The following is a 72,089-nucleotide window of genomic DNA, read 5'->3' as shown; positions in this document are numbered from 1 at the left end:
TTTATTTATTTAAAGCAAATACTTTGATGCAATGCTATATATAGTTTATATAATTTTTATATAAACTATTTATTTAATAATTTATAGAAATTATTTATATAATAAAGAAAGATTTAAGGAGATTAAAAAAATTTAAAAAATTAGAATTAAAATTGCATAATTTCATTTTAAAGCTACTAATTACACAAATTAAAACATTTAAATTTATTAGTTGTATATTGGGGGGGAAAATCATACAAATGAAATACAAAATTTTTTATTAGCATCAAATAATCGTTAGGGAAGACTACCGCCTCTTGTCATTGCAAAATAATTTTGAAACCTTTGTGTTGAAATCATGTTCGTGGAGGGTATAAAGATTTCTAGTAATTAAGAGAACTATAAATTTGAGAATAGAATATTATGATTGAGAAAAACAAAGGGCCAAACTCTTATATTCTCTCTTGTAAACGCATATTGCACAAATGACTATATAATTGTATATGAAATTAAAATTTGAATCAAATCATCAATATATTCTTGAGGAACAAAAAATAGCAGGAGTGGTCAAATATTCTCTCTCCTTATTTTTCTTCTTTTTGAACGTGAAAGCGAACCTTTAATTTTGTTATATACTAATATTCTAATTTTGTTTTATATATATATATATATATATATATATTATTTATTAATTGAACCTTTGTTTATAAACTCAATTTAAAGTTAAAAATTAAATAATGTATTATTCCAAACATGCATTTATCGAGATTCTTATTTTATTGAGTAAGTGCAACGTTATATTAAAGAAAATGACACACACGTTAAGGAATAAAAACCGGAAATTATTTACCTACCATTTAAGTTTAAAAAATATTAGTTACAAACTTAAAATAAGAAAAAGAACTAAAACTAATCTTGTATAAATCCTATAATTAAAAATATGATTATTGCCTCACATTAGTTGCTCATGCATTTCGCTAATTCTTAAAGCAGAACATTAGAAAAAACAATTAAAGGAAAAATCAGCTAACAAAATATACTTTAACAAAAGGAGGAAGCAAACTAATTGTGTTAAATCCTGCATTAAAAATAATTAAGTACTATATAATAAACTGTTTTATTATTTTCTGTCTTTCCCTGACACGAAGATGAGACATGTACTCATAAAGTTTGAAAAGTATATTTGAACTCTATAAAATGACAGATTTCAATTATGTACAACACAATCTAGCACATAAATTATGGAATGTATTCTATAATTGTCAATGAATTTCATAAAATATTGTTAATTACCATAAAAATGGATTGGATTGATGGTTGACTTTCTTGGGAGCATCTTCACAATGATGGCTGCAAGTTTACAATTGAATCAGCGGATAAAGGAAGTAAGCTGAAGAATTGGCACCGAAAAACGACAAGTTGGGTTCACATTTAGTAGTCTTCAATTTATTAAGAGACACTTGAATGGACACGCTCTTTCACTTCCCAATAGGCAACTGCTTTTAATTAAAATGCATGTCTATGCTTTAACTTTGAAACCACACACTCTTTCATTTCCCAGAAGGCATATAGCACCTAAACGTAAACGGCAAAAATATAAAACAAGTTAAAATTTTGAGAAATTAGAAAAATGTGTATTCTGATTAAAGAGGTTGTCACATCACACCGGGGTCAATATCCCTCAATTATATAGATTTATTCTGATATAAGGCACGATGAAACAGTAAAGACACACGTTTTTCGACAAACTTCAATTCACAGCACTTTGAAATGGAACCAGTTCGACTTAGCGCAACTTGCAAATAGCCCTAACAATTGAAATTTGAAAGATTACAAGGAATGGCCAAAGGGCGCGGGTTAGCAAAAGCATTACTGTAGATGCAGAACCTCAAAAGAAGATGGTCCTACAAAAAATCCCCAAAAGAGAAACAAAGCAGCAAAATCCTATATCACCAAAAAACAGGACAAATTAAAAACACAAAAAGTAGAAAAGAATTTGAAATATAACCTTATAAGCTGATGAAGAAAAGTTGGTGCCAGAGTCGCTGATCCTTAGAAGGAAGAGACACAAAAATTGCAAATATGAGAGAATAGAGGAGATTAGTGAAGAAGAGGCGAAATATGAGTACTTCTTTTTGAAATTCTAAGGACCGGTTGGCCATAGATTTTGTTAAATTTTTTTCAAATATTTTTTGGCAAATACATGTTTGTTCATAAATTTTATTCATATTTTGGCGAATTTTCAAATCCCAAAACTAAATCCCAAGAGCTGGTTTTGGCCCAAAATATTACTATTACATTTTTTAAAAATTTTAAAAATTGGCCCAAACTTTTGTATTTTATAAAAGAGCCTGTCATTTATTATTTTGTAACAATGTTGCTTCGACTTCTCGATCATCTGATAGTGTATTATGTAGTTCATTATAAAAATAATAATTTTGTACCAAATTTATTTATGTTCAGCATTATGGTTTGTGATAATGATAATGAATGTTATTGATGAAGGTACTGTTGGGTATTTATAATAGTTTTTAGAACTTGTGAGTATAAGTCATGTTTCGTATTGTTTCAACAAAAAAAGTGAAATATGTTTTGAAAACTAATGTCCAAATACATTTTCATCTTCAAACTAAACTTCACCCAAATCAGACATTTCAAAACAAATTTGAGAATCTATGGCTAAACGCTAGTTAATTCTCAGTTCCGAAAATATTCTCTCTCTGGTCTCTGGTGCCACAGTTCGCCATTTTATAAAGCTCTTCTTATAATAATTCAATGATAGACCAAATAAAATAAATAAATGTTTTTTTGTAAGATTAAAAATTTAAGGAAAATATTTGGCATGGATTAATTAGTTCGTTTACTCTCCATGTATACTTTTATTTTGACATTTCTAAGTATATATATTTTGCTTGTTCTGTCACACAAAGTATTTTAGACGTACAATAACAGTATGCTTGTCATATTTATAAAAGGAAGGTAGAGTCTGGCACAGAAGTTAACACAGAAGACTTGGGAATAGACTCATTTTATGCATGCTATTAAACATGAGAAAGTTGTTCAATCGAAAGCATCCCTATTGAAGGAAAAAACATAAGAATAGTGGTAACGTGATCGACACCCAACAACATAACCCCCAAGAGCGAATCCGTAATCCTTGCCGAATAACATGAAAAGAAAAAACATAAGGGATGCAAGAGTTGGTGGAAGCAAAATTTTCACCAAGAGATTCAATAAAAAAATACGCGAAGAAACTAAAAGGTTTCAACACTTAATATATATACATAAAAACATTTAACCTTATATAGATAGTGTAATTTTTGATAAAGGGGATTCGGCTGAACCCCTTCCACCCACTTAACTCCGCCCCTAACAGTGCGGCCCATACCGTCATGCAACAGAATATACAATCAATGACGCGAGCATAAAATAATATAAAGGTCCCCAGGCGTGACATGAAACCATCTACCTAGAACATTTCATAAACCATTAGGAATAATCAAGAGCCTTTACGAGTGCCAAAAGAACTAGAACATTGCATAAACCATTAGGAATAATCAAGAGCCTTTACGAGTGCCAAAAGAATAATCTGTATTGGTAGGAAAAAAAAACATGACACATGGACTATCAATAAGCTGATGGGGCATGATACATGGAACATCGATGCAAGGACAAGTGACACTCTTAATTAGACGAATTAAAGAATGCTAAAGAGATACGGGAAAAATACCCACGGGGCTACATTGAGGAAAGAATCGGACGTGACAGCTGTTAAAGGAGAAATAGGAGCGAAATGGATGAAGGCTACAAAGAAGGGAGGATACACAAACTTGATGTAAATAAGGAAGGGAAATCGGTACAGTTACAAGTAATCTTTAGTCATAAATATACCTGTTACGGTAACATATAGTAACAGGCAATCAATATAATTAATACCATTAATGAGCCTAAATTAAGTGTGGGGACTGTTATAATTGTGTGCTCCTATATAAGGACAGAAATCTCATTTTGTAAAGGCAGGTTACGATTATTATTGAAATCCACACTATTATTCTTTGTTTTATTCTCCAAGCTTTAAGCCTTAATTTTGGGGAGTGATTATCAGTTCATTTCTTATTTTCCTTTGTCAATCATTTCCATTCTTTGATCTATTCTTCTAAAATTGTTGGGAAAGTGAAGTAAATCTTGGTTATCAGTAATCCAATTTCTTCTAAATATTGACTTTGACAGAAAAATCGATTTTTGGTTAAAAAACATCGATGTTCTCAGATCGCAGCCCGACTATACAAAAGAATAAAAATTCTAAAATAGGCCACATAAGTGTGGGTGTAATACCCAAACCTCGCACGTTTTAAATATCATTGAAGAAGTGATGTGTTGAATTCCAAAAATGAGAGTTTAACATAGGAGCGACACTAGCCAAGGACCAATCAAAACTAACATTAACTGGACTAACCCCATCATATAGAGAAATTTTGTCTAGTGGCATTCGATCACAGAATCTATTGATAGCTGCATAAATGACTAGAATTTATTTTTCAATTGGCAGTGGTGCATATTGTGGTTGTTTCGGTACTTCTGTCAGCCTTACACCTCTATTGAGTAATGCTTGAGAACACTAGTTTACATCCCGGAGTACTCTTATGGCCGATCTTCCACCCAATCTACTTAAACGACTAGGGCCGATACGCGAAGGATCAAATCATAGAGATAGCGGATCTTAAGAGGTGGAAGAAAAGGAACCTCGGCAACCGAGAGATCGCGGATTCGACGCTCATGCCGAAAGTGAAAAAGCTTTCCTCTCCTTTCAGTCGAGCATGCCCGCCCTTTACCTACTATAAATGCATATATCATCACACACACCCTTGTCATTTTAACCTTCAAGCCATTACAGAACCAATACCAACCCATAGGAATTTCTGAACTACGATAGTTTTTCTGTCAATTCTTCATTTGCAAAATATTGCTACTCTTCAATTAGCACCATACTTGTGGGGCTTTACAGATATATTACTAATATGGGAAATACAGCTTGGGAAAACTAGATTAGTTCTATTTTCTATGGACATTCTGTTCCAAACTAAGATAAAATGATGTGTTAGATTTTATGTAACAACCAACAGGCCCGTATCTTCTTCGTAAGCTATATTCAAGAAGTGGTCAATTTGCTCGACTGCATTGTCTTGGTCGTGGTTGTCATTTCCTCTCTTTATTGGAACTCTTCTTTGCAACAACCCGTCGAATGATCTGAATCTCCGTCTTAAGATCCTTATTTTCCTTTTGTAAATTTTCCAACCGCTCTTCAGTAGTTTCGTGAAAAACTAATAATTCCACTAGTTGGGTATCAATACTCTCCCGAACGTGTTGAAGTTCTGTGTTTACACCATGGATCTGCGTCAGAATATCCACCAGATCCACAGTGTCATCGGTTATTCCCACCAGCGCCTCCAACTTCTGAAGTCTTTCACTAAGTTCTGCATTTTCAACTATGATTATTCCAAGATCTCCTGATGTTGCTCTGATACCAGTTGTAATAGGGTCAATTTTTTTCGTTTTGACATTGTACGGCAATCACACACAATGACTCAGCCCTCTTTCTTTTTCCCTCACGTTTTGGTTTGTCACTTAGAATATAATAGCATACAAAAATCAGACAAGGCACACAGTTACAGGAATCTCTTCTCAACTTTGTATTAAACTCATGCTATAAAGAACACATGAAAACAGCCTCACAAAAAGATAGCCACAAGACAGCCAACTCTGCCTTTAACAAGTCTGCCATGCTTAAATATGTAGGCACACGTTTTTAGCACATCTACCTTATCCTAAACTAGCAGTTAACATCCCCAACTGCAAAGGATTTCAAATATTCAAATTTCAAAAGACAACTGCCCAAGACCCACATAGCCACTATTGCTGAAAAACAGAAAACTGCCCAACTGCATGCATGTGCGCAACCTTCAAATTTTGGCACCAACAAGCCAAGTCTTGCCATGCCTTCGCACCATGCCAATGTGCAGCATGCTTTGCGCGTATGTCTGCTAATGCCACATGCCCAGCTCGCCCATGACACTACCTTGCCTGCGGCCATCTGCCTTCCCGCGTCCTGCCTTAGGTTTTCTAGCCCTTGCTATATTTTTTATGCTCGTTGCCTTCGTCTTGCCATGGTCTTGTTATGTCTTGGCACCTAAGCCACATGTCGTCATGCCACATCCATGCCCATCAATACCTGCCTATGTCGGACAGTCTTTTCAACATTGTTGGCCCAAGTAAAGAACAGTTTTGAAGATTGACAAAGGAACTCAGGGATGAACCAGGTCCATCACTGGTAGGCATAGACACGGGCAGATTCAAAGCACGTGAGATGCACGTACAGGAGATAAACGAAATTTGGCATAATAATAGATATCTCATGATCGAAAAGATTGCATAATTAATAAGGAGAAGGACTCCTTACTCAACGAGAACATTATCCAAGATAAGGAAGGAGTTAGGAGTTGAGATTAACTAGAACTCTTCCATCAAGGAAAAGTAGCATTAGAACTCTATTTATTCTCTACTCTACTAACTCTATAAATCGCAGGATGCTCTCATTCTACATGGATCACACAAAAGCAAAAATTAAACGTGAATTGAGAGCAAAATAGCAAGGCATTTTGCAAGCAGTTCGTGTGTGATTCAAGTGTGCGAACTTGAAGCTACATGAACCAGATAGAAGAACCAGTTTCAAGTGTCTGTCTTTTATTCTAGTTCAATTGTAGTAGGTGTTTTCATATTGTACCTTTCAGCTTTATCTAGAGGCAATTGTAATAGGTACTCAGAGTATTCAAGTTAGAGTTAACTTGAAGTAGTCGCAACAGTTAAAGGTTGGTTGCCACAACGGGATTAGAGTTAATCCTAAGTTTACAAAAGTATTTTGTAAATGCAGTTTTTTGCTCAGTGATTTAGTGGAGAGTTTGGAAAAATCCTACTGGGAAGTAGGTCGTGGTTTTTTCACCTTTTGAGCCAGGTGTTTTTCACGTAAAAATCCTTGTGTTCTTTAATTTCTGTATTTATTATTCCGTAACAGTAGTATAAGAAACACATAGAATAACTAGGTCCTTCTATAATATGTGCACACAAAATATTAGACACCACACAAATACCCCCCTCCCCCGTGTGGTATTGAAGTTAAAATATCAATTGGTATCAGAGCAGGTTCATCCCAAGAAGAACAGAGGATCAACAAAGGCTATGGTTGCTGCTTAGGAAGAAAGCTCAGATGAGGACTCAGATAATGAAGATGGAGATGAACAAGCACTTATGGCAATTGGAGAATCCGATGAGGAATCTAAAGTAAATATAATCCATCTAAAAGAAAAGATTAAGTTTTTGTCTAAAGAAAGGCTATCTGAGTTACTTCTAGATTTCGTTGATGAATCTAAGGATATAAACAATGAAAAGAAACAGTTGTCTAAGGAATGTGTGATTTTAAAAGCAAAGTGTAAGAACCTGAAACTTAGAGTTAGTGAGACTGTAAGTGAAAATACTGTACTAAAGAACCAGGTTCATGCATTTGAATCAAATGTCCTAGAACTTAGATCTGAAAACCTAAAACTGAAATTAGGAACAAGTAAAAAGACAACTGATTGCACACAACTCACTCTAGAAGAAAATGTAGGTAAACTAAAAGATGAGTTGTATAAGAAGGATGAGCAGGTAAGAATTTTGACAAAGGATCTAGGCAAGGTCAAGCATGAACTAGACAAAACTTGTAAATGGAACAGGTCCCCCGATGCATTGTCATGGCTACAGGAACATCACAGTAGTAATAGAAGAGGAATTGGCTTTGGGAATCTGCCACCTAAATGGGATCCCAAAAGCAAATATCTCACACTTCCTGAGAACAAAATATGCACACACTGTGGTAAGACTGGTCACTATAAAAGTGAATGCACTGCAAAAGAAAAGGCTAGTCAAAAGAATAAAAAGTTTGTTCAAGGGAAAAATAGGCTGCCAGGTTGGGCTAAAAAGAATTTGATTCATCCTTTTGCCTATATAAAGGGACCCAAACTAGTTTGGGTTCCTAATACTAACCCCTGAATTCCTTTTGCAGGTCCAAGTGAAGGGGAGCAGCCAAATATGGTACATGGATAGTTGCTGCTCAAAGCACATGACAGGAAGCAAGGAACAGTTCCTTTCACTTGAGGACCTCAAAGGAGGTAATGTCTCCTTTGAAAATGGGAAGAAAGGTGAGATCATTGAGGTTGGTAAGATAGGTACGACTGACTCTCACTCGATTGAGAATGTCTATTTGATAGACGGCCTAAAATACAATCTAATTAGTGTATCACAACTATGTGATAGAGGTAACTTGGTAGCATTCACCTCTTATAAATGCTTTGTGATTAATCTTATCACTGACAAGATTGTTTTGCAGGGAAAAAGAGTGAACAATATATATATTGTAGATCTGTCCACACTATCAGAAAATGAACCCACTTGCTTAAGTGTGTTGATCTGTCCACAATGTTAGAAAATAAACTCACTTGCTTAAGTGTATTGGACAATGATCCCCTCCTTTGGCACAAGAGACTTAGACATGCAAGTCTGAGTCAACTCAACAAATTAGTCTCCAAGGACTTGGTGATAGGACTGCCTAACATCAAGTTCAAGGAAGACAAAGTTTGTGAGGCTTGTGCAAGGGGGAAGCAGGTAAGATCCTCTTTTAAATGCAAGAAAGTGGTAAGTACTACCAGGACGATGGAACTGGTTCATATGGATCTCTGTGGTCCAATGAGAACATTAAGCAGAGGTGGTAAAAGATACGTGATGGTGCTTGTTGATGATTACTCTAGGTTTACTTGGACATTGTTTTTAACATATAAAGATGAAGCATTTGACATGTTCACTTCTTTTGTTAGAAAAACTCAGAAACAACTAGGTAATCAACTTGCATCAATTAGGTCCGATCATGGCACTAAATTTGAAAATGCTAAATTTGCTGAATTTTGTAATGAGCATGGCATAGATCATAATTTTTCTGCTCCTAGGACTCCACAGCAAAATGGAGTAGTTGAAAGAAAGAATAGGACACTTGAAGATATGGCTAGGACTATGCTTCTTTCTAGTAAACTGCCCCATAGCTTCTGGGCAGAAGCTGTAAATACTGCATGCTACATCATAAATAGGTGCATAACTAGACCTCTTGTTGAGAAAACTCTCTATGAGTTACTTAAAGGGAGAAAATCAAATATATCCCATCTTAGGGCATTTGGATGAAAGTGCTTTGTGCACAACAATGGTAAAGACTCTCTAGGAAAGTTTGATCCCAGAAGTGATGAGGGAGTATTCTTGGGATATTCTTCACATAGTAAAGCATATAAGGTATATAACAAAAGAACTATGTGTGTTGAAGAAAGCGTTCATGTGGTTTTTGATGAAACTAACATTCTTTCTGAGAGACAGGAATATGATGATGAAGAAATTGGGCTGGTAAGAAACTTAAATGAAACCACAACCCAGACTGAAGCTGCACTGGAAGAAGGAACAGGTGATGGAACAGGTCCTTCTACCCGGGGCAACCTGACAGGGGGAATAGAACAAAGAGGAAATGATTCCCAAACCTCAAGGGAACCTGTCCATGAACCTGTTCTACAGCAACAAAGCATTGAAGGAACATCAAGGGGAAACCAGTTGGTTGTGAAACCTTACAAGTATCAAAGTTCTCATCCCATTTAGAACATAATTACTGATCCAACCTCTAGAATCAAAACCAGATCTTCATTAAAGAATCTTTGTGCTTTTGATGCTTTCTTATCTCTTATTGAACCTAAAAATGTTGCTGAGGCTTTGCAGGATGCAGACTGGGTAAATACAATGCAAGATAAACTCAACCAATTTGAAAGGAGTCAAGTTTGGCATCTGGTGCCAAGACCCTTGGACAGATCAGTAATTGGCACAAAATGGGTCTTCAGAAACAAACTTGATGAAGATGGAACTGTTACAAGGAACAAGGCAAGATTGGTGGTTAAAGGATATAGCCAAGAGGAGGGCATAGACTATGATGAAACATTTTCTCTAGTTGCAAGGTTGGAAGCAATAAGACTCCTCATAGCCTTTGCTGCTTATATGGAATTCACCCTCCACCAGATGGATGTCAAGAGTACTTTCCTCAATGGCTATCTAAAGGAAGAAGTGTTTGTCAAGCAACCTCCAGGGTTTGAAAGCAAGGAGAGTCCTGATCATGTGTACAAACTTGACAAAGCACTTTATGGGCTCAAGCAGGTTCCAAGAGCATGGTATAAAATATTATCAAAGTTTTTGCTTGAGCATGACTACAAGAGAGGTAAAATTGACAATACTTTGTTCTTGAAAGAAAAAGGTAAAGATCTTTTGGTAGTTCAGATATATGTTGATAATATAATCTTTGGAGCAACTACTGATAAGTTAAGTAAAGATTTTGCTAAACTAATGGGGAGTGAATTTGAAATGAGCATGACGGGTGAGCTTTGTTACACCCTATATTTTCGTAAATAAAACTGCGTCGTGAGCAAACTAATGTAGGACCCAAAGAAATGAGATCATCTTTGAAAATATATAAAACAAGTTAATCATGTTACCTTGGAAGTTACAAATATTGAAGATCATGAACAACAACTACAAAGAGGGTTGGAAGGTTTAGAGGCTAAAGGAATTGAAGAAACTAATATTTCGTCGAAAGCCGACAAATTGGGAATGTTATAGCATGTACTTTTGGGATGAGACCAGGGTGTTTTACATGATAAGGAGGTTATGTTACGAGTTATGTTATTCGTATGATAGTCGTGTGTTATGTTTTGAAGTCAAGCGAGTGGTGGAACAAAAGTCGATGAAAGTCATCACAAGTTACGTTCATAAGTTTTACTGAAACTTTGGGTTAAATGTAACTGCAATTTTCTCCTAATATACTTAGAGTTATCGGGTGTTCCACCCATCAAATTAAATATCTATGAGTCTACTTTTCAACTCATTAACCCGTTTGTTAATACGATATCTGAGTAGAGAGATATGGGCACTTTTATGAGACTGCGCAGACTGTCACCTACTTGCTTAAACGAGAATCCAAAACTAGGCATGTTCGGGTCGTCCAAAAATGGGCCAGTTCGGGTCGTTCAAAGAGGCCTTTTTAAAGTCCTATACCCTTCATATATTAGGATGATAATAGGGAAAAATAACTAGACTCATTCTCTGCAAAACTCCTCCCAAATATTTCCCCCAAACCCCAATTGATTTTCTCCCCCTTTCAAGTTCTAATCGGAGGTAAAGCCTAGAGTTTGAAGAACCAAGATAGGATCCGAGTTATCCAACAAATAAGGTAAGTTTACTGCTTTCTTTCATCCATTTTTTTCTGTTGTAGATGTATAGTAAGTCGTTCTATATTTGTAAGAACTCACGGGACGGTGATCGGAAGACGTGAGTTCGAGTTATTCACTTGTAGCGGACTATTTTGTGGACTGTTTTGTGGACTATTTTGTATTGCTGCTGGACTGCGTGTTTTACTACTATTTTGTGGAGTTTTGGAGGAGGAAGGGTGTGGAGAAACACCACATAAATGCAGGATGTTGGGCTGGTCGTTCGTCGTAACATTTTCGGGTTATTGACACTACTACGATGGTCATTTTGTGTATGAATAGATTGGGGTGTGTTGGGCTGTTTTGTAGTATTGTGTGGTGTGCATAAGGTTGGAAAATAATATATATATGTTATTATTGTTATTTTTGGTGTTGTTGGTGTTATCTTGAATTTGGAGGAAGTAAGGGCTATCTATCAGTAGAGGCTTGTAGACATATCCTGTCAGTTAGTGCATTATGTTGGGCTTGTAGGCCTGGTATGTATATTTTGGTGGTTTGTCAGTTATAGTAGTTTTGACGGCCTTGTCAGCCCAACTTTATATTGATATTTAGTCAGCGCTAGTTTACATTCAGTTTTATATTTTGCTTCGCAAATTGTCTTGCAAGGTGGCCCCTTGGCCAATTTATGACATTATATGTTCAGAGTCCCTTAGTCACAATTTGGTACACTAGGTTAGTTGAGGCACTGGGTGCCAGTCTCGCTTCCAGGTCGGGGCGTGACAAACTTGGTATCAGAGCAGTTCTGTCCTAGGGAGTCTACAAGCCGTGTCTAGTAGGAACCTGTTTATAGATGTGTTGTGCACCACATTATATAAGCAGGGAGCTACAGGGCATTTAGGAGTTGGTTATCCTTCTTTCAAATCTACATCGTGCTGTAGAACTGAGTTATAGGAAATTTGAGTTAAACTTATGTGTTGGTGTTTGCATACACAGATGACGGTGACTAGGAAGACTACGACTAGCCAGAGGCGAGATACAACAACAGGTGAGGGGACCAGCAGGGTACCCCCAGTAGATGGGTCCCAGTCTGAGGCCCAAGGCGAGACCCCTACTCATCCATTACCGGCTCCTCCACCACCTGAGGAGATTCCTAGGGATACCGCACATCCAGTTCCCCCTCCACTTCCACCAGATCAGGACTTGAGGAGTGCGGTGCATTTGTTGACATAATTGGTAGCTACCCAGCAACAAGTTAGGGCATCAGCTAGTGCAGGATCTTCTGAGGGGTCTGGGAGTTCAAGGGTCCGAGAGTTTATTGCTTTGAGTCCCCCAGAGTTTACAGGGTCAGATCAGAGGGAGGACCCGCAGGATTTCATAGATCAGCTTCACAGGATCTTTCGGGTTATGCATGCCACAGAGAAAGAAGCAGTTGAACTAGCAACTTTTCGACTCTGAGATATAGCCATCCTTTGGTACGAGGGATTGAAGAGGTCCAGGCCACGTGATGCACCTCCATCTAGTTGGGAGAATTTTTTGGATGCTTTCCTTGACCAGTACATACTGCAGGAGATTCGACAGGCTCGGGTCGATCAGTTTCTAGCCCTTAAGCAGGGGAATATGAGTGTTCGAGAGTATAGTCTCTGTTTTGACTCATTAGCCAGATATGCACCATCCATAGTTGCTACTATGCATGACAGGATCCACAGGTTTATAGCAGGGTTAGCCCCAGAGTTCACCGAGGCATGTGCCACCGCTGCATTGCATGATAATATGGATACCTCCCGGATTCAGGCATTCGCTCAGAATATAGAAAGGGTTAGGTGTCGACAGCAGGGTATAGAGAGGACTGAGCAAGGGCAGCGTAAGAGGATGAGATTTCCTAGGTCTCAAGAGCAGTCTCAGGGTAGTTATAGGCCTCAGTACTTCGGACGGCCACCTAGGCCTCCGCCACCTCAGTTACAGGGTTACAGTTATGACCGCTATACTCAGTCAGGACCAGGTGAGAGCTCACGGGCATCGATTTTGCAACGACAACGAGGATTAAGGCAAACATAGTCATTTCCGCCGCGGTGTGACATCTATGGTAGAGGACACTTGGGCCGATGCCGAGCAGGTTCTGATGCTTGTTATACATGTGGGCGTCCGGGGCATATGATGCGAGATTGCCCAAATAGAGATTCTGGGGTTATGGCACAACCAACAAGTTCAGCGACAGGATCATCTAGGTCTGTGCATCCTTCTGGGCGCGAGTCTCAATCTTCTGCTGGTAGAGGTAGAGGCAGAGGTAGAGGTTCCAGTTTAGGTGTTAATCAGAACCGTATTTATGCTTTAGCGGGTCGACAGGACCAGGAGTCTTCACCAGATGTTGTGACAGGTATATTGACCATTTGCTCTCACGATGCTTATGCCTTGATAGATCCAGGATCTACTTTATCATATATTACGCCATTTGTCGCGGGGAAATTTGGTATAGTGCCTGAAATACTAAGTGAACCTTTTTGCGGTATCTACACCGGTCGGAGAATTGATTATTGCTAAACGGGTTTACCGAGGTTGTACGGTGACAGTTTGTAGTCGTCAGACCTCAGCCGACCTAGTTGAGTTAGAGATGATGGATTTTGATGCTATCATGCGCATAGACTGGTTGTCAGCTTGCTATGCTATAGTTGATTGCCGAGCAAAGGCAGCCAGATTTCATTTTCCAGGTGAAGCAATCCTTGAATGGGTAGGTAATACAGCGGCACTCAGAGGTAGGTTTATTTCCTATCTGAAGGCGAGGAAAATGATTGCAAAAGGGTGCATTTATCATATTGTGCGAGTTAGAGATACATATGCTGAGATATCTACACTTCAGTCTATTCCCGTAGTCAATGAGTATGCAGATGTGTTTCCAGATGAACTTCCAGGTATTCCTCCAGAGCGAGAGATTGATTTTAGCATCGATTTGCTTCCAGGAACTCAACCAATATCCATCCCTCCGTATAGAATGGCACCTGCCGAATTAAAGGAGTTGAAGGAGCAGTTAAAAGATTTGCTGGAGAAAGGTTTCATCAGGCCCAGTACCTCACCTTGGGGTGCACCGGTACTCTTTGTACGGAAGAAAGACGGCTCGTTGAGGATGTGTATCGATTATAGGCAGCTGAACAAGGTAACTATTAAGAATAAGTATCCACTTCCAAGGATTGATGACTTGTTTGATCAGTTGCAGGGGGCTAGATTCTTTTCAAAGATAGATTTGAGATCGGGATACCACCAGGTCAGAGTTCGGGAGAAAGATATTCCGAAGACAGCCTTCAGGACCCGATATGGCCACTTCGAGTTCCTTGTCATGTCCTTCGGGTTGACGAATGCTCCCGCCGTATTTATGGACTTGATGAATAGCCTATTCCGTCCATTTTTAGATCTGTTCGTGATAGTATTTATTGATGATATTCTGGTCTATTCAAGTTCAGAGGATGAGCATGTGGACCACTTGCGAGCGGTACTCCAAACCCTCCGTGATCGTAAGTTGTATGCTAAGTTTTCTAAATGTGAGTTCTGGTTGAAGTCTGTAGCATTCTTGGGGCATATTGTATCCGATGAAGGTATAAAGGTAGACACTCAAAAGATTGAGGCCGTGAAATCTTGGCCTAGACCTACCACTCCGACAGAGGTTCGTAGCTTTCTAGGCTTAGCAGGATACTACCGGAGGTTCGTAGAGGGTTTTTCTTCCCTTTCGGCACCATTGACGAAGTTGACGCAGAAATTAACTAAGTTTCAGTGGACGGAGGCTTGCGAGCAGAGTTTCCAAGAGCTTAAGAACAGGTTGACCTCAGCGCCAGTTCTAACACTTCCAGAGGGTACAGAGGGTTATGTCGTGTATTTTGATGCCTCAGGTGTTGGGTTAGGATGTGTCCTGATGCAACATGGGAAGGTAATTGCTTATGCTTCAAGGCAGTTAAGGAAGCACGAGAAGAATTATCCAACCCACGATCTCGAGTTAGTTGCGGTTGTCCATGCACTTAAGATATGGCGGCATTATTTATATGGTGTTCATGTTGATGTATTTACCGATCATAAAAGTCTGCAATATATATTCAAGCAAAAAGAGTTGAATTTGCGACAGAGGCGATGGCTTGAGTTATTGAAAGATTATGATGTTAATATTCTCTACCATCCAGGGAAAGCTAATGTTGTAGCAGACACCTTAAGTCACCGATCTATGGGTAGCTTAGCACATGTAAAGGCCGAGAAAAGACAATTAACTAGAGAGATTCATCAATTGGCTTGTTTGGGGGTTCGGTTAGTAAATTCCGACGGTGGTGGAGTTGTACTCCAAAACACTGCAAAATCATCTCTCATGGATGAAGTCAAGGAAAGGCAGTACGATGACAAAGAGTTGGTCGAGTTGAGAGAGCGAGTTCCGCAGCAGATATAGGGGTCGTTTATGTGTTCCAGATGTATCAGGGCTACGAGACAGGATTATGTCAGAGGCACATTATTTGTAGTACTCCATTCATCCTGGGTCGACGAAGATGTATCATGACATTAAGGATGTGTACTGGTGGAACGATATGAAGAAGAACATTACTGAGTTTGTCGCCCAGTGTCCTAGTTGCCAGCAGGTGAAAATAGAGCATCAGAAGCCCGGAGGGCTAATGCAAACTATAGAGATCCTGACATGGAAATGGGAGGCGATAAACATGGACTTTGTTATGGGTTTACCTCGTTCTCATCGTAAGTTCAATTCTATATGGGTGATAGTCGATAGGCTCACTAAATCAGCTCATTTTCTACCGGTTAGATCTACATATACAGCAGAAGATTATGCAAAGTTATATATTAAGGAGATAGTGCGGCTACACGGAGTACCAGTATCTATTATATCTGACCGTGGGGCTCAATTTACAGCATATTTTTGGAGGTCATTTCAGAGAGGTCTAGGGACTCAGGTGAATCTCAGCACAGCTTTTCATCCACAGACTGATGGGCAAGCCGAGCGCACAATTCAGATGCTCGAGGATATGTTACGAGCATGTGTGTTGGATTTTAAAAGAAGTTGGGATGAACATTTACCTCTTGTTGAGTTTGCATATAATAATAGTTACCACTCCAGTATCCAGATGGCTCTGTACGAGGCTTTGTATGGGCGTAAGTGCAGATCTCCTATAGGGTGGTTTGATGTTGGAGAATCTGGGTTACATAGGCCAGACCTAGTTCAGCAGACCGTAGAGAAAGTAAAGCTTATTCGGGAGCGACTGTTGACAGCTCAGAGTCACCAGAAGTCATATTCTGACGTGCGGCGACGAAACTTAGAGTTCGAGGTTAATGACTGGGTATTCTTAAAGGTATCTCCTATGAAGGGCGTGATGAGGTTTGGAAAGAATGGCAAGCTTAGCCCACAGTATATTGGGCCTTATAGGATTATTCGAAGAGTGGGCCAGGTAGCTTATGAGTTAGAATTTCCCTCAGAATTGGAGTCAGTCCATCCAGTTTTTCGCGTATCTATGCTACGGAAGTGCATTGGCGATCCTACCAGAGTGGTGTCCACAGATGATGTACAAATTACGGAGGACTTTTCATACAAGGAAATTCCAGTTGCCATCTTAGACCGACAAATTCGCAAGCTACGAAATAAGGAGGTAGCCTCAGTGAAGGTTTTATGGAGAAGCAATAATGTGGAAGAGATGACATGGGAAGCGGAGGAAGAAATGAAGTATAAATACCCCCACCTATTTCAAACTGAAGATATGACTCGAGATGGGATGCTACAGCACAACTCTATTCAGGCTAGTAGGTCATCAGGTAAGCTCTTATTTTCTGACTTTCAGTATTTATGATTTACGACTCTTTGAGGCAAAGTGTTTTTATTTATAGACATTGGCCATGTGTGGCATGCACAGTATATTTTCTGGCTGCATACAAGTTGGTTATAGTCTAGTGTACAGAGGAAACTCTGGCAAAAAAATTTTGAAGTCTCTAGAAGTAAACATTCGAGGACGAATGTTCCCGGGGGGGATGATGTTAAACCCTATATTTTCGTAAATAAAACTGCGTCATGAGCAAACTAATGTAGGACCCAAAGAAATAAGATCATCTTTGAAAATATATAAAACAAGTTAATCATGTTACCTTGGAAGTTACAAATATTGAAGATCATGAACAACAACTACAAGGAGGGTTGGAAGGTTTAGAGGCTAAAGGAATTGAAGAAACTAATGTTTCGTCGAAAGCCGACAAATTGGGAATTGTATAGCATGTACTTTTAGGATGAGACCAGGGTGTTTTACATGATAAGGAGGTTATGTTACGAGTTATGTTATTCGTATGATAGTCGTGTATTATGTTTTGAAGTCAATAATCTTTAATGATGTCGTTTGTTATGTTGTTGTTAAAATGACTCATTAATCTTTAATGATATTTTCTCTATTTTGGCAAATTTAGACTTACATAAGAGTATTCTCCGTGAAGAACCTGGTTTATCAAGATAACACGATATGTTATCTACACTCTGCATAATTTAAAATAATAATATTTGGATCATGAGCAAAGTCCTACTTAATTCCAAACTCCTTTTGGACTTATCCGTTACAAGTGAACCAGTTCTGTTCAAAAGAGTCCCAACCGAATTGAAGTACCTAGATTCTAGGGATACACTCCAAAGTCTTTTCAAAACTAAAATTCAGTTTTGATTAGACTTCCACACCCACTATCATCCCTTCCACCACCCCAACCTCTAAGAAAAAAGTAAAGATGCTTGCTCGCAAGGTTGTTGCGGGGAGAGAACAAATTTGGAGAATAAGTTTGTACTAGTAGAGTCTAAAGCAGGTGTTGAAACTACAGAGTCTGGAGGAATTAGTGGTAAAAATAAAAATAGAAAAAGAAAAAGAAAAGAGAGCAAGGGTGTTCGAAGTGCTGTGAGGAAAAAGGGTAAAAGAGTGGTTGATTCTTCACCTACTCCTGTGAGTTTAACCAAAGACACAGGTGCAATGGTTGTTTGGGGAGAAAAATCTGCTGGAGCAGAGGAAAGTGTAAAGAAAACAGGGGGAAGTGGGTCTGGCGAAGCCACTGAAGGGCTGGTTCAACTTGCGAAAAATATAGATGAACCTGTTTCATCTGAACAGGAAACCCTCGCAGACCTACTAAAAAGAGTGACTGAAAGTTATAATCCAAAGAAGAAAGGGAGGTTGGTACAAGCAAGGATCATTTAGGGGCAAATACGCTGCCTGCTTTGTGACTATGAAGTCCATTCACTCCTAAAGAACCTGGTTCATCTAAGAAGGTACCAGTGAATAGCAAGGTGCGAGCCTTAGTACAAGAAAGTGGGGCTAAGGATGCTGAGATTGAGAGGTTGAAGAAGAGGTTGGCTGAGGTGGAGACTGAGAGAGATGCTCTCAGAACTGAGCTGGCAAGAGAGAAGGAGAAGAATGATGGCATTCTTCAGGATATGCTGAAACTCCTCCAAGCCAAAAACCAAGCACCTAGTTCTTCCAAACCTTAAACTCCTAGCCCAGTGTAGACCTTTCAGTGACCCAGTATGGGATTTTTTTTGTTTGCTCATGTTTTCAGTATTTTTATTTCTTCTTATACTTTATGGAAGAATCTTATCAATCATCAATGAAATTCATTGTTTTTCCTCTAATTGTTTGTTTATATTTCTTTGATGGTTAAAATTCTTAGCTTGATCTATGATGATTAATCCATGATTGCATTTGAAGTAGCCCCAGTGGCCATGAGTAAGTTTTAGAATCTGGTTATCTCACATTTTTTATGCAACTTTTCGATGATGCCAAAAGAGGGGGAAATGTTGTGCTTTGAACAGTGATGTTTATAACCTAATGAACCTGGTCCTTGATGATAAGTGATAAAAAGGAAAAATATTTCTAGCATTGTGTTGATGTTGAGCTAAATTGAAACAGGACCTAAGCTTATGGAAGCACAGAGTTTGTCATCATCAAAAAGGGAGAATTTGTTGGCCCAAGTAAAGAATAGTTTTGAAGATTGACAAAGGAACTCAGGGATGAACCAGGTCCATCACTGGTAGGCATAGACACGGGCAGATTCAAAGCACGTGAGATACACATGCAGGAGATAAATGAAATCTGGCATAATAATAAATATCTCCTGATCGAAAAGATTGCATAATTAATAAGGAGAAGAACTCCTTACTCAACGAGAACATTATCCAAGATAAGGAAGGAGTTAGGAGTTGAGATTAACTAGAACTCTTCCGCTAAGGAAGAGTAGTATTAGAACTCTAGTTATTCTCTACTCTACTAACTCTATAAATCGCAGGATGTTCTCATTCTACATGAATCGCACAAAAGCAGAAGTTAAACGTGAATTGAGAGCAAAATAGCAAGGCATTTTGCAAGCAGTTCGTGTGTGATTCAAGTGTGCGAACTTGAAGCTACATGAACCAGATAGAAGAACCAGTTTCAAGTGTCTGTCTTTTATTCTAGTTCAATTGTAGTAGGTGTTTTCATATTGTACCTTTCAGCTTTATCTATAGGCAATTGTAATAGGTACTCAGAGTATTCAAGTTAGAGTTAACTTGAAGTTGTCGCAGCAGTTAGAGGTTGGTTGCCACAACGGGATTAGAGTTAATCCTAGGTTTACAAAAATATTTTGTAAATGCAGTTTTTGGCTCAGTGATTTAGTGGAGAGTTTGGAAAAATCATACTGGAAAGTAGGTCGTGATTTTTTCACCTTTTGAGCCAGGTATTTTTCACGTAAAAATCCTTGTGTTCTTTAATTTCTGCATTTATTATTCCGCAATAGTAGTATAAGGAACACACATAAGAATTAGGTCCTTCTATAATCTGTGTACGCGAAAAATTGGACACCACATAAATCATCCCCCTCTTGTGTGGTATTGAAGTTAAAACATCAAACATGATGCCACAACCATCATAGGGTCATGCCGAGGTCCATCATATAAATCCCTCGTCACGCCCATGCCATGTTCGATCAATGAAGCCGAGGGGCTAACGCATACCCTCATGCAACATAATACACAATCGATAACGCGAGCATGAAATTATATAAAGGTCCCCAAGCATCAAACATAATCATATAGGTCTGCGGAGAGGGACATGAAACCATTATCTAGCCAGAACATTGTGCATAACCCATTAGGAATAATCAAGAGCCTTTACGAGTGCCAAAAGAATCCATCGATGTACTCGGACAGCAGCCCGACTATACAAAAGAACAAGAATTCTAAAATAGGCCACACAAGTGTGGGTGTAATACCCCAACCTGGCACGTTCTAAACATAATTGAAGAAGTGATGTGTTGAATTCCAAAAGATCAGTTTAAGTAACATAGGAGCGACATTAGCCAAGGACCAATCAAAACTAACATCAACTGGACTAACCCCATACTATAAATGCAGCATCCTACATGCATGTATCATCACATACACCCTTGTCAATTTAACCTTAAAGCCATTACAGAACCAAGACCAACCCATAGGAATTTCTGAACTCCTATAGTTTTTCTGTCAACTCTTCGTCTGCAAAATATTGCTACTCTTCAATTAGCACCATACTTGAGGGGCTTTACAGACATATTACTAATATGGAAAATACAGCTTGGGGAAACTAGATTAGTTCTATTTCCTATGGACATTCTGTTCCAAATTAAGATAAAATGCAGTGTTAGATTTTATGTAACAACCAACAAGGCCGGATCTTCTTCGTAATCTATATTGAAGAAGTGGTCAATTTGCTCGACTGCATTGTCTTGGCAGTGGTTGTCGTTTCCTCTCTTTATTGGAACTAGGCTCTCCTTGTAATTGAAAACCCAACAGTGACCCCAAGTTCGGTCCAGCTGAAATCCAAGCTCTGTAACTTCTCTTGTTGTAGGATCATATAGCACCAGCTGTGAAGTTTCAGTGATTTTGAAAATCATCTTATCATCCTCCCAGATGCCGTGAGGCCAATGAGCATCTATAAGAGGTTGAACAGTAAGAACTTTGGTCCAACTACCCTCTTGTTTCATTACCCACACTTCATATATGGATGTCATAGCCTTACCAGGGTGGTCACAAACTAAGATAGCAAGTGAGGCACCACGCAACATAAGTGCTCCCCACCGTGCTTTTGGAATATCTAGTACGTGCATCTCCCCAAACTGTTCACTGCCCATGTCAAATGAGCGTATCCTGCAGATTTTGTCTAGGCCCCCTGAGAGCCAATAATATACCCCGTTGAGATAAGTGGCACCAATGGGCTCATTTAAGTGACAACAGGAAGGGATTTCAGATCTCAGGTTCTTCCATGAGTTGTTGCGTAATGAATAGACACTGACAAAGACTCGAGTGAAAGCGCCTTGTCCAATGTTATCCCAAAATCTTCGAATACATACAACCTTATAATCTCGAGACGACGGGTCATACCCCAGTGCAAATTGTTCATCATAATCCTCTGACTGAAGCTCAAAAGACACAGGAGGCAGAGGCCAGAACTCTCTGGTGGAAGGATTCCACAAAGCCAAGCAAACATTTTCGTCATAAAACGGTTTCTGCACTAAGAATAAGCCATCAACCGGGCCAGTAATGGACATGAAATCAGTCCTCTGAAACTGATAGAGAGTTTTTTGTTCAGGGGTCACACCTGGAACTATTTGGCCAGGGAGCAAGGAAAAAGTAACGGACTTCGATAAATTTGATATTATTAAGTTACAAATGAGGAGACGGGCACGATTGTTCTTGTAATGAAAATGCTTTTCTATGAAACTTGGATTTCTGATGAGAGCATACCAATGCTTGCACACACATTTGAAACGCAAGAGTGATTCCACAGGCAACCTCAATAGAATTTCCACTAATAGATCTTCTGGTAAAGGACGACAACCATCCATACTGGTGGTCGTTTGCTCCCCAATTTATCTCCTAGAAATATAAGCAAATCTCTGGTATATAAGAAACACAATGACAAAACATGTATTGAAAGAGAATCACGAAAACAGGCAATAATACAACACAAAGTGCAATTACAAAAAAATCAAGCAGCAGTATTATCATGTGATCAAATTATCAAACTTAGGAAAACTGAAAAGACAAAAACAAATAGAAAAATGGACACAAAAGAATTCAAAAATGGCTACGATTTGGTAGTATTTTCCCTGCTTGGAGAAGGGGAAAGACTAGATCAAGAAAAATGAAACCTCATAACGGGGAAAAGAAGAAATAAAAGTGCACGTTGCAGCTGCAACACCCCCACATGAAAAATTAGAAATAAACCAAGGGTTTCTCATCTCTAATGTAATTCTTGACTATTTTACATGCAAGTCAGCTTGGGCTTTATATCTAGAACACAATATACAGCAACTACCAGTGGCGGATTCAGGATTTTGAGCAAGGAAATTCAACATTTTTAAAAGTGAATAGTAAAATTTTTCTTTAAACGGGTTCATCAAAAAAAAGATTCAAATGTAACGCCAAACAGGTTCATCAAATTATTTTGAAATTAAATGTAAACTAACCTATCGTTATAAATCAAACTAACAATATGTTAGATCAAAACTAAAACAGTGGTACGTTATTTTGAAGTAATCTTTTTTTTTCAAAAAAAAAAATTAAACGCTAGTGCAAAAGGCATTTAAAAGAAGAAAAGGAAAAAATAATCATAATATAATAAACAAAAATGAACTAAAGATGATTGCAAAAATAACTTATAAGTAAAACAAACCCTAATTAAAAGTATAAAAATAATATAGTTGCTCTGGAGAATGTTTGTATTACCAGAGGCGGGCCCGGGACTTGAACATAGCGGGGGCACCATCTTTAGTATACCAAGTACTAGCAAGCGATAAAGTTCGGTGTTCAAGTCTATAAAAACTTAATGATTATGATAACTATCATCAAAATACAAACTTCGATATTATCAAATATCATTAATTTGGTACTAATATAACATAAGTACATCGTCCACTCATATCAGGGTCGGGATTATGTGATTCCACATCAAACTCATCTATAAAATGAGAGGCATTGTCTCTTAAAACTAGAACTAGATTGAAAAGAATTAAACTTCGCCAAGAATACGTCATCTAAATTCACAAGAACAAGAACTTCCTAAAAATAACGATTCCAAACAAAATAACATTTTCTTCAATCACCGAAGGATCTTTCTTCTCAATCACAGAAGGATCCTTCCTTCTCAATCAAAGAAGGATCTTTCTTCTATTTTCGCTTTTTAGGTAGACTATTTTCAATAATCTGCAGCTCCAATTGACCATTCATATGTAAGCAATATGACTAAATTAATATTGAATCAATAAAAACCTTTTCTCCTTAACTAATAGAGTATTATATTACATACCTGAAATATAATTTAACGTTTTCTCCTCAAAGTGATGCAAGAGTCAACTGCTAATCTGGGTATAATTTACATAAATCGAAAAAGCAAATGTTTATAATATCTTTCTAGCTCTAAGAATCTTTTCGGAAAAGAAAAAGTTTGTAGCACATTATTTTGCTAAGGTAATATTTTCAAAAGAAAAAAACTGACTCAAATAAAATCAAAGAAGAAAAGATTCAAATTCAGCCATCGTTGTCGTCACCTAATAGGGCTATCGGATTTAGAAGAGATGCAGTGAACTGAAAAAGAATTAACTAAATTGAAGGGAGGCAGAAGAGTTTGCTACTCTATTTGTGGAGGGGGGGGCTAATGAATATTCAGACTTTTGAATGAGTTGGGGATTTGAATAAAAGGTTAATTAAGTTTTAAGTTTATTATTATGTAGAAGTATCAAATTATAATTGAATTCAGAAAAGGTTATAAAAATATATCCGGTTGACTACTAAGTAATTAAACAATAATTGAATTTAAAAAAAAAGTAAAAGTAAAATAGAATTATAAAAGTTGTAGGAGACAGGATTTCAACTTGGGACATCAAGGAAGTGAAGGCACTTTGAGCACTTTCTTAAATCAATGCTTCTGTCCAGCTTTTGTGTTTAGGGGCACACTTAAAATATTTAAGGGGTCCTCACGGTATATACATATAGATATAAAATATATATACTGTATTTTTGCCGACGTTAAACAGGTTCCGGTGACCCCACCTCCCAACATAGGTCCGCCTCTGTGTATTACTGATACACATAAAGACACACATAATAAGTACTTCAATTAAAAAATAATAAGTATTTTTATTATATAATAATCATTTTAATAGTGAAAAGTAAAGAAAAAATTCAAGCAGTAAAGCCTATGGCCATTTTCTGCCTTGGGTACATAAATTTTTAGTACTAAAACACCTTCAATTTACTGGTCAAAATATTAATCCCGGTATAAAATTGGGGTTATAGGTATCCCACGTTTGGTATTAGCTAACATTCAATAGGATAAAAAATCCCATGGGATATCCTAGAAGTGAACCAAACGACCCCTTAAAGCTCAAAGGAATAGAAAGGAAAAGTTTTGCAGCTTGCGGGAATCAAACAAAAGCTTAACCTTAGTCCTTATATACAGTGTCATGAACCCCTGACCAAAATATATGGCCAAAGTAGATTTCAATTTCTACATCTCAACTTAGCACAAACATCAATTTTGCAGGTAATAACATAATTTAAGAACCATGAACATTAAACAGAAAGCGAACAAGTACTTGTTTCTTAACACAACTTGCAAATGATTCTAACAATTGGGACTTGAAAGATGCAAAAAGAATGAATGACCTAAGTGAGGGAGGGTACGTATCGAATCAAAAAGCAAAAGCAAAAGCATTACCATTAATACATAACCATAAAGAAGATAACAGAAACAAATTAGCGGCAATACCCTATATTAGAAGTACTTAGAAAGAATTAGAAATCTAACCTTATGAGCTGATGAACAAGAATTGGTGACTCTAAGAAGGAAAAGATACAGAAAAATGCAAAATTAGATATGAGAAAGAACAGAGGACACAGTAGTGAAGAAAAGCAAAAGCTTGTCCCTTTATTTAATGCTTTTTGTCAGTTTTATTAAAAATGTGTAATACTAATGCTTTGACTCTCTCTCTCTCTTATCCATAAAAATAAAAAAAGAATCTCTTTCTTATATTAATTCAAAATGATGCACCAAATAAGATATATAAAAAGCTGTAAGAAATAAAGGGATGTGAATAATTAAGGAAAATATTTAGTTTACATCTTCCCAAGTAGTATAATTTTATGTTAATTTTTTTTTATCATAAATTTAATGAAAAACGGAAGCATTTCTGATGTACTATAGCGTATGCTTGTCATATATTTGTAAAAGTGAGGTAGAGTTAGACACAAAAAGAAAAGTAGCATATCTTTCCTTACAGTTAGATCCGCTTCCTACGAATTTCTTGGGGATATAATGAATGCCTTTAATAATTGTGTTAATTCACCAACAAAATCAGATTTCAAGATTCATAGGGAAAAAGCAATGTAGCTGCGACAAACTCATAAGTGTTTCTTGAACGAAGTGATGAAAATTCAACCACAAAATGCAAAGGAAATTTTCTACGGATATCCTTCATTGAAACTATAACTTATTTGCATCTAAAATTTGAGCTTTTTGGGAATCAATAATTCTTTATTTTACGTCTCAAACTGCCTTTGTCGTAGCCCAAGAGATAGAATATATATGCAATTTATTACTACTTTTTTGGATATAAATTTTGTAACTATTGACACGTGTAAGGCACGTTTCTAGAGAAAAAAATAATGTACTTACAGTGAAATTTTTTATAATCGTGTTGTTTAAATTACTCGTATCAGATTAAAATATAGTAGGTTCCTGATATGTTTATAAAATTAGATTTAACCCTTTTCTTGCATGGCAAAAGGTTGCGGATTTGTTTTCCGTAATCGGGTTCTCTTACTTCTTTTTATGTGGAAAAACTAAGGTGATTGGATCAATGAAAACATTTTCCAAAGAGCAGCACAACCGGCCACTTGATCAAAACTAAAATGCTAACCACTAGCCCAACAGGCCAGATCATACAACAGCACAGAATTATATCCATTCTCACTAACAGAATCATATAACAAGAGAAGATAACAATTTTGATGCCTTGATGTTTTCCAGTCTATACTACAATAAACTGGAATTCTGTTTAAATACAGAGATTAAAATAGTTAAAACCTTCCCATCTCACAGAATCCCCTAAAGGATTTCCAGAACAATGAGCACCACTTCTATTAGAACTACAATAAATCAATAATCCCAACTTAGTGAAAGTTGCATAGTTGTAATAAAGGATGACCATAATCAACATATTTTTCCCAGAGAGGTTTGTACTTTTCAATACCAATCTTCAACCAGGGTTTTGAGTTACCATTGTAATGCAGCACAGCCCCCTTTTCTATCAATTTGGGATCGACATTCGTGTAACCCAAACCTAAGACATGCCATGAAGGATTCAAAGCCTCTGTTAATCCATAGAAGGTCAGCAGTCCAGGTGGTAAAGTGCCAAGCTTCCACAAAGTGCGGTCGACATTCTTTTCCTGCCAGTAATGATATATGCCAGTAACATTCCTTTTTCGCCACTCAACCAAATCGAAAACATTCATCCCGAAGGCCCACCCACATGCATCAGGATCAAAATGTTGACGTATAAGTGGGTGAGAATAATTTAGGTACTTGTGATATCTATGAAATGTCTCCATGCAAGTCTCCACTGCACCATTTACATTGCCATTCATGTCTATGGAGAACAGAGCTGAAAGATCCTTCTGCACTACAACATCATCATCAAGAAATACAACCATCTTCAGTGCAGGAAAAACTTCTGGAATATAGAATCTCAGATGGTTAAGCATAGATAAATATTTAGGGTTTCTGAACTTGATCGGAGTTCGGCTGTTATCATGGTTGCCAGAGAAGTAGTAGTTCTGGGTGTCAGAGTCTTGAAGTTGTTTGAGAACAGGTACATATGAAGCATTTAACCAACTAAAGTCTTCAAACTTTTGCACATCAACAGTCACTCCTCGGAAACTGTTCATGGTGAACCATGCCTTCATTGCAGCGTAGTTCACCTCGTCAGTTACAAGGTGGAAGACGACCATATCAGGATTCTTGGAATTCATAGCTGTTGAATTCACCACAACTGAAGTTGCAAGGATGTTGTCAGAAAATACACAGAAATGATACAGACCGGTGTCCACAAGTTTGGCAGCTACTTGCTTTTCTTCCTTGAATTTTCTCTGCAAATTAGAACTTCTGAACCATTCAGCTGTTAACCGGACACCAAGGCAGTACAGACTTTTAGGGACTTCTTCAGCAGCTATTTGTCCATATTTTGAACTCTTCTCACTGAAGGAGTTCATCTGTTCTTCAAGGCTTTGGATTTTAGCTTTCAGTCTCATAAACATGGTTGCACTGTCATAGTGAAATTGCTGGGCTTGGTAAAGCAGAAGTGCCATATCTCGAATTGCATTTTCTGATTCTCTGTTTGTCAAGGGACTTCTTCTTGATGCAGCATTAGAAAGAAGCATCTGTGAGTTGCGGATTTGAGCGCTTAGTTCCCATGCAAATTGAAGGTTGTTGCTTTCTTTTGCAATTACGACAATTGCCTTAGCGAGAGAAATCTGATCATTAAGTTGTCTTGCCATTGATTCAGGCCTCAGCATTTCTTCAGTGATGTTGAGACCATCCCCAGTTCTATCATGTCTATATGGCCTCTGCAAAGAAAGGAATAAGAGGACACATTCAGGTTTCTCCATAAGCTCACAAGAGACTGTCTGACAGAGGGAAAAACAAATTGCAGCGATCAACAACAACAACAACATCAACCCAGTAGTAATCCCACTAGTGGGGTCTGGGGAGGGTAGAGTGTACGCAGACCTTACCCCTACCCGGGGGTAGAGAGGCTGTTTCCGAGAGACCCTCGGCTCAGAGACAAAAGATCTGTAACAACACAGAAACCAGACAAATAGATCTGTAGCAGCTATCAAATAAGTTAATAAATCTCTATTGCAACAGGCTTCAGCTAATGAGTTACTAAATTCTTCCTCCAAAGATATGTAACTGTCTTGGTAGGTAAATAAGGAATCCAGCGCCAAATTTCTATTGTTTAATCAATGTACCACTACACACAAGTTACAGCACAGTATTATTCAGATTGGGCAGAACATCATAAGAATTAATCTCTCATCAGCATTGGAATTATCACTAATCTCTAAATGGCACTCAACCTATGGTTTTTTGTTCAGATTTCCACAAGTTTTTTCATTCACAAATGAGTAGAGGGACAGAATCTCAGGAGTGAGCATTAATAGTATAGTTGTAATCATTTGAGGTGCATTTAAGCTCTAAAGCCCATGGGCCTGTCTTAAATAAGGTGGCATCAAACAATGAGTACACCTGCCAAAGTGTTATATCAAATGCTATATGAACATCATAAACGAATAAGTTAGTGATTAAGACTATGAATTAGAAATTTAGTTATAGGAAAACTAAACACTAAGTTCAATAGAAACTTAAAATTGCATTGTATTGCATCTGGAAACAGATCTAAAATGGTTTTCGAACTTCATTGACATGATCTTTACTTTTTTCTTATTTAGTATGATTATGACATGAATTGACCTTGAATGATGAAGTGAAAATTCATATAGCCAACTCCAACTTGTCTGAGACTGAGACGTAGTAGTAGTTGTTGTTGTTGTTAAACGTCACTTATTGTAGTTTTTCCAATTCCTTTGTGTGTTTTGGTAGCCAACTCCAACTTGTCTGAGACTGAGACGTAGTAGTAGTTGTTGTTGTTGTTATATGTCACTTATTGTAGTTTTTCCAATTCCTTTGTGTGTTTTGGTAGACAATTGTTTTTCTTGCGCAACATACATATTTCTTCTTTTTTTCCCCGTGTTTGTGTTTTTTCACTAAAGCTGCTCTTTAGTCACTCTCTTGTACTTGAAGCTCCACAAGATTTTGGCATCGTTGTGCATTTTTCACATTTTAAAATACTAAGCATTAACGGGGAAGCTATTCAAGTTTCTAGCATCACCAACAGCTTTTTTTTCCTTTTCCACTCTGATTTCAGTTAAGCAGATACCATTTTGGCCTAGAATCAATGCAGCAAAGAATGTTGGAAATAAAAAGGCACTAAAAAGGGGCAGTCCGGTGCAAAAAACATCCCGCGTTCACGCAGGGTGTGGGGAAGGGCCGCACCCAAGGGGGTATGATGTAGGTAGCCTACTCTGATGCAAGCATGATTCCACGGCTCGAACCTGTGACCTATAGGTCACACAGAGTCAGAGACAACTTAACCGTTGCTCCAAATGGATAAATATCTATAGTTGAATGAAAAGCTTTAAGTTCATAAGTAAGATCGGGGAGGTCAGAGAAAAGAAAGGACAAAGAAGTATCATAAATTTCTGGACAAAGGTCCACACGTGTAGAAAACAATTTTGCAAAAAGAAGTCGCCATAGAATCAGAAAATTCCAAAAACATTCCCAGATGTTGTCAACACACATTCTCTTGTTGTTTTTCTACCTTTCTTCTCCCCGATTAGGAATATTTACGCTTTTACTAAGAAGCTTCTCAAATCAAGCTACTTCGTATGTCTCTGATCATCAAAGCTTGATAAAGGAACCACTTAAATAAAAATCAAATTGTATCATATTGTTTAATGCTAAATTAAGAAATTGTGAAAGCTGCAATTAATTATATATTAATTGGACAACTAACGGTTTCATTTAATTCTTCAAGAAATGGGGGAGTACAATATGGTATTTTCAATTTAGGAACTAGCCAACACGTTTGGACATCTCAATGTTCCCAAAAGGTTCAATTTGGTAGAAAGAGACTAAATAGTGCTATAATCTTCCATATCCTAAAGTAGGATGTTTAACTTACTTCCCTTTGTTTGTCATCTTACTCATCTTTGAAGCAGATTTGGTTGAGGCTGAGAGCATTAATTTGGTAGACCTTTATGGTACACTAATGTCTTAAACAAGAATAATCCCTCTTCTTCTATCTTTTCTTTGTCCTTTGACCAAATTTGCTTTTATCCATCAGTACCAAAGGTCCTTCATGATAGCCTAAACTCCAGAAAGACAAATATGTCGGTTCGAAGCCTCAAAGAAGCCAAATATTTTTAAACACTAACCATACCACATAAGATATCTTTCAGCTTTACAGTTTTTGCCAAAATCAATACCTAACTCTCATGGTAACTGAAATAACGCCAAATTGGTTTACAAACTCACCCTAAAAGGCTAAATGTAGTCATGATCTCTTTGATTAATGAAATCATAATATAGAGCAACAGTACTTCTTGACACTTCGTCGCACGACAATAATATCAAAAGGTAATAGGAAAAAGAAAAGTTGACAAAAATTATCTGCTAATTCGTTGTCAGGCACTAAAACAGCAGTGATAAGGGACTTTGGGGGGGGGGGGTGGAGGGATACATATCCTGACATAATTGCGTGCTCTTCGATAAGAAAAAATTACTTCAAATGCACTTGGAATATACCTTTGGAAGAAATAAAAACTTCATAATTTACATTTTAAAACGAAACAAAAATAAACCAACCAGCATAAAGTGATTTTTGGATATAGAGGTAAATTCATTTTCCATAAGAAGTTTCACAATATTTCCAGCTTTTCCTTGTTGTTTCAGTAGATCAGCATGCCGCCTTAGTTGCTATATAGCCAACCAAAATAATCATCATTTACCAAGTATTGCAATGACAATTACACCTAATAATGGTACAATATAATAACTAGATCTGGTGAATTGGTTCTATGCCCACCTAAGAGATCACATTGAAACAAAGAGCTATTTGGATCACAAATCAAAATCTATATAAATTAGGATGTAAAACAAAATATTGTGAACTCTAAATGGAAAACTGAGTAACCGAAAGCTCAAAGTTCCATAACCGACACAAACTCATCTAAGTAATTCCCCGGGAAAAAAAGGATTTCTTAGCTTAAAACAGAAGAAAAAAATCAGCAATTTATAAATGCTATAACAATGAATATTACCTTAGTATAAACCAATCTAGACGATGAATCGCGAGTTTCTCTGCTGAGCAAAATGATGAGCAGCAATATAGCCAATCCACACACAGTTAACCAAAACACATTGGAGAATCGCCGCCTTACCGGCCGCCGGAAATCCGAGTTCCTCCTCCTCATTTTCCGGCGACTACTAACTAAAACAAAATTTCGAGTGTTTGTTCAGAGTAAATCTGCGAAACAGTGGCTTTACTAACAGTACACTTTGGGGAACAAATCAAAGATAGTGGTGAAAGTTGAAGATTTGGGTAGAGAAGAATGATGTCAGATAGATCTACAAGAACGCCGAATGTTACATATGAAACGGTATTTTGAGTTCGATAATTTTTTTTGTTTACTCAATTTTTGTCTTGAGAACCAGGAAAAAGAGTGAGAAAATAACTGCAAAAATTTGATTGAATTGATTGAGACAGGGGTTTTGTGAGGTCATTTTTGATAATTTATACGGTTTTGTAGCTTTAGTTTTATGTTATTTTAAATATATTTTATATTTTATTTTTACACACAATATATGAAAATAAAGTAATCTTGTATAGGGTTACTTTTTGAATTTTTTTCTATTAAACGGTAATTCTTTGTGGGTGCCTTATTTTTATTTTGCAACATCAATTTCCAAAACTTTGTTTATATAGACCAAATGATGATAAAACTTGCAAATATTATTTGAGATAAAATTGTTGTTTAAATGTAACACTTTAAAATAATATGGAATATAATTTTTGATCACACTATTTTATAAAAATTATCAATTCTTGAATTTAATATTGTATCGTAATTTATATTTTTTTCTGTGTGCTAAAATTCAAAGTTGCTTCAACTAAAAGGATTGAATGAAGTGAAGATGAAAATATAATATCTTGAAGAGTTTAAAATTATATGCATTATCAATATAAGTAATTTTTCACATTTTTAGATCCCTCAAGATTAATAATTGATTATTATTAGATCACTCGAATAATATATGATCAGTTTAAACAAATTTCATGGTCCACGCCCAAGACATTAACTTTTTCTAGGTTTAACTGCATTTTTTCTCTCTTGGAGTCGTTTGGCAGGGTGTATAAAAATAATGCTGAATATGGTTAATAATAATATTGATATTAGTTATACTAGTATTAGTTATGCTCACATATTTCTTATCAATTGTTTGGTTTGATGTATTAAAGTATTGCACAATTTTTAAAAGAATTATTTGCTTACAGAAATACCCACATAACTAGTCCATCACTTTATTTTTTTAAAAAAAAATATATGTTGAGGAATGTTTTTATATGAACAAGGTTTTAAGAAAATTATTTAATTTGTCTACATATATTTAGTATAGAACTAAATATTTTTTTATAAAAAAAAAAATATTCTAAGTATTTATTTATTTACTAGGGATATAATTTTATTTCTCACTTTCTTGGATTAATTCAAACTTGCATTAATATAATAGCATATTTTAATCAAACATAAATTTTGAAAGATAATTTTATCTTTAACTAAACTAATGCATGCATTAAAACTCATTGCATTGTTAATATCATGGTTTCTTATGCATTAGTTATGCATAAGATAATACCAAATATAATATATAACTAATATATAAATTCAAAAAATATACCAAATAATTTATTATGAATACATAAAATTAATACATGCATTATTTTATCTAATGCATCGTAACAAACCATGGCGCAGAATCTTCTTCTAAGTTTATCACAAGTTGTTTTCGTTATAAGCAAAAAAGGAAAGTAAAAAACGAAGGGAGTACAGCGAAAGCAGTTAGGATTAAGGGGCAGAAAGGTAACTCCAAAAAAAAAACCGAATTTAGCAGTCCATAATTCGATTCCAAATTATTATTTTTTAAATCTAATAAACTGATTCTTTTTTCGCACATAAGAATTAAGAAGAAGTAAAAAAAACCGAATGCGGCGACCATGATGAACGTTGACAAGAAAGAATCCGATCGTAACCTTCCAGAACTTTCTCCACCGTCCATGGAGAACCATCCACCGGCACCGGCAGCGACACCGTCACGGAAACCACCAAAAGAACCTACTGCGCCGCCGCAGATGAAACAGTCGCCGTCAACAACTGTCATGATTCCTTCTATTGATCCCAATGCCCTCTTTAGCGGCGGCGGTATTAGGTTAACTGCATTATTGCTCTCCTGTTTTATTTTCTTTCTTTCTGCTGAATTTATTCGCTGTTAGTTGTTGTTAATGCTGTAAATTGTCCATCGTTATTTTTAGTTTTTTTTTTTTTATGATTCGAGAAATGATAATGGCTTTCCACTTTTTTTCCTACTGCATTATGGACTGCTCGTTAATTATTCCGAGTTTATGATTATTTTGATTATTTTTTGTAGTGTGAGAAAGGATAATGAGAGTTTGCAGTTGCTATTTATACTCGAAATTATGGTGTAAAGTTGGATTTTGTTAGTTTTTTCTACAACTTTTTCCAAAGTATTCTTTGATTTACAAAGTTGGGGGGCAGTATTTACCAAAGGTGTAATATGAACATATAAAGTAGGCGCCTTTGATAAGTGATTTCCTCATGAGATTATGATATCCTAACTAAACAAGCGGAAACAAGACGTGGCAGAGAATTACTTCAATTACAAGCTTTTTCCATACATAAAGTTTATCTCTTCAATCTATATATCATTTCATAATGTCAATAGGAACCATTCTTCTGTTTGGTCTCCATTCATCCTTAAAACCTTAGCTACGATCTAATACTGTTGGCAAGCGAGAATTTGTTGGGGAATTAACATATCAAAGTATTATCTCCGCGCCATACACGAAGCCGCAAATATGTTCTATTTCTGCTTCAAACCTAGGTCTATTTTGAGAGATTTTGATTTGATAATACTCCCTCCTGATGTACTTATCCAAAAAATAAAAATTAAAGAAGATACTCTCCTGCTGTTCTTGCTGGCCTGGCCGCTATTGCCATCCACTGACTAGATATACTGAACGACATGGAAAAATTCCACAGAAAGAGGCATCCATGCGCCATCTCAGATTCCATAAATTGATTATGGGTCCATTTCCTATTTTGATTATAGGAAAGTGATATTCTTATAAATATCCTTCCATCCTTTCGTTATTCTCATTGAATGAGCAATTCCATATAGCAATATGATGTAATTGGTCCTCCCTTTCCTTGGACTCCATATCTCATCACTGACCTTCCTCCACCCTGATCTTCCATCATGTGTCTCCAAATCCAGTTTCCTAATAGTGCTTTGTTTAATACTTACCCATATGGTATGAAATCAAAATACTCCACTGTGGGGTATGTTCTGTAGCTTAAAGAGCCGGTCACTGGCCAAGTTATGTCTTGAACTTCAGCCTGGTTGCCTGTTTTGGTTGAGGATATTAACATTCAAATTCAGACTGATAAATGCATTTTCTTTTGTTCAGATTTTTAGATTTTCAATATGGCTGTATCTTCGTTGTGGGCAGCAACAATTAATGCAGTGCTATTCATTTCTAAGGATATGTTTGGGGTGACCTTTTATAAGAAACTAACTGATTTATTTTTCTTTTCTTGAAGCTTTCTGACTGGAAACAAAAGTGCTAAATTCAGCTACGGATATGCTAGTTTTAAGGGGAAACGGGCTTCCATGGAGGACTTTTATGAGACAAGGATATCAGAAGTCGAAGGTCAAATGGTGGCATTCTTTGGTGTTTTTGACGGTATCTCTCAGTATTTCTTGCATATCGTTTCTGGATAGGCCTTTCCTACTTTCAGAGTGTAATTCTTCATTTAATGTCATCTTAATTGTTGTAGATAGGAAAATCAACGCATGAAAAAAACCTTTTAGTGACCTGTATAATTGTTTATCCCTTTATATTCTGCTTGTTATTAGGTCACGGTGGTTCAAGAACAGCAGAATACCTGAAGAACAACCTCTTTAAGAATTTGAGTGGTCATCCTGATTTTATCAAAGATACGAAGTCAGCTATAGGTATGAATCAGAGGGGACATATTCTGCGTAATTTCTAATTTCATCCTATCTTCTGTCTTCTGTATCATTTAATGGGAAAGGCTCTTGAATGCAGTTGAAGCATTTAAGCAGACCGACGCCGATTACCTTAATGAAGAAAAAGGCCAGCAAAAAGATGCTGGTTCAACAGCATCAACTGCTGTTCTTATAGGTGATAGATTGGTTGTTGCAAATGTGGGAGACTCTAGAGTCGTCGCTTGTAGAGATGGTTCAGGTTTGTTGCATGTCTCTATATAATTATATGCAAAATTTTCACAAACACGGCTTGGTTTTCAGAGAGACATATATATAGTTTGGTTTATCGCAAGGTTGGTTATTTTTCTTTTGTGGCTTATCTTTGTTATAGATAAATGCTTTATCAAGGAAAGTACATATGAAAGTGGTAGAACTCACAGGGGAGGAAGTGTTTCAGTAGATTTATGAGAAGTATTCTTTTGGGCTGTATATAATTGTGATTCTGGAACTACATTTTGCAACTTTCAGCTCTTTCTTCATTCTCATATCAATGAGAGTTTACTTTATTTGATAAAAAAGGTGGGTGTTACCCATTTAAAGAAAGTATATAAACCCGAGCAAACAAAATAAGAATAACTGGGTACATTTCAGATTTTCCAAGCAATCTTTTTGCTCTAGGTGAGCACAAGAGCTTTAAAAATTCTAATTTGTGAAAAGCTTGTCCTGTTTTCTAGGGAAATAAGATAATTAAGTAATCTGCCACGTTTCTTTATGTTGTAGTCTTTGATTTTCTTCTTTGGCCATCTTTCCTAATTGGTGTGTCTTGCAAGTTGACATAGAGGCTGTAACAAATAATCTTATTAGCAGAAAAAAGGACCAACAAAAAGAAGGCCAGAGAAAATGCAAATGTTAGTCAAAGGTCTGAATTGTTGATAGTGAAAATAAGGATAAATTCTGTCTTAGGGCTTTGGTCTAGTGTTACGAGCGCAACACATGATATGTGGGTTAGGTGCACGTCATGGTTCGAATTCTGTTGTAGACAAAAGTCCGGTATTTAAGTGGAGAAGGTTAGAGGTGCAGACCTATTATCCACCGAGTTTCAAACCGTGTGCCACCATCCCTCGGGATTTCTCGGCTATCAAGAAGAAAAAATGAACAAGGATAAATTCTTTACCTAAAAAAGGATTATTTTTTATTCCTATGTGTTTGAAGTTCTCATGATATGTATAAATGATTTCTGCAGTTTGTAGGTAGGAAACTTAACTGGCATGGTTATTTTTATACTTTTTTGTATATGGGTTACAAATAAAAGTTCTTTACTCATTTTGATAACAAGAAGACTAGGTATAATTGGATGTTTCTTATCTATACTATCTATAAAGTCTCAATGATTTGCGAGTTTAGTGTTTTGGTTTTTCCAACCCCATATTATACTTTCCAAAATTTTGGAGCGGAACTGAGCATCCATTTTTCTTTTCAAATTCAGGAAATATTTGGTATTGCTTGAATGGTTGATTGATTAATTACGTTTCCAAAAGTTTAATATGGCTAATATATGGTATTCCATAGACCATAATAAGAGAGGGACAATAACTTAGGAAAAGCATATTTAAAAATGTAGAAAATATAATATATACAATCAAATACCACCAAGCATAAAAATCAAATAATCAAAATAAATTAGTATAAGACATTGAATTCAATTCTCTTTGATTTTCTCTTTATCTTAAAATAAATCGTAAACTACTACGTCATATTGCATTGTTGTGAAATCAAACATTTTTCGGATAAGATAAATCTTTCACACCAAACACCATCAGAAATAAAAATTGTATAATCTTAATAATGTTTAATCTAAATAAAACCTCAATCTGACAAATTAGTTTAGATTTGTTTTTTATGGAATAATATTCAAATAATTGCTAGGCAATTATATTCCATGCAGATGTGCCAAAAAAAGAAAAAGCTAAACTAATTTAACTTTCTTTTAGTACCAATATTATGAATTGAAGTTTACTTTTTTGGATAAGGTAAATTATAAGATTTAAGTTCCTAAATCTACTTTATAAACCACTAATAAATTATTTGACTTAAGGTGACTAAAAACTGAAATAGGTGGTCTGTTGAAATCTTTCAATAAAGTTTTAACAAGGAAAAGATCATCACACCGTTAAAGTTGCTTATTATTTAGTTAAACTTTGAGAACATATGCTTTACTTAATTATATTTGAGTTAGTATTATTTGTATAGTAAGTTGTTAAATCAATTTTCGGATTAACTTGGACTAAGATTAACTTCTCAAGATATTTGGAACCTACATGAAAAGTAGTTAAGTACTACAAATTGCAGAACTCTTTGTACGAAAAATGTGAAAGAGTACATTTTAACTGTTCGTCAAGGTTCACCTAATTTGATCTCCTTTAATTGAAGGTGAAAATTTTTGGGACACTTGAGTGAAGTTCCTATTTTTCGCTGTATGGATTGAAAAGGAAATGTACTTATAATTTTTTATGTACCGACTAAAAATGAAATGTGGTTATTTTGAAATGGAGGAATATTTCTGTTTGAAGTTAGATTTGCAAAATTAAGAAGAAATCATTATGCAATTTAGGTGTTCATTAAGATTTTTTAGTGGTATTACTATCAGCAGAGAACGAGTGAAACAAAAAGATTACATGTGTAATTCCTTAAAAAATTATAGAATTAACTTACCATCACGAGGTAAATCGTGCCGGAGAGAAACAAAAAGGAAAGATGAGGAAGTTAAACTAAAATTGTTGACCTAATATAGTGGATAAATAAAGAAAAATACTCCTCATTGATGGAAATTTACAAAATAATAACTACACAATATATTTGGTTTTATATATTTAAATATCAGTTCTAAAAAAACCGCCACATAGAGAATTATTAGGTATCTATTTTTTCCTTATCGAGTGTAAGAGATTCAGTTACTTCAATTGTTAGTTTTTGAATTGAAACACTAAAGGAAGTGAAATAACATGACAAATTCATTGGAATGAGAAATTAAAAGTAAAACACTCCTAACCCAGCTTATATATATGGAGTACTTATTATTTGAGAAGGCAAACAACTGTTTTTAATTTTTCAAGAATTTGGTTTGCCAAGTGTACATTTAAAAATCAACCAGAAATATTTTACATTCACTTGTCGAATGATGCTATATATCTTAGGATCAATGGAATAACTTTCAGCAGTTTTGTATTCCGCTATACCCATATACTTATGTATTTACCGTCTTACAAAATTATAAATTTATAAGAAAAAATATTCTTCATTCACTGTTTTTATGGTGTGCAATGTATGTGCGTGCAAACTAGTTTAATGATGGTATGGGTGGAAGAAAACAATCATTCTCATTGGGCTTGACTCTTGAGCTTTATTCCCTAGTATATCACAGCATCTTGATGAACTAGATGGCGGCTGTATATATTCTTCTGTAATTCCAACATATCTGAACTTAATTATTTTTTCCCTCAGATTTCGAAAGTGAGTTCCGGAAGTGATTCCATCATGTTGAATGATTATTCATTTTTTGTTATTTGGTTGTGAAGCATAACTGTTGCAATAAATGCAGCTATTCCTTTATCCATCGATCACAAGCCTGACAGATCTGATGAGCGTGAAAGGATAGAACAGGCTGGCGGTTTCATCATCTGGGCAGGTAAAAGTTTGTTGCAGTCTCTTTTTATGTGTTTCTTGGTGCTTGATTGGACCAGTAAATGTACCGGAGACTGAAGTCACGAAGAATTGTATTATTCCACGTTCTTTTTTATATGTAATCAAATTCTCTCTTTTTTTCTATCGGGTTCTGTACATTTCCATACAGAATCTTCCAAAACCACATTGTCTAGCCCTTGCAAACTTCATTATTTGTGAAGTTTGAGCTTCACAAAAAATTGCTATTCAATCATTGTCTGTAGCTGGGCTAGGAGAATTTATTATGTAACTGTTTAGTTAAATATTACTCCCTCCATTTAATATGTGGCAAATTTTAAATGGTCACGGAGTTTAAGAAAGAAAGGAAGACTTTGAAACTTGTGCTCTTAAAATTTGGTTCATGTGGTTTCTTTATTATGCAACTGCTTCATGTGGTTTCTTTACCTGGCAGTGCCTTATATGAGCAATACTACATATCCATGTTTGCATGCCTTAGGTGCTTTCCAGTGAAATTTATTACCGCATGTAAATATGTTACATCCTGTTTTTCCTGTTAGTTGAATTCAATGCAGTGTCCTGCTGCTCTGTTCTTCAGGTACATGGCGTGTAGGTGGGGTACTGGCTGTTTCTCGTGCATTTGGAGATAAACTGCTAAAGCCATATGTTGTGGCAGACCCAGAGATTCAGGTATTTTGGCTTTTGTTCTTGAAGCAATAGTTTGTCTTCATTTCCTGCTCTATTTGCTTGATCTGTCAAGGCTCAAGAGCATGGTGCAGTTTGAGATTATAAGGGAAGTTATCGTGTTGTTAGCTTCTTTAAATGGAACTTTTTTGGTTCAAATGGTAACCTACATCTACCCTACCAACACCACTTCCTATGTCATGCCCAAAAGCTGGACAGACGGATTGGCACTTGATGTCTTAAACTTACCATCGAGCAAACCAACTTTCTAAACATGATCATGCATGAGTAGGAAACATGAAACTCTTCATAAACATTTGCATAAGTTCATAAATATCCTAAGACATTAAATAGTTATTGATACATGAATATGAGAGTTCAGTAGAATGACAAAAGGACATAAACTAGACCTACAACGTCTATGGAGCCTATGTACCTCCGTAACCAGTCATACATAATTTCAAATAAATCATATTCGTCTTTGATAAACTTACCAAGGGCTATAGTCATAGTGATCCTCCTATTCAACTACTTCGATCATTTTTTAGCACCAAGCTAGAACTAGTTGGATAGATAGAGGTGGTGAAATCTAACCTTTGAATCGATCTTCTTTAGTTGGGCGGATCGCTTGAGTGTCAAAACCAAGATGGTGGTTGTTTTTCCTTGGCTAAAAGAATACCGGTGACAAGGCCTCGGCTATACCCAAAAATAAAATAAAATAAAATAAGTCAATAACCAATCCCCACGGCATAAAGTGGGCTCACCAAAAATTGGGAGTGTGAAGGAGAAGCCTAGAAGGTGGTAGAGTCGCCCGGAGTATCAACACTTACAATCACAACATGAGTGAACGCCCCCGCAGAGGGACGTGAGTATAATAATAAAGTACTGCATGAGTATCACTGTCTCCCTCACAGAAGGGTGAGCGATACTTACGGAAAACGTGAATGCATAATCACAACATTATAAAGCATTTGAAAACTTGACAACCTGTAAGAAACTTTAAACTTAAATATTTTCATTTCATATCGTAACCCTAGGGAGTGCATAAGCTCACTAACTCAAACTATCCAGTCTAGGTATCAGCTCGACTGGAGGAGCCGTCTCACCATAATGCCGCATGGTGTGACATGTCCGACCTAGGGTATTGACTCGATTAGATGAGCCCTCTCACCAAAACCTTTTTATGAATCTGATATGAAGGTTGCATGCAACATGTTTAAACTTAACTATTGCATAATAAAGGGTTGGTTAAAATTACACTTGGAATGGTAGGGTGAAGTGAGAACTCGAGACCAAGCTGCTCGTGTTAAAATATTTTGTCAGAACGTATTTCTTCCCTCTACAAATTTGTTTCTCAGACCAGCCTTTAAGTTTTGGAGGAATGCATTAATTGCCCTCCATTGTAGCTGTTGTATGAAAATTGAGCAGTAATTGAGCATATTGACCTGAACTGTGATGAAATTTAGAATAGGGAAGAAGGCAAGGAAACTAGAAATACCAAGCCCTTCCTTTTTCTCCTATTCCACCACACTGTTTTAATGAGACCATAACCATCAGAATTTACAATCATTTCATGAGAAAACATTGCTATTTTTCCCCACGCTTATAGATGGAAGAAAGATACGTTTGCATAGAGGTTTGGCAGTTCCTATGCAAGGAGTGTTGGTAGACTGTATCTCAGTAGAAAAAGTTTGAGCTGGCACATTGCACTTATAACATAAGCATACAGGGGGAAACTGACATTAAGCTATATCTTTTATTTTGTAGTATTTAGCAGCTGAAGTATTTTTGGTTTCCCTGAATTAATGCTGTGTTTTTCTTAGCACATCTTGACCCTTTGATTACCCTCCCCAGACCCCACTTGTGGGAATTAACTGGGTTGGTTGTTGTTGTTGTTGATTTGCTTGTTTTGTTCTGATATTGAAACCCAGTTGTTTTACTGAACCAAAATATTGCTACTTACATCTCTCTCTCTCTCTCTCTCTCTCTCTCTCTCTCTCTCTCTCTCTCTCTCTCTCTCTCTCTCTCTCTCTCTCTCTCTCGTATAATTAGCTTCCGAAGTTGATGATTTGTATTGATGTTCAGTGCATTGATATTTGATCTCCTTTTTCAGGAAGAAGAAATTGATGGTGTAGATTTTATAATAATTGCAAGTGATGGACTTTGGAATGTCCTGTCTAACAAGGTCAGGTTTCATTTGCTATAAACGTGTTATACACCTTTCGTGGTGTTTCAACACTAACCAGTTTTCCTCAACTTACATACTCTTAGTAAGATGATAATGCTAAATGTATACTTGAGACCTCAGAGCTTGGTTTTAAGGATTGAATTTGAATACATCTTGCGAGGGGTTTCTTTTATTTCTTCTGTCTTTATTTGGACGAATCTGGAGCTTGTCCTTCAAAGGAGGGATATCAAAAAACTGTTACTATTAAAACCTTTGCTAAGCTCATTAGTGGTCAGGAACTGTATTTTATAATTCAAACTTAAGCTCAAAATTTTGGTCCTGGTCTTGAAATTGAGGGGGAAAGACTTCTTAATATATTCAATATTCAGGGAGTTTGAAAATGGAGATTATTATACTCCGGAAAAATGGAACTGGTTCTTAAGCTTAGAGCTCGATCCACAGGTGATTCAAGGGAAGCTATTTTGCTTAGGCAAGCTCAAGTTTGGTTAGGGATGATTCCTAGAGCCTTGTGTAATACTTTTACACATTCCTTGTTTATACAGGTAGAAGAAAGTAACAAACCAGGAAAGTTCTCTTTAGAATTAGTAGCTTCTTCTGTAATTCTATTTTCATGATTGTTAGCATATGACAGTAGCTTTGCAGTGATTCAACATGCAAACTTTGCTGTTGTGTATCTAATATGTTGATATTTGCTGAGTGGTCCAAAATATTCATGCATATTAATCTTCTCTCTTCTAGTTGCATCAACTAGTAATGAATTTTCAAGGGTCTAACTTCTCTTCATTACATACAGGATGCTGTGGCCATCGTGCAGGACATAAAAGATGCTGAAGCAGCATCACGTAAGCTTATAGAAGAAGCTTATTCAAGGGGTAGTTCTGACAACATCACCTGTGTAGTTGTTCGATTTGAGAGCGCATGAATAATGGACCTGGTAAGGTCTGCCTACCTTTCTTCACTTACAAACATATAAACTAAGCAAACTCTGAACACCTTCTCCTTTTCTGTTTTATGACATACTTGCTCATTTTCTCCAGCATTAAGAATGATGTATGTCAATAATGCTACTTAACTCTGCAGATAAAAGATTCTGAAGGAGGATGTAGGCCTTGTAACTAGCTTATTTTTCCAACTTCGCCATACTTCTAGTGATGATTAAGCTTCTCGGATGGCCATGTCACTTGGAGTTGTAGTCGTGGGGATTTTTACTAATGGTCTCTGCTTATAGACTTGTAAATTTACTTTCAATTGTTGTGTGATGACAAAGTGTAAATCACGCTGGTATACTTTTAGTTTTTTTTTCTCTCTCTTTCACATATAGCTATCATGATAGGCATTCTCTGTTCCACTTGGCCTACATAGAATTCTTAATCGAATGCTTTCTGACATTGTATTCACGTAATATTTTCAGTGGAAAACAGAAATTAGATATTCTCTACTTATGGTTTTCTGCTAAGATTGTATTGGTTAATGTCTTGGATTTCTACCTGCATTACTCTGAGTGGTGAATCTCTCTCAGGAATTAATGGCATTTTCTAAAATATTATGTGGAAGGAGATCAAGTTTTGGTTGCCATTAGATTTGTCAGGAACTTGTGATTTAGGATGCAGACTAAGAAGTTATGGAACATTCACAGGGAAACAGTATCTGAACAGTTGAAAGCTATAACAACTTGTTTGGATTCAGAAAAATTTACACAGCTGGCTGGTTGTTCAACTTGGGCAGATGTATCATGTAAAGCTATATGTTTGGTCTATCAGCGACTGGCAAAAGATCTCGAATACTCAACCTTATTTTTGCCAACTTTGGGAGCTAAACTCCTAATTACAAACAAGTAACATCCCTAGAGCTATAGCTCTAATGAACCTGATCGGTTTGGGTTTCTTAATGGCATTAAAATCCTATTAAATTTTGATAAATTATTTAAGTCTAATATGGATTTAAATTAAAGTTCAACTTGGGATTTTGGGCTACATTCGGTTGGGCTCAAAAGATGAGCCCATTTCAATAGTCTAATGTCCAAATGGCTATTAGCTCACGGTGATTTGCACAAAATTTTCTCATCTTGCTTGCTTCTAGCGAAGCTTCTAGCCCTAAATAATTGGAATTATGGTATGGCGGGAATACTGTCGACCATTACAAGCGATAGCGAATTCAGCCACATTCTTGGTTGTACAATCCAAATTCTCAAAGAAAGCAGACACCCATCCGCATTCATTTTAACAAAAAAGACTGTAAGGGGAAACCATCTAACAAAAATATTCGTATATTCTCGCTCATCCACAGGTTTTTCCCAAGCCAAAATCTACTCCTAACAAGTTGCTGGATCAAAGTAGTACATTATACATCTGTCCGCCAGCAGCGGAGGGGGTTCGATTCCCGTTATACGGAATGTGGCGAAAAAGACTGATTCAACGAGATATGCCTGCATGTCGAGAGTTCGCTCCCTCTCTCTCAGCTAAGGAAAGAGATAGAGAATTCATGTACTTCGCTATTTCCTGCGGATCTATCGTATCGTTACTTCTCTCTGATTGTGATTTCCCATGTGTCGTACTATACCGCTAAGGAAAACAAACAAGAACCAGGCTAGGCTACTCCTCCTCCCCTTTCTGAATCAAATTGTCCTTGCGCTTACCACTTCTTAAAACTTGCGAGCGAGTGTCGATCGCTCCATTGCCTGGGCAAGATCTAACGACTCCTGCCCAAAGATGGCGGGTTGCGAATTCAGATTAGCTACTGCCAAAGAGGCCAGGAACGAGCTTCCGCTTTATCTAAAGAAAAAACAAGTTCTTCGACAGGACCATCCCGACCGAGGGCGTTCAAGTCAAACCCACCCCCTATTTTACTAAGCCCGGAAAGAATGCCCACCAAGTTCAGATAAGGGAATGCTTTCCCCAACCATTAAAGGAAAGGTTCGACGAAGGGGCGGTTCGGGGAGGACTCACCTGTTAGTTAGTACTCCCTTGATTTTTTAACCCCACTTGTCCCATGGGCAGAACTTTAAGTTTAACAAGTGTTGCCCCTCGTTTGCCCGATGAGCAACACTTTTGACCTTACAATTTTGCGAATGGGGCAAGCGGGGGTCAAAAAGTCAAGACCGTTCATTTTTAAGGTCATTAGGTGTAATTTCCTGGAGAAAACTACACAGCTAAGCATTTTTTTAAAAAGTATTTAAGAAAATAATATCATTTGTTGTTTATTCCAAAGATTTTTTTACATTACTAATAAATGGCAACCCAGTGCACTAAGCTCCCGCTATGCGCGGGGTCCGAAAAAAAACCTAACCACAAGGGTCTATTGTACGCAGCCTTACTCTCACTGCATAAATTCCAAAGATTAATATATTGTACAAATTATGCACACAATTAAGGAGTCACAAATCATGGAATCTATTACACTCTCTCTCCTCTTTATGTTTTATCCTAAATTTCACTGTCTATCTCCTCTTATTTTCTTCATTTTCACTCAAAATGTATTTTAAATATATTCTAATTATATATAATATATTGAAACTATCCATTTCCCCTTGAAATTTATCGTCTCTTTTGCCAGTATCTTTGAACTAGGTTCTCTCAAAATCTCTCGAGTCTCTGAAAATCAATTCGTTTGCGAACCCAAACACTAATCCGCACAAATTTTTCCGCTCTGTTGAAACCAAAATTACTTCCGACTTGTGAAACATACCAAACCCAAAAACCAATACTCCTTCAGTTTGATTGAAGGAAATATTGGTGGTCGTGAGAACTAGTATTAGTAATTTTCGCAATTGCATCGTAAATGAAGATGAAGGGAAAGGGAACTAATAAAGAATAGAAGTAAGATCATGTGCAGACCAAAGTATTGTTTATATATATATATATATATATATATATATATATATATATATATATATATATATATATATACCAGTGCATGTTTTAATATAATATTTATGAAACAATTTTAAATTCTATATATGTAATATTTATACGATAAATATATAGCATACTAAATCATAAAAATATAATAATTCAAAAAAGTCATATATCACTATGCATATCCACATAATTATATTATATATTAGTTATATATACGTCGTATATAATATAATAGTAATATACAAGTAGTATACTATATAATAATATTTATACAACTATAATATATTTCAAATATTATATATATTATTGATTTCACAATGATATACTAGATAAACTATACTTATTATTTTTAGGAGTATAAAAGGAATCAAATATAATCTTGAAGCTAATCTTGCAATGCATATATATATATATATATATATATATATATATATAATATTCTGCATATGTAATATTTATACGATAAATATATGGCATACTAAATCATAAGATTAATTATATGCCCAAAAAACCTCATATATCACTATGCATATAATGTGTATATAGTAGTTATATATACGTCGTATAGTAGTCTCTGTGCACGTGCGTAGCATGTGTATTTAATCTTATTTTTGACATAAAAAACATACCAGTTAATAATTTTTAATATACATACATATTGGAAAAATATTTGATTTAGTAATAAATTACAAATATGTTATTTATACAACAATGATATACTAGATAAACTATACTTATTATTTTTAGGAGTATAAAAGGAATCAAATATAACAATAAAAATAAACATGTAAAGAAAACCTCCCATCACGTTCCCATATTTAAAAATCTATGTTCTTTTTCATTTAAAAAAAAGAAAGATAACGGGAAAACCAAAAAGGGAAAAGAAAAAAGGCAATAGAAAATGAACAATAATGTGGTCTAATGGTTGTGCAGTCTTGTTCCCTATAAATCAACTAAATGCAGTAACTTACCACATTAATTACCTTTTGGCATTTTTAAGACTTCCACTAAAAATAAGCAACGGAACATGGGAAGGATTGAGAGGTCCATTGATAATTGATTGTGTTTATGTTAGGAATGTAGTTAATTAGCTACCAATTTTGTTAATTACTTACTCTGTTAAGATTTTGAGATTTTTCTTGAATATTGACTAATGGGATTTTTACCTTCCTATACACTATTTGAAACTCTATTACCCTCCCTACTCAAGTTTCTAATTACATAGGCATATACAATTTATTAATTATATACACTTTATGAATAAAATGAGTATCCATTTATATTAGAAATTGAATAAGGAATCAATTATTTATCATCCTTCTCCTCTCTCCCTCTTGCGCTCTCTCTCTCTCTCTCTCTCTCTCAATCTCTTATTCTTTGTTCTTTCTCCAATTTTTCTTCCTTTGTTGTCCTCTATTTTTTATCCTTTCATGTTGTATATATTTTTAATAGAATTCATCAATGGATTTCAATCGTTTTACTATAGAGTTTTAACTTAGCAATTTTCTTTCATGTTGAATAATTGGTGTTCAAATTGAAATTGTCAATCAATAAATTTTGAAGGTGTTTGACTCTCCACCATTATTAACAGCCATTAAAAAGCTTTGAAGCTTTGAATTCGAATTTGAATTTTCAAAAACCATTATTTGTTTGGATTAGGTGATGTTCCAAACAATTGAGAATATTGCTTGGAGTTTATATCTCAATTTTGAGGATGTTTGGTTAAGATTATACTTGATTTTGGCTGAATTTCATATTGAAACTCGAAGAAGAAGAAGAAGAACACATGACATACAATATACTTACGAAATTATAGTAAAGTTATAGTATAAGTGTATGTAAATTTTATTCTATTGTAGTTATATATATTTTTTTATTTGAATGTTATATGAAAGTTGAAAAATAGTTGTATAATATATGAATCGTTGTATAAAATTTGTATTTAAGTTATCAATACAATCTTTTTACATAAAGTTATTGATATGTATCAAAATTGTATTAAGAGAGAAAGTTTTGATTGGAATTTTAGAGAGGAAGAAACACACACCACATACAAAATATATACAAATTAGATACAAAATATACAAAAAGACATATTGTATAAAATTTGTATGAAAATTGTATTTAAGTTGTATGATGTTGTAGATGCATTTTAACTAGGTAAAAATAATGTATGAAAGTTGTAGATAAGTTGTAAATAAGTGTATACTATATAATTAGTTGTATAAAATTTATTTTTAGTATGTATGTTGTTTTAGATATATCAATTTGTATTAAATCTGTACGAATTTTATTTTTAAATTTGTATGTTATTGTACCATCAAATTGTATAATATTAATTGTAAGTACGATGTATCCATTTTAGTGATGATTTAAATAGGTTTCGTTAATTTGTGATAGATTAGTGTATTAGGTAAGTTAACCAATCAAGTGAAGCAGAATACTTTACTAGCCCTGCACGATAGTTATTAATCTCGTAAAATCTTTGGACAAATGTTGATACATATCTACAACTTTATGTAAAAAGATAGTATTGATAACTTAAATACAAATTTTATACAACGATTCATACATAATACAACTATTTTTCAACTTTCATACAATATTCAAATATATATATGAATATAATTTACATACAATTATACTACAACTTTACTACAATTTCGTAAGTATATTGTATGTCATGTGTTCTTCTTCTTCTTCTTCTTCTTCGAGTTTCAATCTGAAATTCAGCCAAAATCAAGTTTAATCTTCACCAAACACTCTCAAAATTGAGATATAAACTCCAAACAATATTCCCAATTATTTGTAGCAACACTCAATCCAAACAAATAATGGTTTTTGAAAACCCAAATTTGAATTCAAAGTTTCAAAGCTTTTTAATGTCTGTCAATGGTGGAGAATCAAACACCTGAATACTAAAAACTCTTTACTGCTCATCGTCGAGGAGGATTTTCATCCAACTCATTTCATCCAACTTTGGACAGTAGTACAATGCTTCAACAGAGTCATTCAATGGAAAAGCCAATCACCTTCAAAGAGTTCAATACCAAATTTAATTTGTGACTGGTTCAGGCATTTTGTAGCTAAAATTTATCGTCCCGAGGCTCATAACCCACTTGATGTTCAAGCCAATCTTGCCAATCACTCAAGCTATTCCAACAACTCAGTACGATCTAGGATTGTATACTTCGGGCCTACACTTTTCCGATGACGGGAGCTGCTATTGCCACCATCAGATACTCAAACATGGTTAACACAATTGTTCCCTTCAGTTATGCCTTTTTTCAAGTAAAGAATTCCCTAATTTAAGGCACTAATAATAAATTTGGAGCCTTTTAAGGTGTAATGTATATAATTTGTAAGTAATCCTTGTTTAGGGTGGGTAATATACAAAATTATGATAATTTTAGTAAATAAGTTTCAAATATTGTATAGGAATGAAAAAATCCCTTTACTAATTATGTTTATTCCTCAACTTTTTGATTAGCTCAGGCCAATATCACATGTCAATTTATGTGGCCCAATTCAAATGAAACGGTCAATGAAATCATGCCCATGTTAAGTCAAATAAGAAAGAAAAAAAAAACAACGAGAACATGCCACGTACACAGGTTACATATTTTGGCCTAAAAAACAAGCTTGTCATCATGTGATTGGTTGGTAATTCAATTGACTAATCAAATTACTCGACAGAGTCTACATACTCAAAACTACTTCACTTTCGACAACTATTTATGGAGATCTCCATAAGGCTAGAAGCAGACCAGAAACATTAGCAAGTTAGAAGAGAGCTCTGAAGGATAGTAGTTTTTGGATTACTCTACAAGCATCCAAAGCGAAAGATACTACAAATCAAGATTCCAAGTGCGGCTTAGCTGAAGTTCGTTTGTTCATAGCGTGAAATCCAAATGCAATATTCACCCAAGTGTTCATGGCGAATAATTCAAATATAAATTCAAGACGAAGATTCAAAATCAATCTTTTCAAGCCCTTTGAATCAATGCCAAGCTCAAGATAGCTAATATTTTTTGTTGAGAAGAATAAGGAGATTATAGAGATTGTAACATTCATTGTGTCTTTGAAATCGAATATTACAATTCTTAACACTTTTCTTGTTTTGATTATTTTCCAGACTCAAAAATTGAGTTTACACACATCCATGAATTCACATTGCTATTTCTCTAGAAAGACAGGAGAAAGAAAGAGGAGAGAAGAAAAAATGGAAAATAAGAAAGCAAAAGAGGTCAAAATTAGCATTATGTCGCTGTTTGGTTTGGAGTATTTTGCCTACGTACATGATTTAACTCACATCCCTTTGTCGCAAGCAGAGGTTGCTTACTGTATAGCTTAACGGAATATCTATTATTTCCATCAAATTTTACTGAATAAATTTGATCATGCAAACTACACAAGTTCGCAATAATTCACCAGATAAAGTGCTACAACAATACAAGGCAAAAGTTACCTATTTCGACGAAAAATGCGTAAGGTGCTTATCATTTTCTCACGGTACTCTAATTTAAAACAAATGAACATATCAAAACGAGGATGAAAAGTCTTCGGCTTCCAGAAACTTATGTTGAATAACACTTTAATCACACACCTATGTTTTTCAATATCTGTTGTTATGGCTTGAAAAAATGAGTCTTATGACAATTTCAAAATACTCCGTCAAACATATTTCAAGACAGGATTAAATCAAAATTAAAAAAGTTAAGAGCTTCATTATCTCAGTCATTCTGGAAACTTCAATTTTCACCTTCATCTTCTTCACATATCAAATTAAAGACGAGAACAACAGAAGACTATTCAATCAGAAAAACTACTAGCGTGAAGGACAGAAACACAGTTTGCCACTCCCAGTAATTACATCATCTTCTTTTACAAAGAAAGGGAAACCAAAGATGTGAAAGCATGAAGAAATCAAGGAAAACAGTCATCTCAACAGCAGCCACTTGTTGATGCATCAGTTTCTGGAGGTTTCTGTTTAAATATATTTTTCCTGACACCAGCTGAACCTTCAGCCAAGAGACTTGGAGTGTCCACTATCTGCAAAACCAAAATTTATGATGCTCACAACCACGACAAGACATCCTTTATTTCCCTTTCTCTTTTCTCTTTGATAGAGAGGGAGTAAAAGGGACTCCCATCTTATAAATTGAAACAGGCTTCATTTATATTGAAATCCATGTTAAAGTTGGGCAAACTATAGCGCAAAGACATGACAGCTGAGACAAAATAAAACTGAACTTCATACGGCATGGAGGATGCTCCAGGAAGCAATAAGCCAATAATAAAACCATAAACCACAGTTCATTGAGATAATATTTGCTAGCAAGGCTGTTGGACAACGACACCCCCACCCCCACCCCACACACCCCAAAACCCAAAAACAGAAAAGGAGTGTATTCCAGTAACCAACTACTGGTGGATAAATGTCCGGTTCACCCCAAACCCACCTTCCCCAGAGGAAAACCTTTCTTCTAGCGTAAAATTAAAAAGTTCCCATGTCCAGTTTAATCTTGCCCCAAGTGCCAAGTAAAACTAGGGATGGCAAAAACAGTCCAAACCCATGTAACCCGCCAAACATATAATAGGTTGGGCTTGAAACGTTTTTCTTGATGGGTTGATTTGGGCATAGCCCATCTAGACCCGTGACAAAAGTTGGCCCAAAGTTAACCCGTTAAATGGCCCAAAGCTAACCCGTCAATACGAAATGAAGATTCTGCTGGATTACCGTTTCTGCTACAAAGTAGGAGTAACCTTTTGTCCCACCAACAATCATTTAGTGGTTGAAACTTAAAATAAAACTAATCAAGACAAAAAAGAGTCTAAAATATATGGTACAGCAAAATATTCGAGAAGAAACAATCACTGAAAAAGATATACTATTGAAAAATCCATTTTTAAATATCCGCAGTTACAAATTCATAATATTTGCATTCCTCAATAATTTTTATTCTTTTTTTGGTGGAGGCTGTAACTAGTGGGAAAGGAAAATATGTATAATTCCAATTGTTGTTTGTTAAATTTAATTCTACTTCTGAGCCACACTCAGTTGATATTGATTACGAGAGAATTTTGTTAACTATTCGTGATTAGCATTAATTTAACAACTGTTGTAATAGGAAAAGTTTATGATGAAACATTGGCATGAATCTGTAATATAAGTAGAAAGTAATTATGCTTAATTAGCGATAATTTAGGATTTCAAAAATTTGTGGCTGCAATTTTAGAAAATTTTATAACTTTTGGTAATATGTATGAAAGAACAAAAGTTGGGTCAAGTTGAGCGGGTTGGGTTATCACCCATTATTTAGCCCATCTTGACCCAGCCCACCTTAACCCATGTAAACTTTGGGCAGGGTTGGGCAATGGCCCATTTATTGACTCAATCCATTTTGACCCGCCCAAGTTTAGCCCAAACCGCCCATTTGCCACCTCTAAGTAAAACCACCAGTTGTTTACCAAGGAGATCCCCACGAAATACCTTCAAGAAGGTTTTTTTTTTGTGGGGGTGGGGGAGGGGGGGGGGGTGAGAATAGTAAGGCTAGGTACACTAAACATGCATTATCACCAGTAAAGACGGTTAGTATGTAAAATGAAGGTGGAGATCTCATAGCACGTGATAAACCTATTGTTAAGCCAAACTCAATACGTGACATTGAACATGTCTTAGATTTAAAGAGTCGATATCAACTAAATAACTATTGATGTGATATCAGCCCCACTAGACCTAATAAAATGGTGTTCCACTAAAGTGGTGAAAGTAAATTTCAATCTATCAAACTAAACCACAAAAGAAGCTACACTGTCATGTTGGTATACATTTGCTTCAGCTATCATTTCCAGTTTTTCTAGCTATAGATAGCTATGAATATGTAAACTATCCATACCATCCCAAATAATAACTCTTCTAGTGAGCACTATCAAGCGCTATTAGGCAACAACCAAGCTTCCTTACTCATAGAGCTTAATATGATATGATATCACTAGTAATACAAAGAATATGATATCACTAGTAATACAAAGTTTCATTGCAACTCCATTTATTTAAACAACACATGGCCTACCCATTCAAAATTTTATAACATGAAGAAATATGAGGAAGATCCTCGGATGTTTCATACCTTCAGCACAAGCTCCTCAAAGCATTGTTCCACATTAACCCTTGTCTTTGCACTACATTCAATAAAAAGACATCCATATTGCCTGGCAAAATCAATTCCCTCTTTTTTGCTGACAACCCTTTCACTCTCCTGCAGAGAAGTTCATATATATGTCAAACATCCCTTGAGAATTCACAAGCATCATCATGCACCAACAATATCGACTCAAAACAACAAATGCACCTGCTCAATAAGGGGATTAGGGGGTATATGATTGTGTTTGAGGAAATCCTACAGTGACCAGTGTTATTGAAGGCTCGATTGAGCTACGCTTAAGTCTTAAATCTAGGTGCAAAGCAGGATTGTTCCTTGCTTAGGTGGCTCGATGAGGGCGGTATTACAAGATAAATGTAGTTCGTGAGCTATGTTCTTAACTGTTGCGAAAATATAATAGTAGATGAGTACATTAAGGACTGAATGAGGAATTAACTTTAGTAAAAGAAAATGAGTTACCTATTTGATTTGGAAATTTAAAACTGCATCTTCACATCTTAATCATAAATCGAAATGATTAGTAATTTGATTGACATGGTTTTACTCCATATGTTTCACTGTTGCAGTTTTCCAACTCCTCGGTCCATATTATAGTTGTTCACGGTTTAAGGTGCGTGTGTGTGTGTGCGCATTTTTGTCGTGTGTGTCTTTCTTCACTAAAGTGCGCGCCTTAAGTGCACTTTGCGCTTAAAACCCCCAACAGACACTTTTTTCACCTTTGACAACATTGAATGGCAACTTTAGTTTTCCTAAAGCGAATACCGTAGACCAATTTCTCTTACTAGAAGAATCTCAAAAGGAAGATACCTTATCAACTTTGTTTCCAACAAGCATCTTGATGCAGTCTTGATTTGTTGAGTATAGGTCAATTTCTTTGGCCCATATATCAGATAAATTAGTAAATGTGTCTCGCCTTGTTACATCATAAACTGTTGAATCAAAGATAGATTAGTCCACAAGCACTATGTCAAAAATTTCTTGGGGGAAGGAAGTTGGGTGATAGAATTTGCTCCAAGAAGAATAAATAGAACCTGTTCCTAGAACAAGAAACCAGTAAGAAAGCATACTTCCAAATGGTACTTACAAATTAACATACTCGAGCATATCTAAAAAAAACTGTCTTATGCACCACCACAATTTTTCTCTTTCACTCCCATTTATATTCCCTTAACAATACAAGAACGGACGAGTACTTCTCCTAAGAAGCATTTCTAAAAAGTTAAGACAATCTTGTTCCTCCATTTTTCATTGCTTAGATCTATCTTTCAAAGAGTTGGACTACTACTCATCAATACTCTAAGGGGTCGTTTGGTACAATGGTGGGATATCCCAGGATATTCCATGGGATTAGTTATCCCACCTTCTATATGGGATAGCTAATCCCACCATTTTAGAATAAAAAGTGTCCCGGGATTAGCTAATACTCAAATCAAACATGGGATAAGTTAATCCCAAACTTTATCCCCGGATTATTATTCTTATCTCATGTACGAAACGACTCCTAAAGCTACAACAAGCATCTGAACTAACACATAAGGCAGTATAATGACATATATAAGCCAGATACAAACTGCGCCAGCTTAATGTTAGCCGTGACGTCAGTGACCATTGCAGTCTCTTAGCAAGCGATTTAAGTAGGTGTAGCATGATGATTATATAACATGGATATTCATCAAATCAAATAGCAAAGTCAGAAAAAAGAGACAACAGATTACCCATGATTATTCCTTGAGCTCCTCGGTAGTATGAACTAGTTAAAGTCCTAAATCTTTCCTGTCCAGCTGCAAACAAGAAAGTCATTATATTATAATTAATAATTTTGCTAGAGAAAACTTCCCACTGGCACATTGAGAAAAGCACGCTGAATTCAACTTTCGAATTAAGTTGACATAAATATTCAAGGAAGCAATGTATTGGCCGATCAGCTGCATCCTCTGCCACCAACTTATTTCCAAAGGAGGAGAGGTGGTTTAGTCGGTGATGAGTTGGCTTTAACTATATAGACAATTATCCAACATTCATAACTTAAGATTTGCCAAGTTTCAAGGCACTATAGGTTCTTCTCACTTGGTGTAATATATTTTGCAGAAGAAGAAATCTTGGAGGTCAAACATTCAAGTTAAAGTTCTTATAGAACAATGGAATTTACTTAAGTTGGAGAGTGCTTAAGCCACAACCCCGAGCCTGCACTGTACAACAGGCATCACTCTCTGAATTTATCGACAGTGCCTAGGCAATCCAGCCTTGCACCTAAGTGCTGCTATGCATTCACAGGTGCTCATTTTGCTCACATATATGTAGAAAATTTCAAGGAGGGTTTTGGGCAATAAACTTTTAGGCGAGGAATTGAAGATCAAAAAGGGGGAGAAACCCACTATGACCAAATTTCGTTATTGTAGGACTATGATTGAACCCAACATGTAACTCAACTTATTTGCACTCTACTTCCTAGTTTTTCATGTATGATGGGCTATTTATTGTGTACTGTATTTGATTCATCTAACTGGGAACCTGTGATTGAACTTACAAAAGAGAATCTAAGGTTTGATTAAAGTTGAATAGCATAAAGTTCAAAACTCTTTAACATCCAGGAGTTGCACAAGATTCTACTCGCTCTTAGCTTGTCATTAATTTAATCCATGCTTAGTTTGGTCTCTTAAGTCGAGTTTGATTGCCTTTAAAAACCAAAGCTGTTCTAGTCTTCGTACTCAATGTTCCTATATTAGGCGTGCAATCACATATACTTGTCTGTGTTCTGACCAACAGCTGGCGCCTGGCAGGGCGAATTTCTGTCAAGTAAGTTGTTATATCAAATGATTTAAGGGGTACATAAATTTCAATTTCATCATTCTAATTGAGATGAAAAATGTGCTTCATAGATTGAAAACATTTTAGTTTTGAGATGGAAAATCACGAGAAATAATTTGGTAAACCATGTAGTATCATATCCAACTTCAGACGTAAACAATCACAAACCTCCATTTGGTGTCACATATTATATATTTGCATACGAATTGTTTTAAGGGGTTTGAAAGAATGCTACTTAATAAAAAAGCTATGCCACTAAGCAGGTAAACTACAACATGACTTTGTTGAAGATAGGACACAAAATAACAGGATTACCTGTATCCCATATTGCAAGCTTCAACTTCTTCCCCCCAAGGGTAACATGTTTTACCTTGAAGTCCACACCTGAGAATATGAGAGACAAAAAAACAAATCTATAACTCATTTTCCAGGCAATAAACAACACCACATTACATTTTATGGCATATCAAGTGCACAGCGGAATACCGCAACATGCAATTCAGAAGCCACTAGAGTTTACCCAGGATTTCTTTCTTCAGATGTATTCACTATTTCTCATGTACACGTGACTTAACACATAAAGATATAGCATTTCCACTCTGGAATATATATGTCAATTCCGACCCCACGTTATGGAAAAGCCTTTTATAAAATAGGATAGCTTGGGTATGGAAAAGCCTTACTCTTTAGGAAGTGTGATAGAGGCTTATGCACGGACTGCAAGGTTATCCCGGTTGAGAATCTCATGACCCAACATAGGCTTTTGGTAATGGACTTAGAGATTAAGAGGAAGAGAAAAATGGGGTCATGTATGGTCAACCAAAGATCAAGTGGGGAGCCTTGACTAAGGACAAATCTCAGAAGTTGGGGGAGAAGTTGTTGGATAAGGGGGCCGGAGGAGTAATGCGAACGCGAGTAGTATGTGGACCAGGACAGCGAATTGCATTAGTGACACAACTAGAGAGGTTTTAGGGGTCTCGAAGGGTGACTCTGGTGGATACAGAGGGGACTAGTGATGGAATGGAGAGGTCCATGGGAAAGAAGAAGCCAAGAAGGCGGCATATTTGAAGTTAGTGGAGAGTGAAGATGATGAGGAGAGGAGGACGAATAGGAAGCGGTATAAGACGGCTAAGAAGGAGGCAAAGTTAGCGGTTACGGCTGCGAAAACAAAAGCGCTTGAACGCATGTATGAGGAACTTGGGGACAAAGGCGAGGACAAGTTATACAAGCTAGCCAAGGTGAGGGAGAGGAAGGCTCGTGACCTGGACCAAGTGAAGTACATCAAAGACGAGGAAGGCAAAATATTGGTGGACGAGGCACATATTAGACGAAGATGCCAGACGTACTTCCATAACTCCGAGAGACATCGAGATTTTGAGTATTGTAAGTGTATAAAGGCTTAGGAGGTTGAGGGGGCTATGCGTAAGATGAGCAAGGGAAAAACGATCGATCCAGACGAGATCCCGGTAGAATTCTGGAAGTGCGTGGGCAAGGCAGGTTTGGAGTGGCTAGCTGGGTTGTTTAATGTCATTTTTAGGACGGCAAGTATGCCCAAAGAATGGAGGTGGAGTATAATGATTCTGTTATACAAGAACAAGAGTGATATTCAAAATTGCAACAAAAATAGGTGTATCAAGTTGTTAAGCCGCACTATGAAAGTTTAGGAGAGGATGGTGGAGATGAGGGTGAGGAGTGTGTCTGTGAGAAAGCACGGGAGAAAAATATATTATTGATGTATTAATTATAATACAATGAGACCTATTTATAACTGTACATAATACATATCCTATTCTTATTCAATATGGGACTCAGACTAATTACATATTAACTATATAACTATCTAACAGCCCCCTCAAGTTGGTGCATACAAATCATATGTATCAACCTTGTTACATATGTAACTAATACGATGACCGGTGAGGTGCTTGATGAAAATGTCTGCAAGCCGAACATTTGACTTCACAAACTTTGTAACACTATCTCTTAAGAGTATCTTTTCTCTAACAAAGTGACAGTCAATCTCAATGTGTTTAGTTTTCTCATGAAACACTGCATTTGATGCAATATGAAGAGCAGTTTGATTTCACACACAAGTTCCATCTGGCTAATCTCACCAAATTTCAACTCTTTGAGCAGCTTCGATCCAAATTAGCTCACGCGTTGACACAGTCATTGCTCGATATTCTACTTCTGCACTAGACCGAGCAACCACATTCTGTTTTTTGCTCTTCCAAGACACCAAATTACCTTCTAGTAAGACACAATATCCAGATGTAGAACGTCTATCATAAGGTGATCTTGCCCAATCAGCATCTAAGTATCCAATGATCTGCTCATGGCCTCGATCCTCAAACAATAATTCTTTGCCTTCAGCTGATTTTATATACCGAAAAATACGAACAACTGCATCACAATGACTATCACAGGGAGAATCCATAAGCTGACTCACAACACTCACAAGAAAGGAAATGTCAGGTCTAGTCACTGTGAGGTAATTTAATTTACCAGAAAATACTTTAATCTGCCCAGTTACTTAGTTTGAAAGTGCTGAAAGAGATATTGCTTCAACTTAGTAATATCATCATAATCATTGCCGGTAATAACAATATCGTCAACATAAACGACCAAACAAATACAGAGATTTGAAACAGAATACCGATAAAATACAGAGTGATCAGTTTCACTACGAGTCATGCCAAACTCCTGGAGAGATTGACAATGATGCCACACATCGTATTAGAGCGAGGTGGATAAAATAGAGGCTCACATCTGATGTCCTGTATGATAAGCATGCACCATCAAGACTTAAAGGTAAGTTTTACAAACTCCTGGAGAGATTGACAATGATGCCACACATCGTATTAGAGCGAGGTGGATAAAATAGAGGCTCACATCCGATGTCCTGTATGATAAGCATGCGCCATCAAGACTTAAAGGTAAGTTTTACAAAGTGGTGGTTAGACCGGCGATGTTGCATGGCGTAAAGTATTGGCCAGTCAAGAACTCCCATGTCCAAAAGATGAGAATAGCGGAAATAAGAATAATGAGATAGACTGTGGGCAAACCAGAAGAGATATGGTCAAGAATGAAGATATTCGGGACAAGGTGGGAGTGGCCTCCGTGATAGACAAGATGAGGAAAGCAAGGTTAAGATGGCTCGGGCATGTGAAGAGAAGATAAGTAGATGCCCCAGTGAGGAGGTGTGAAAGGATGGTGTTCGTGAGTCTAAGGAGAGGTAGAAGGAGGCCGAAGAAGTATTGGGGAAAGGTGATTTAGTAGGACATGACTCATCTTCAGTTTGTCGAGGACATGACCCTTGATAAGAGGGTGTGGAGGTCGAGAATTAGTGTAGAAGGTCAGTAGGTAGTCAAGTGTATCTCATTTCCTAACCGTAGTACTAGTATTATTCTTGTATTTCTTTCTTCTTTTTTCTGCTTCGGTTTTCTTATTACAGTAATTTATTCAATTGTTCACTATGTTAAATAGTGACATCGCTTATGAAAAATCCTGCGTACGCCACTGTCTTTTATAAACTGTTGGAATTATGATTACCTTGAGTCGAGGATCTATTGGAAATAACCTCTCCACCTGCACAAGGTAGGGGTAAAGTCTGCGTACACTCTATCCTCCTCATACCCCAATTGTGGGACTACACTAGGTATGTTGTTGTTGTTGTTGATGTTATTGTTGATAGACTGGTGAATTGTTCCCACTGCCAGCTAAATTCCAAATATTCTTTTTTTTTTCTTTTGTTGCTGGGTTTCGACTTTCTGATTACAATACCTGCTGTTAGTTTTGTATTTTTGCTTCGGTTTTCTGATTGGTGTGTTTGTTGTTGAAGGTCTGCGTACACTCTACCCTCCCCAGACCCCACTTGTGGGATTACATTGGGTTTGTTGTTATTGTTGTTTCTTTTGTTGCTGATTATGCGGCACTAAATCAACACCCAGTATGTAGTAACATTCCATAATCTAGTTATAGCAATGCAATACCACTTCGCCTACTCATATTGAGTTAACTCAACTGCATGGTTTACTCCTGATATAGGCACATAATCATTTCAAAGAAACCCTTTTAACTCTTTTTCAATTAATGCAACTGGAGATTATCAAATCCATTTAGCCAGACTATTAAGAAACATTTAAAAAGTAATAGAACCATTGACCAATACACAGCTATTGGTGCATAAACAGTTAAAAGAGCCCACCATTAACTAATTTAACTAATTTCCACCCACCAAACACAAAAACCATTTCACTCATTCTATCCGTCAAAACCACCCTTTTCACAAATTAATCATTACCTAATATCACTCTATAACATCCACCCTCTACAACAACAAGCAATTTTTCTTTGAAGTCGAATATTTATGTTATATTTTAGGTCTCTATAACAACTTTTCACCAAAAACAGCAACATGCATCATTATAACAGTATATTCTCTGTAAAATTAATGTACATCAGGAAAAAACTAAATTTAAGCCAGGATATTAGCACAATGCAAATAATTAACAACATACTTACCAATGGTTGGAGAAAGATCCTCAAAGGCATCAGAAGTGAAACTGAGGAGCAAACTACTCTTCCCTACACCTGAATCCCCAATCAACAACAGCTTGAACAAGTAATCAAACTCCGGCGATGACGATGATGCTTCCATTCCTTAAATACCCCTCCAAATTTCTCAAATTTGCTCAATCAACCTTATAAACCCTAAAAGATCAACAAAAAAAGTTACACGCAATTTAGAACACCAACCAATAAACACAGATTCAAAGGCTAAATTTCAAACCAAAAAAATAAAAATAAAAATGGAGAGAGAGGGAGAGAGTACCTGGAATGGAGGAGAAAATTGGTAAAGTGTTATATAAAAAGTGTAGAGATGGATGTATTATATATTTGGAGAGAAACGGGTAAAGGTTGAAGAAAGGAGAAAGAAGATCGAGAAGAGTTGCTTTCTTTTGAAGGCAAATTTGCATGAGGTGCTTGTACAATGTACATGAGAAATTGTACGCTTACCTCGGATTGCTGTATATGTTGCCGACTCGGATTGCGATTATAAAATTTAGTATTTAGATCTGTTTTCGTTATGCCATAGTACAAACTTAAATTAAGACGTAAATATTTACAAACATCACGTATTTAAATAACAACAATAATAACAAGTCGTTTTCATAAATTAATCGGAAAAGGGTTAAATTTACTTCTCCACTATTCAAAGATCGGTCCCAAACGTTATAAAATTTACTTCTCCACTATTCAAAGATCGGTCTCAAACGTTATAAATACTCTATATTTATATCAAACCATAAATCATTTGATAGGTATTTTCGCTATAATTTAGAATATTAACTGTTAGAATTAAATTGTTTGGTTTGATATAAACTTGAGTATCATTAACTATTAAGTGACAGATATATGTATTTATCCGTAAAACGATACAGTTGAATTTATACGTAGTTTCTAGACAAGTGAATTAATTCGATCCTGAAATAATAAAATAATTGAAGAAATACGCAATACTTAGCCTTAAAGTGAAGATAAAATCGCAGAAATAGTAATTCCGGGAGCAGAGCTTCCGGGCATAACAGTGATGAAATCAAGGAACAAGAAGATAAAATTGTATAAAGTTTTGAATCGATTATAGCGTAAGTTTACCAGAAAAGTCGTGTCATTTACAATGATAACAGAACTCACTATTTATAGATGCACCTAGAGAACAAGGTTCAAGGATCATGCCCTTCTTTAATGTCAATTATGAGGGCCATTGAAGAAGGTGTAACGGTGAGCATAAATGACAAATTCTCTGTAACGGGCAGTGCACTAAATGCTGTAGAATATTCTCCATTAAATGCTATCGGGACGGAAGGTATTTATTGCATCTTTACGAGTGTTATTCTTTCCGGTGACAAACGGGACAATTGCCTTTGATTTTAACTATCCCCCGCCTTAGGTTCCACGTGTCACTCTCTTAAGCGGCCACTTAGTATAGCATATTTTACCCTATACAGATAGTCCCCCTGCTTTCCGGTGACATAACTTTGTGTCACCAGAAAGTTGGTAGAAACACTCTTTTTGGCGGGAATTACTATGATTCCTTCTGAAAAGCCTCTGACGGTTGATTAGACGCACATCTCTCCGCATTTAATGCCTCAAACACGCGTCATCCCATGATTCAGCATAACTTTTGCCGGTTATCGAGGTAATAATGGCCACGAATTTTGCTGCCTAAACCTTTACTTATATGCATCAACTTCCTTCATCCATACTTCGTAACTCTCCAAACTCTCTTTATTCAACTTATATCATGTTATTCAACCTTTATTTAACTCTCTTCAAACGAAAAAGCTTTTCCTTCCTCCATAACATATAATGGCTTTTTCTTCAAAGAATACCAGCTCCTCAAAGAACAAGAACAAAGTCGAGGACGCTGCTCCTCCAACAGTGGGCACCATCATCCCTAGAAGTCTTGTTACAACAAAAGACTTCGAAGAGAAATTTTCTTCTGTTAGCCCTCGTACATCGGCCGTTAGCAGGTATCATTCTTCCATCCGTCCTTCCAGCATTCCTGCTGTGAAAGAAGACTGTCGTTGCTAGGACCTAAACATTATTACTCCCAACCTGGCGGAGCGGCTAACCTTACCCAAGAAGGGTTTTACGTACTTCTATGCATATCCCTTCACGTTGGGGACATTTTCTCTGAGTGGAGAGATTGACTCTGTCATCGAGGAGTTTTGCATCCGCTATCAAGTGTGTCTGGCACAGGTGAGTCCCTCCGTGTAGAGAACGATTGCTTGTCTTCGGCGCATGTGCCATGAAACGGGAGAGGAGCTAACTTTAGTTCATGTCATGAATCTTTATTCCCCCAAGATCTTCCGTGGGGGAATGATCAACTTCAGCAAGCGGGGCACCATGCGTTGTTGTCTAGCATGGATGATGATAACGACCGTTGGTGAATGGAACGGTTTGTTTTAGTTGCCACCAGTGACATCATCACGGCCTCCGCTTCTTCCTTCCCAGAACTGTGGAACCATACTCGTGAGTATATAATCTGTTTCTTTCCTTGTTAAAGATCTTTTCCTGGTCATTATTAACTTTACTTCTTTTTCCTGCCTCAGCGGCTCAGTGGGTTCCCCCTATGGTTGAGGGCCTGGACAAATGGGTTCAGAAGATTTTAGACGTTACCACGCCCGAAACCCGCTTGTGGAAAGAGTTGTCCCTGAAATACTAGTGGAAGTGGAAGGCCAAAAATTATGGTAAGTTTAACTCATTATGTCCTTACCTTTTATTATGAGAAAGTTATGTGACTCCTTCCTTTTGTTGAATATAGGTCTACCCCAAGGCTTAGTTGTTATCCCCGAAGAGGATATTTTGGCTAATTCTATTGATGCGGCGAGACTACTGCAGAAATCTTTTTCACAGACAGGCATCCCCGGGCCTCCCTCTGGTGCAAATGCTTCTTCTAGGAGTCCCCGACCGGAGAACAAGCAACCAAAAAGAAGGCATTCATCTGCATCTGGGAAAAAAAATAAGAGGTCGAAGAATGCTGCCCCCGAGTCATCTCCGGAAGTCATGGTGACGAGCCCTCCATTCGGGCCAGCTATAGATACCGTGATGATTGACGACGATGGAGAAGCTAGCGAGGAAAGAGCTTCTCTACATAGAAGACAATGACATTCCTCAACTCAACAGACCGCTCAATCCGTTGAGTTAGTTACACCAACTGAGGACGATGTCTCGGCATTTTGGGGGGAAAATGAAATGGTGAAAAATGCCAACTCCCGATTCCGGGTCCCAGTACATGCGCCTGGTAGCGAGGAAGGTGCTTCTCTACATAGAAAACAATGACCTTTCTCAACTCAACATACCGCTCAATCCGTTGAGCTAGTTACACCAGCTGAGGATGATGTCTCGGCACTCTGGGGGGAGTATGAAATGGTGAAAAATACCAACTCCCGCTTTCGGGTCCTAGTCGTTGCACCCAGTATTTTGGGGCTGAGTACCGGGTCCCTTCCGTCCTTGGTTGACGAGCAACCAACAACCAGCACTGCGTTTGTCGCAGTTGCTTCTCACCCTTCAACACCATCAGCTTCATCTCCATCTTCACAAAGACCAGCAACTGCTACATCATCTCCACCTTCATCAACTCTTCCACCAGCAACTGCTACATCATCTCTACCAGCCGCATCTGCCCGAGAAGAGGGTGTCTTTCTCCCCCAGTCCCTAGCTCATGGGAATTAGGGGCAAAACTATGCTCCCCCCTTCAGAGGATCCGCAAAGGAGGAGGAGCATTACTCTCTCGGTATCCACCAGATGCAATTTGCTATTCCGACCAGTGGAACTTGCTAGCTATCTGAAGCCTTTGGCTTCAGAGAAAGATTGGGAAAAGATACATGCTCTCTCGGGAGAGTGCTTATTGAAAAATACCATGCACAACGCCCCATAGGTACATTCTTTACTTCCTTTGTTATTTCTTCTACTTTTTTCTGAAAATATCCTGAGTTTGCCTTTCTTGCTTTGTAGGCTAGCTTTCTTGCTTCCGAGGGCCTCCAAAGGTTGATTCGAGAAAAGGAAGAACTTACTTCCACATGGGATCAACTTTTGGCTGAGCGGGAGCAAACTATCGCTCGCCTCTCAGAATTGGAAGCCAAAGCTGCTGAGGCCGTTGCATTGGAGACTCATTTGCAACAAAACGAGCAAGAAGTGGTAACCGTTAGCCAAGAGATCAGCCCGCTGAGGGTAAATTTTGACGAAGCCAGGGCCAAATAGGCTGAAGTCCATAATGACGTTCTTACTGCAATCAGCCGTGAGGCTTCCTGCGTTGAAACATTGACCAACTTAAAGGCAGCCTTGAACTCCAAAACTGAAGAACTTGCTGCTGCGGGGGTGAAACATGCCCAGTGGAGGAGAAGTATAGGAAAACTATCGAGCATAATAGGCTCTTTAGCTCAACTGTCTGTGACCTTGATGTTAGCCTCAAATCCGTTAGATCCACCCGGGAAAACCTTTCTGCCGAGGTAACCCAACTAAAATAAGAACTTAAGCGCCGAGCGGCTTCCCTTGTTGTTAAGAAAACTTACGTTATGTACAACATCATGAGAAAAAACTTGGAAAAGGCTAAAGCGGGTATCATTGACTTTGATACCGAAATCGCTAAGGTCTGTGAGCTTGAGTTAGTTGCTAAATGGGGTCTCCCGGAAGAGCCTGATGCTTCCGGTTCTGGTACTGAAGCTTCGGGAACTGAAGAGGAAACGGAAGGCGAAGATGTTGAAGACCAAACTGATGAGGGCCAAAATGTTGAGCCATCTGCGGAGCTACCCACTTCCCCTAGGGGTGCGGACACTTCTCTTCCTCTGGGTTCCGAAGATGCAGCAGTTTAGCTTTTCTTTTCTTTTTCCAACTTTTGTATCTGTGCCGCTTTGGCACGTTATTGTAAATAAAGACATCTTTTTGCTTAAGTATTGTTTGAGTCTTTCTTTCATTTGAACATTTATGCAAGTTTTAATCTTTGCATTCTCCTTTTCGTTTTGCTTAAGAGTTTTGCGCAAGTTTTATTGTTTGCGTCTTATTATGTAAAGTCTTGGGTGTATTGTTTTCGAAAGCATTTGGATTTCAGGCACAAATCCTTCCGAAATCAACCCTTTATCGTGAAAGTTTTTATAAGAGAGGTCCCTCTTATGTTTACGTTGCTCTTGAATAAGACGTCTCCTGTTTATTACGGCACTAGCATTTGAAGTACTTGTTTAACTTTCAAATGATAAAATCAATTCATCGATCAGACAAGAAACAAGATGGAAAATAAAAAGACTTTACTTTATTCCTTTTGTTTTCAAAAAGTACATAAGCATTCTTTATGCTAAAAAGAAATTGACATTTCTTGTGGCTAATTCGTACAACTTATTTCTACGGGGCTGGCCGCGTAATCCTCGGTCTAGATAATACAACTATGTTCCCGGTTTTCATGCTCCGGTTGATGTGGCAGTCATCATTGTCGTATTCTCATATCATCCCCCCTCCCCCAGTGTTCAAATGCGAAGAATGTGAATTGAAACACTAGAAATCTTTCACCTTCGAGGATCCCACTAATGAATTGCTAGACAATCTTCACCTCGGTAACAAACTTCGTTTCCCATTAGGAATTTATGCTATCGAGCAAAAGACTATCTAACAATCTTCTAGTGGTTTGCACTTGTGAACGGTCTAGTAACCTTTGATTGATAGCAAACTTTCTCGGTGGGAATTTTGCTATCGAGCCAAAGATTATCTAACTGCCCCGGAGTGGTTCTTCGCTTGTGTGCCTTGCTATTAAAGGTTTTATTGTTGCCATTGAAACTTTTTTCGTAGTATGTTTTCCGTTGCTGCCTCGTCGAAACCTTGCCAAAAAACTCAATTGGGACAAAAACTGGACAAAGGAAAAAATAGTGCAGCACATACTTTCAGTAAAGGCGATGTTTGTCAGCAATAATATCTCTAGAGGTGTGTCACATTCCAGTTGCTTGGCAACGTTTCTCCATCTTAATTCTCTAACTCGTATGAACCTTTCCCGGTGATAGATGAAACCCGATAGTTGGCCTTCCCAGGTTGGACCTAGCTTCCCTGCGTTGAGTTCCCGGGTGTTTTGAGTTACTTTCCTAAGAACCAACCCTCACAATTTAAAATAACATAGGTTGGTTTTTTTGATTATAAGATCTTTCCATTCTCTTAATCTGGGCCGCCATTCTTATATGTGCCAATTCCCTGCGTTCATCGAGTAACTCCAAGTTGAGCAACATCGCTTCGTTGTTCGTCTCTTTGCTTGCCTAGAAATATCTTAAAGTAGGCTCTCCTACTTCCTGTTACACCCCATGTTTTTATACGTGAAAGTACACTATAAATAAATTGATGGAAGCTCGAAAATGAGATGTTACAACCCGCATTTTCGTACGTTAAAGTTTCGTCGTAAGTTAATCGACGTAAGTTCGGGAATGAGATTATTTTGGGATTATAAGTATTACGCTATTTCAAACAAGTGGTGAGTAAATTCGTGAAGGTGAGAAGGTAAGCAAATCGAAGAAAATAAATTTCGTCGAAGTTTGATATATTGGGATAAAATACGGCCCGAGCTAAAATATCCGGTATTTATGGACTAGTACCATACAAGGTACCATACGGCTATGATAGTAAGGTGTATAAAGTGTATTAAAAGTGAGTAGTATTTTATGTAATTTGAGATAATTCTTAATTATGTGGATAATCGGGTAATTATTGATTTTAGTGGGAGATTAATAATTAGTGAATACTTAATTAGGATCTTGGATTGGATAAGCCTAAGAGGCAAAAATGTGGTAGCAAGTAAGGATTAAATAATGACAAAGCAAGTCTTGAAAGTTTGGTGGAAAGATTTGAGAATTGTTTAGCCAAGTAATCCAAAAAGTGGGGCCCACTCAATTTGATAAAGAAATAACCTCCCTTCAATCATTAAATGGAAACGGGAAGTGCATATGTTTAGCAGCGAATCTTTAATAAGAATTCAACCAAAGTTGCTTATCATCTTAGCAACGTAGTTGTTTCAATATTCCATTCAAAACGGGAGATTTCATAGCATCTTCAAGCAATTCTTACAAGATTTTAACCAACCTTTTGCAACCAAACAATTCCAACGAGAATTTGTTAGAATCGTAGCAACGTAAAATTTTGCGGTTCTAAATGAGTACGGTGCAACCTTTTTCAAGAATATCATACGGATTTTTCCCTACTCCAGGTATGTTAAGGCTATCCCTTCTTTCTTTTTGGCATGATCCAAATGATACAAATGAAACGAGCAAAATACGTAACTTTCATAAATGACTCTATTCATAGAAATACTATAGGTGTCTATATTCTTGATTCCCCATGTGAATTATTATTATATCCTCTGTTCACGGGTCTCAGAAAAATACGTATTTGATAAAGTTTGTCCGAAAGGCATATGGATTTTATGATATTCGAGAAATCTTATTAAAGTATTTCTTATGCATTTCATGCATTTATACATGTAAATTGACCCATGACCAGATGGCGTTATATACGCATATATTATATGTATATGGGATATGAAAAAAGGTTATGGCATTATTTATGCACCACCACCTGATCAGCTGGTATACGTTGATGATTTTGCACACAGTGGCCGAGATGATATGATGGGATGCCCTCAAAGGCCTGATGATGTTATGAAACATGTACCTATGCACGACATGACATTCATACACATATGCATGACACTATAATTATTTCATGATTTACAGAGTTATCCAGACTTACAGGTTGAGTCATTTACTCTATATTTCTTCCATGTCTGTTATGTACTTATTTATGTGCCTTACATACTCGGTACATTATTTGTACTGACGTTCCTTTTGCCTGGGGACGCTGCGTTTCATGCCCATAGGTTCCGATAGACAGGTCGAAAGTCCTCCAAATAGGCCATCAAATCAGCCGAAGGTGTTGGTGCGCTCCATTTGCTTTAGAGTTGCTTGTTTGGTCAGTATGATTTAGACGTGTATTGTTTGGTATGGCCAGGGCCTGCCCCGACCTTTGTGATAAGTATATACTCTTAGAGGCTTGTAGACAGATATCATGTATACGAATGCTTGTATGGCCTTGCCGGCTTATGTTTAGAGTTTATAAATGATCATGTTGGCTTATTAGGCACATATGTCACGTGTATATGATGATGTAATAAGAAAGATACGTTACGTTGGTACTCGGTTGAGTAAGGTACCGGGTGCCGATCGCGACCCATCAGTTTGGGTCGTGACAAAAGTGGTATCAGAGCATTTCTGTCCTAGGGAGTCTACAAGCCGTGTCTTGTAGAGTCTTGTTTACGGGTGTGTTGTGCACCACACTTATAAGCAGGAGGCTACATGTCATTTAGGACTGTCACTCTTTCTTTTTACTCTAGATCGTGTGGTAGAGCTCAGTTGTAAGAAACTCAATTTCCTAAACTCTATCTTATTCATAATACGACGATGCCTACATCCAGAAAGACGATTGATAAGGGATATAGCTGTGGAAGAGTAGAGTCAGAGGAACTCAATTTTTGCATCATGCTTATGATGGATAAAGATGAGGTATTCAGCAGATCATGTGTATTCTAAGATGTGTAAGCTTCTTGATAAGGCTCTCTAAGGCAAGAATATCTATCAACTCTTACGGTAAAAAAGAATAAGAGAATCGAAAGGTAGACACAAGTTTCAGCAAGTAAAAGAAACAAGGTGACGAAGGATACGAGGTACCCAGTTAATGAAGGTTAACAATTTTTACAATTCAAGCATAGAAATATAAGCATTTTGAGTTACTTTCAATAGTAACGGAGTTATACACAATTAACCACACCCATCTCAATTATGCCTATGGGAGCTGACAGGTGTAGTTTAAGAGAATGAAGGGATATCAGGATCCGGCTGGGGTTAGAGTAACCCAAAATGGTGAATGGATTGTTTGTGTTAGTTGACATTTCCGAAGGATATTACAAATGTGATAATAGATCTCCTTGTGAGACACCTAGATGGTGCACTCTAAAGTAGTACAACTAGATATGAGTACTGCAAGGATAAGCACCAGAAGCCTTGAAGGGATAAATATTGCCTTAGTGTGGCTCCCGTCCCTAGTAGAGCGAGAATGTTAGGCAACCCGAAGAGCTAGGTGATGGAGCAAGGGGAGCTAGAAGCAAAAGAATGTCTTGTTAGAATTTTCAAAATAAAGTGATAGACATAGATGTTAGTAGGGAAATAAGAAGAGAGTTAATGAAGCATTACGAGTAAGATGTGATACATGGATGACAACGATTAAAAAAATGACAGTATTACAGAGTCTATAGTTAAGTGAAGGAAGAGACGAGATGTGACAGACCTTGAGACAATAAAGAGTATAGGTCATAAAGTCATATCCTCATTTCGAGAAATAAGTTCGTGATTCCAACGCGACTGCCTGAAGGAAAGTTAGACCCCAGAGTAATAGAAATCAGTATGGGTTGGTGAACAAGATAAACTAAACATGAATTAGGGACTGAGTGATTTGAGAATGGTAGACATCATAAGAATTTCAGATTTTTTTCCGGTGATAATAGAATAGACAACAGAAGAAGATTCATCAGAAATTCAGAAAATGATCATTCAGGAAGACGTTTCCCTAAAGCAAGCAATGTGAGCAAAGTTAAGCTTAAGGGACTGTATGTGCCAGTTATACTAAGTGTCACCCTCGCGAGTAAGAAAATTTGTTATCCTTGGTACAGAAGGATTACCGCAATGCGAGTAAGGATCATCGATGATGTGAAAAGACGCCAAAGATGAAGAGGTAAAACATCTATATGTAGGTCATCGTAGCACTAAATCTTAGTGATCCCCTAAATGGGGGAATATGGTGTGATTTGGCATTAAGTCAGAATTGAGTGGTTCTAGTAACTATGGAATGGTAAAGGAAGAATGCGATAAAAATGAGAAAGGGATGAAATTGCACATATTCAAATCCTACGTATATACTACGATTCCAGAGCATTAAGCAAGCACGACGCCAAGGAGAAGAAGCAAGGATTCCGGCCGGGATATTGATAAATAAATAGCCAACGCAAGATGTAAGTTAAGACAAAGGAAATAACCCAAGAAAGGTTACTCGGGATATTGATATGAGAATGGGCCAACGAGTAGTTAGTAGTTGATTCAGGAAAAGCCTAGTTATGGCTAGACAAGAGGATACAGACAAATCAACAGATCGTGCAAGATAAACATAGTGAACCCCAACATGAGGCATTCAATCTCGCAGATATGACATCGTAACCTTGAGAAATATTAAGATAGAATGGATGGTAGTAAAGGTACCGTATGAGGGTTATGGAAATAAAAGAGAATGCCACTAGGAATATAGTCGAAATATTAGTTCAGAAGTAACCCTACAAGTACTAGGGCGTGGAGGTAAGTAACTACGGATAATTATAGGCGAGGAAGGACATAAAAAATTCCGTCGAGTATACGACGTAATAAGCTCGCAGCTTTACAAGAGTCAGAGGGTCCTCCCTAAATACTACAATGAAAGACTAGAAGAGGAAGTAAGGAAGAAGGCTTCAATCTAAGCCCAGTAACCTAAGGAGGAAATAGTCTTGTAACAACAGTCTCACAACAACATTATATGCTCTCCATAAGGAAGTGGTACCTACCGTGGCTAATGAACAAGGAGTAAAAAAAATATCAAAAGTAATATTCGAGACCATATGAATTGCACAAAATTTAGACATGTATGAGAACTAAGATAAGCTAAGTATGCACGCAATAAGTGGCAGAACAACCAGGAGAAGTAATAGCTTACGTTTAAAGAAAGTTGAGAAGGAACAAAAGGAATTATTCAATCAATGATCCAGAGTTAGTTACGTTATAAACGCACTTAAGATTTCGGAGTATTATCCATGCAGTATATATGTTGACAATCATACAACCGTAGAAGACTCTGATATAAGTTAAAAGAAAGAATTGAGCCAGGGCATAGACAAAGGATTGAATTGTTAGAAGATTGTGTCATGGATATTTCATAGCTCCCATGAAAGGCTAAAGTAATAACTAATACCAGGAGCCGCATATCGAAAGATAGCTTAAGCCTACATGAAGGATGATCAGAAGGAAGAGGAAACTAAAGAGTTACATCAACTAAGTAAATCAGGAGTCTGATTATTGGACCGAGAAAATTATAGACCTCTCGATTGAGAACATTGCAGGATCACTCTTAAATATCAGAGGTACAAGAGAGATAGTACAATAGCCATATTCCATAACGGCTCTATGATAAAGCAAGTCAGAAGAGTACCGGCCTCATAAGAAGTCAGTATGAAACTCTCACTGGATTGGATATGCACCAAAGGTGCAAGTATTATAATAGAGCTTCAAGTTGTGGATGTGAATTATAGCTATGTGGAAGGAAGGTTATGAAAGAGATAAAAGATATGATGCGAGATTTTAATGCAAGTAAGGTAAAGGAAGGTTGTGAATAGTCCATACTTACGATACAAGGCTAGAAGTGCTAGGATTCAGTATCCAGGAATGATAGCAGTGTCATCAGTGGCATACCTTCCAGTCTATGGTTTCTAGGTATCGAGAAGTTTAATTAAGAGAGTAAAGAAGAGTTAGAGACGATGTGATATCTCACTTGATGTTCCAGAATAACATAAGAAAATCTGTGGTGCAAGCAAGTTGAAGGAAGGTTGCGAGTAGTATAAACGAATATATGTAGGTCGCAATCTAAAGTATGGTAAAGCGACAAGGTTTTAGGAAGACAGGAATACGGATAAAAAAGGGCGAGTGAGAAGGTGACGAGAATGGATAAGTCCTCCGGATTAAGCCCATGAAAACAAGAGATCTTATGGTTTCTCTAAGTCATAGAAAGCTTAGTATAGCCTGAATGAACTCAAAGGAGTCTAAGACTAGTAGAATTTAGAAGAAATGGAATACTGCCCTGGTAGTAGAATGAGGGTGTAATTGTGACAG

The 72,089-nt window shown here is 36.8% G+C and overlaps 4 protein-coding genes across 7 annotated transcripts; 1 reads left to right on the top strand and 3 right to left on the bottom strand.

The window, feature by feature from the left end:
• Window positions 1-20,551: 20,551 nt before the first annotated feature.
• On the bottom strand, window positions 20,552-25,254 carry LOC107762527 (F-box only protein 8-like). Of its 3 annotated transcripts, none has more exons than XM_016580886.2 (3): window positions 25,100-25,247; window positions 23,600-24,372; window positions 20,552-22,167 (listed from the first exon to the last, which is right to left on the bottom strand). In XM_016580886.2, exon 3 carries the CDS (start codon window positions 22,134-22,136, stop codon window positions 20,940-20,942), a length of 1,197 nt encoding a protein of 398 aa, XP_016436372.1. In that variant the 5' UTR covers window positions 22,137-22,167; window positions 23,600-24,372; window positions 25,100-25,247; the 3' UTR covers window positions 20,552-20,939. The 3 variants fall into 3 exon arrangements, with proteins under 3 accessions (XP_016436372.1, XP_016436373.1, XP_016436371.1); XM_016580887.2 differs by having other exon boundaries at window positions 23,600-23,654; XM_016580885.2 differs by lacking the exon at window positions 23,600-24,372 and having other exon boundaries at window positions 25,100-25,254.
• Window positions 25,255-26,236: 982 nt separating this feature from the next.
• Window positions 26,237-31,675, bottom strand: LOC107762526 (putative galacturonosyltransferase 10). The gene is made up of 2 exons (XM_016580884.2): window positions 31,231-31,675; window positions 26,237-27,915 (listed from the first exon to the last, which is right to left on the bottom strand). The coding sequence occupies exons 1-2, from the start codon at window positions 31,381-31,383 to the stop codon at window positions 26,464-26,466; spliced, it is 1,605 nt and encodes a 534-aa protein (XP_016436370.1). The 5' UTR covers window positions 31,384-31,675; the 3' UTR covers window positions 26,237-26,463.
• A 1,435-nt stretch (window positions 31,676-33,110) lies between these two features.
• LOC107762525 (putative protein phosphatase 2C 11) lies at window positions 33,111-43,224 on the top strand. 2 transcript variants are annotated; one of them, XM_016580883.2, is made up of 9 exons: window positions 33,111-33,397; window positions 34,810-34,952; window positions 35,126-35,224; window positions 35,319-35,477; window positions 38,817-38,903; window positions 39,495-39,586; window positions 41,694-41,765; window positions 42,562-42,707; window positions 42,849-43,224. In XM_016580883.2, exons 1-8 carry the CDS (start codon window positions 33,186-33,188, stop codon window positions 42,688-42,690), a joined length of 993 nt encoding a protein of 330 aa, XP_016436369.1. In that variant the 5' UTR covers window positions 33,111-33,185; the 3' UTR covers window positions 42,691-42,707; window positions 42,849-43,224. The 2 variants fall into 2 exon arrangements, with proteins under 2 accessions (XP_016436369.1, XP_016436368.1); XM_016580882.2 differs by having other exon boundaries at window positions 33,112-33,397; window positions 42,562-42,702.
• A 7,212-nt stretch (window positions 43,225-50,436) lies between these two features.
• LOC107762524 (ras-related protein RABC1) lies at window positions 50,437-60,644 on the bottom strand. The gene is made up of 7 exons (XM_016580881.2): window positions 60,434-60,644; window positions 60,124-60,312; window positions 55,915-55,983; window positions 54,507-54,572; window positions 53,599-53,720; window positions 52,759-52,887; window positions 50,437-50,677 (listed from the first exon to the last, which is right to left on the bottom strand). Exons 2-7 carry the CDS (start codon window positions 60,257-60,259, stop codon window positions 50,570-50,572), a joined length of 630 nt encoding a protein of 209 aa, XP_016436367.1. The 5' UTR covers window positions 60,260-60,312; window positions 60,434-60,644; the 3' UTR covers window positions 50,437-50,569.
• Between the last annotated feature and the right edge of the window lie 11,445 nt (window positions 60,645-72,089).

Source organism: Nicotiana tabacum, chromosome 12 (genome assembly GCF_000715075.1).
Source record: "Nicotiana tabacum cultivar K326 chromosome 12, ASM71507v2, whole genome shotgun sequence".
NCBI classification, from domain to species: domain Eukaryota; kingdom Viridiplantae; phylum Streptophyta; class Magnoliopsida; order Solanales; family Solanaceae; genus Nicotiana; species Nicotiana tabacum.
The sequence above is the reverse complement of the archived record's forward strand: the minus strand, read 5'-3'. Positions and strand labels throughout refer to the sequence as shown.

Bases quoted from the DNA above. Each gene is read 5' to 3' on its own strand.
- LOC107762527 (XM_016580885.2), bottom strand. From the start codon at position 22,136: ATGGATGGTTGTCGTCCTTTACCAGAAGATCTATTAGTGGAAATTCTA.
- LOC107762526 (XM_016580884.2), bottom strand. From the start codon at position 31,383: ATGAGGAGGAGGAACTCGGATTTCCGGCGGCCGGTAAGGCGGCGATTC. The intron at 27,916-31,230 runs GTAATATTCATT...CTTTCTTTGCAG, and splicing joins CTAGATTGGTTTATACTAAG to AGGCCATATAGACATGATAG.
- LOC107762525 (XM_016580883.2), top strand. From the start codon at position 33,186: ATGATGAACGTTGACAAGAAAGAATCCGATCGTAACCTTCCAGAACTT. The intron at 35,478-38,816 runs GTTTGTTGCATG...CAATAAATGCAG, and splicing joins CGCTTGTAGAGATGGTTCAG to CTATTCCTTTATCCATCGAT. The intron at 38,904-39,494 runs GTAAAAGTTTGT...TCTGTTCTTCAG, and splicing joins CGGTTTCATCATCTGGGCAG to GTACATGGCGTGTAGGTGGG.
- LOC107762524 (XM_016580881.2), bottom strand. From the start codon at position 60,259: ATGGAAGCATCATCGTCATCGCCGGAGTTTGATTACTTGTTCAAGCTG. The intron at 55,984-60,123 runs GTAAGTATGTTG...TCATATTCTCAG, and splicing joins GGATCTTTCTCCAACCATTG to GTGTGGACTTCAAGGTAAAA. The intron at 50,678-52,758 runs GTATGAAACATC...TTGGTTTTGCAG, and splicing joins TTGAGGAGCTTGTGCTGAAG to ATAGTGGACACTCCAAGTCT.